Here is a 72,089-nt window from a genome sequence, read left to right on the forward strand (position 1 = left end):
AAACGTTTGGTCTTCTGGTAATATGAATAACTGTTACTTGCTACCTTAAAAAAATGTGCATATTAGTCGATTGGATAACAAGAAAGTTCCAAGTTTGTCATCTTGTTTCTCTAGCTATAAAGTTGTCTATTTAACGACGAATAGCTTTTCAAATCCTGAATCTTGATGCATCTATTATTTGTTTATTTATTTTTTTTTGTTTTATTGGCATAAGCAAGAGGAATGATTCATTTACCATTTCAACTTTGTCATCTTGTTCATAGATTTAATGGACACTTGCAGCATGCATATATGTATAAGACCGTGACCCAATCTTCATAGGCTATCTCAACTTATTCTAAACCTCAACTTGAATGATGGAATCAGGCCTTTAAAAGTGGTCCAAATCCAATACCTTGGTATCTTAAAGATCACTTTCAGAAGAATCTTTCTGGTCCAACTAGTTTTGTGAAGTGCACATTAGGAATATAAACGAACTTACGAAATCTAGTTGATGTAACGTCCTGAACGCCCTTTCGTTCAAAAGACACAGATTAGAATGAGTAAATTTTCAACAAATGAATAGCATAGAAAGGCAAGCCATAACAAACTGACAACAAAATCCCCACCTCACATTAGCTAAAAGAGATAGGTTTCGACCACAAACCGACTCTATATAAGAAAACAGCTAAAAACAAAAACATAAGATTACAATAATGAAAAAACAAACAAAAACAATATGAAGAACTTAATTAAAAAAAGGAAAAGGGGGTGAGCATTACTACAATAATTTGAAACTGGTTACCAGCTAATATCAACCTCCAATCTTAAAAGGGCTTTTATAGGTAGTACAATAAATTAACCTAAGACATACATTTCAGCATCATTAACTGTACAATTGTTTAAGGTTTAAATCTTTAATAGTACTACTGCTACACAAATACTCATTGTTTATAGTCTAAAGTGCCCGACCAGAGACAAGAAAGGGAGATGGATGCCCACTACAATCAGTAAATTTCATAAAATGGTCCTTGAACTATTAAACAGTCTCACATTAGTCGGCCATAGAATTTTTCATTATGCATCAAAAGTTTTCTATACATCACTTTCAAATGCCAATGTGAGGTTAGTCCATTTGGTAGAGGCATATATCTTTTAGAGGAAGGTCTTGGATTCAATCCTAAGCACAGGAGTAGTCTAGATTATTTGGTATATAGTAGATTAGGTGTAAGCTTTTCTCTTAAAAAAAAAAAAGAGATAAACTTTCAAACAGATATAGTTCAATAAGACTGTTCCAAGATAATTGATTACTATGTGCACGCCACTTCTAAATAGTATAATTCTTGTAATTAAACAAGAACTAGCTAGAGATGTCACGGACTCGTTGTTGACAAAAGATTGACCTATGGGCTACATAATACTATAACTTAATGTACGAATAGTGTCTTTAGTATTATCTAGGGACCATTTACGTATTACTCAAAAGTGTTCTTGGATTTTGGCTAAAGTTCCAATATCTTTTTCTTTTTTCCTCTTATTTCCATTTTCGAGCTAAAAGTTGTAATTAGAAAAAGTAACCAATAATTGTATAGCATTAGCATAATAGTACGATCAAGTATGATTAGCACAAGCCTCTTTTGCTTACGTCACACTCCTTTACATGAATTTACATGGTGGAAAACCTAGTTCCCATGATAAATCCCCTATCTGCAAAACTAGCATTACAGTTTCAAGATAATTTTCTTAATCTTTCTGATAATGAAAACTGCACTTTTACCCGTACAGTTTCAAACCTCAATAATACTAACAAGGCCAAAAAAGATACTATTTATTAGATTATTATTGAAAACAGTCTATTGATAGCGCAATACTTGGGTCTTACACTACTTACAGCTTACCTTAAACCACCTAGACATTAACTACCATTCTACCATATAAGTGATTACATCTTTAGACGCTAACTAAGGCGAAGATACATCTACGATCTATTTGAAAAATGGGGGGAAGTTCGAAGAATTACGCACTTTGCAAACAAAGGGGTTAAGTGCCTAAATTTAGCTATACTATTGTATCCAAATTTAGATGTTTCCGTTACAATTCAACTTTGAAACATTGCTATTGTATATTGGTATGTATCCTGTAGTGTTTGTGTTGATGTGTCAACTTATATGGATGGGACGTGGCAGCTTATACGGGTGACATGTCAACAAACACGCCACTGATACATTAACAATGTATGAAAGTTGAATACACACAGTATCAGCATTTAAAGTTGGATAAGTACAATAAACTCTGGATTAAAGTTGAACATGTTCTCAAGCATTTGTCCATAAAACAATCAAAAGTTAATATCATTTAGAAAAAGATAACCTGGGCTGAAACTATCATGGCCCCATACCCTTTGACTTTCTTCTAAGCATTCTTCTAAGCAATATAAAAGGCAGTAATGCACAAGCTCATAAGACGGTCAATGCACCATGAATACAAATGGAAATTCTCCAGCATCATGGGCCAATCACATTTGACCACATTTAGCTAACTTAAATTCATCACTATAATTGTTAATTTCTTTCTTTAAACAAATATAATGAGCCAAATTCATCAAGGTGTGGATGCATATAATAACTTATATTATTGGGCAAAGTCAATGGCACCGTCCAAAATTATGAAAAGAGCCAACCAAACCAATTAGAAACATTCTAGTTAGTATACCTTGACCCTACTTCAAGTGGGTTTTAGTACATATATCATCTTATCAAAAAACCGGTCTTAAATGATCTTAACCAAGCAAATACTAACATTTTGCAAGCCATCTAACTATATTTAATACAACTATTATTTAGATTCTCACAAAAATCATAAATGTACCATATGAACTATACAGATATGGTAACAACTTGATATATGTGCATTAGTAATATACAGAGAGATCACAGAGTAATATTTTAGTGTATATATATATATATATATATGTGCAAAAGTGAATATAAGGTTGTCCCATACGTAAGCTTTTTTTTACATAAGGGGTTACCTAGTTAGGCAGAAGGGGCAATCTATTCACTGGGTAGGGCGAGCCATTTGTTTCAGACAACTCACTAAACTCATCATCATCGACATCATCATCGTGATCTTTTTCTTCTGTAAGACCTTGAAATGGTAGGATACGAAGCCTTACATCCGCCTCGGAACCAACTTTTTGTGCTTGTAGCTTATATTTACGAATTAGTTCCTTCTGAAGAAGCATAACATTGGATGGCCTTGGAAGTAATTCTACAGGTTCTCCTTTCGGGATAACAACCTGTTCAATGGCAATCCTGGCTTCCTGTGAAACAACTGGGAAGTCTTAAGAAAGTTGAATGCAGTTAAAGTTCCTTTGATATATTTAAGATTCCATAATATAATATATATGATATCAACATTAAGTCTCAAACTATAAACTATGTCTCAAAGAAATAACCTAGCTCAAGGTCTATATGGTTTAAATTGGCATACGGCAAAATATAAATACCAAAACAATCATTCAATAACATCTAACAATCTAAATTAAAGACTACTTTGAGTGATCTGGGGATCATCAAATGGCCAACAAATTTATTTATGAAAATATGGTTTTTAGGATAAACTAAGAAAACCACATGTGGAAAGTTTATGGACCTAATATGCTTGAAGACAAGGCTGGGCTGCAGATTCATCGGCTGTTTGGATGGTCAATCATAAAGGACAAAAGATCCCAACAGTTATTTTCAGTCACCGCCAACATGATTGTTTTATTTAGGTCAAAGGTCAACAATAGGCCTTTTTGGTGGTTGACCATAGGCTAGCAAGTAACCATTTTACTCTTGTGTACATACCAATTTATATAATTTACAAGACTGTTCCCAAGTTTATTTTGGATTGATTTTTTGAGGCATTCTTGAGTTGTAAGCACATGAGCTTATGTCTATATCCAAGAAAGTAATTTTTTTTCTTTGGTTTCTGAAATCTTAAGTGTGATTAATGACTTGTATCGATAGTCTTACTGCAGCAATCGTGCGAGTAGATACACTCTTATACATGGTTTTACTCTACCATAGACAAAAAAAAACCTACTAGAACTCTAGAAGTGCTTAAATAGGAACCAAATGCAGGAACAACCAGCATATTAATGAAAGAAAAAAGAAGGAACAATTAAAAAAAGAAATAAGAACTACCTCCAAAGCATCAGCCTTCTCTGATTCATTTATCTGAGAATATTCATCTTCGATATCTTCAAAATCATTATCATAATCCGTCAATAATGCCTCTATGGCCTTTGTCAACTGAGTCATCGAGCTTGTCTACATAATAGAAAATAATGAACCGATCAGGAAAGGCTCTGTTAAGGAATCATTGACATAGAGGTTTTACGATGCTTACTTTTGTGACATATATAGGTATGTCATTAGAGTGAGCAGCAGCCTGAATCCGAGAATTTTTCTTTATTTTGGACAGTAGTGCAAGTATTGCATCTGCTTCGCTAATATTCTCTGTATATTCAACAGCAGAGTCCATCTTTAAGTGGTTGAATACATGTCTTGCACTTGTCTCTGAAACCTACAATATCTGCCCACGATATAAAACCGCATCTAGAGTTATATACCTCTACATGGAAGAGTGATATCATACCCCATAGAGAAATAAACACAGCGGTGGTTTATCATAAGAATTCTCTATCTCACTTTGAGATTCCTTTGAGATTTTTCTGTCAGGTGTAAGCTTTTCATTGTTCCATGTTGTGCCTTCGATCGTATCCACACTCTTCTTGACAAATGAATCATATGCAATTGAATCACTTTGTAAGGGATCATCTATCACTCCCTCATTTAACTTGCAAATTTGATATCTTGGGGAACGACCTTCCGTAACATAAACAGCAAAAAAAGATCAAAAATGAAACATTTGTTTCTTTGGTTATCAAGAAACTAAAACAGATAACACAAACCAGAAAGAATGGCATCAACTGTTGCTTCAAGACTACTATGAACTCTCAACTCGAGCCTAGAAATGATCTCCACAGCACAATCAAAGGTAGAAGGACCTTTTCTCTCCAGCACTGATTTCTGTACACCTCTTCGATTTGCTTCTTCATCTCCAAGTGTCACACTCTGTAAAACCCATGCATTAATTAAAAAATGACTATATATTGCAAAGAGTAATAACTATACTACCTGTATTCCTCCAACAAGCATCTCCAATGAAGGATTCTGCACCAAATTCTCTATTGTAATACCATGAGCAGTGGCAACTAACTGAATCCCACGTTGTGCAATAGTGCTTGCAGCTGCTGCTTCAAGTTTTGTGCCAATTTCATCTATTACAATGACTTGAGGCATATGATTTTCAACTGCTTCTATCAATACCTAAATTACCTCAAATATCAATAAAAAGGAGCCTAATACATATGTCTGGAATCGTATACAACATGCATAATGCCAAAACTTAAAACTACTAAGGGCGACAGTTGTTTACAGTTTGTGGACCAATGCTTCTCTAAATACAAAATGGAACTTTATCTTATAAACTTTAGCCCCTTGATAATTCTATTCATCTAATATGGTCAGCACCATTCACCATACCAAAATAACTATCTGATCATTAGTTGAAAAGTAACTCTTCTTTTACAATTGACATTTAGAAGTCCACTAAATTTTAAATGGCGTTGATATATCCGTGGGTTCTAAAAACATTCAAAAATCAACAGGTATGTACGCCACTGAATCATTGAAGACTTCACAGGCTACCTTAAAAAAGTTAGCAGCTATAAAAATCAATAAATAGCAACTAACGTGACTAACATAAGATACACGTTCTGAACCCTTCTAAGCAATAGTTAAAAACTACAGGCAGTTCTAACTTCCAAGCAACAACTCTAAATGAACTACATATTACCACTATTACCTTATGTTGCATGTCAGAATCAGGAACTTGCATCCGACGAGCATTACCTATACCTGCATGAGGTATATCACCATCTCCGCCAATTTCATTTGAGGTGTCAACAATCATGACACGTTTGTTATATTCATTTGCAAGCATTCGAGCTATGTCCCTGTATCATACAATTCCAAGTCAGACATACTTTTCAATTTTAATTAACAATGTGAAAAACACTGTAAGCATACAAAAATAACATCACCTGATAATGGTAGTTTTCCCAACTCCTGGAGGTCCAATTAGCAATAATGAAGATCCATCTTTAACCAAATCCTGCAATAACTTAGCACTTCCAGAGACAGCTCGGCCAACACGACATGTTAGCCCAATAACAGCACCTTTGCGGTTTCTAATAGCACTAATTCGATGCAAAGTTCTACTAATCCCAGCTCGATTATCAATAGCAAAATCACCTACCTATACAAAAAAAAAAGTTTATATTCATTCAGGATTTATGTCTAAAATAATGATGTATTTTTCCATTTGTTCCTTCTAGATGGATAAACAATCAAAACTACTTTTCATCCAATCAAGTCACTAACAGAAGGTTTTGTGTCTCCTTCAGGTCATTATAAAGTGTTTAAAAAAAAAAAAAACAGAAGTCGGTTTCAGAAATGACAACTTTTTATACCTAAGAGTTAAACTTAGAAATATTCTGTAAAATGTTAGCCTATTATATCAAAACTTTAACTTTAAATGTAATAAGCAACATGGTTGGATCAGTGGTAAACACCTTGGCCTGACAGAGGTTATGGATTCGATCCTAATCCCATGCAAAGGTTGGAGAGTCTTTTCTACCATTTAGGTAGAAAATGGAAGCTACCTCTCTACTTAGGTAGAGGTAAGGTCTGCCTACATCTTAACCTGGGGCTCAAAACTCATGGAAGGTGTCATTGAGCAGTTTCTCTTTAACTTTAAATGTAATGATAATGGATAAATGTTAACAAAAATAATTGTTTTAAATTAATCACTACAACATCTCTTAATGCCTTAATTAGACGAATAACAACCGAATGACTCCAAAAGAGCCGTATAGAACCATATATAAGCATTATAAGCAACAAACCCAATTCACTAAGGCATTTAATCAAACACTTGGTATGCAACAATCCAATTTCAAAACGTTACCAAAGAAGTAGCATGTTCAAGATCATCCACAGTGATCAAATGATCCGATAACACGAAATCACCAGACGGAAACCGAGCCAATGGTTTTCGACCCAAATCCATAACAACTTCAATCAATTGATGAAGCTCTTCATGTTCGGTAACCTTTCGCCGCATTTCCTCCGGTAATAATCGCAATAATCGGCCCAATTCCATATCGAATTCTTCTTCACTTGAACTAAAAGAAACCATATCCAGCTTTGAACAAAAACAAGAATTATATCTGTATCTGTCTCTATAGCCATAAGTGTTGTACGTAATCTTGTTGGGATATTTTTGATGATTATGAAGACGGGGTTTTGATAATAAGAATTTGAAATCTTGGGTTTTTAATTTAGAAAGGGTGATTAATGGGTGTTGGGATATTGATAACATGTTTTTCGGATTTTGGCGGCAAAACTATTGTGTTTCAGTGTCTGTGTTTGTTGTTTTTTTTTTTTCTTCTAGGTAGGTGGGTGTGGGGGTGTGTGTGTGTTTTTTTTTTTTTTCTATGTTTGTGGTTTTGGGTGTTCTTGATGTTTACGATATCTTCTCGTGGGAATTTACATACACGTCCTTAGAGTCCCTTGTTTTTTTCCCTCTTAGACTATACTAGGTAAGAACCCAGATGGCCAGATGCATGCCTTCTCAAAAATATAATTGGACTATCGTATAAGGATGAGCTCATGAGCATATAACGTAAAAACCCGTGACTTGAACTCGACCTGTCCGATAGGGTAATGAGTTTGATTTTAGTGTTCCGCCGGTTTTCGGGCTAGGGTGGGTCAGGTTTTGACAAGTGAAAGACAAACGTCTCTTAAACACAAGAAACAGGTCGGGTCATGGGTTTAATCTTGTTGCTTTTTCCGGCTCACATGTTTGCAAGGGTTGGGTCAGGTTTTGACTCGTGCTCATGCCTATTGTCCACAATATGCAACAGCGAAGGTAGTAATGGTGATTGGTGGTGGTGACGACGATGAGTAATGTACGTTGTCAATGTAAAGTTAATTGATATGAATAGGGTAATGTAATTATCTTAATAATTAACTATGTAAATCAATTCGTTAATATTATTTGAAGTTGATCATTTATGTTAGCTTATTAAGCGTTAACTAAACGAATACCCGCGCAATGCGGCGGTGTGTTAGTGGTGGCGGTGGTGGTGGTGACTTGTAGTGGCAATGGTGGTAAGATAGAAAATTAATGTAAAATAAGTTATGTGATTTAAGGTTTTTAATGAAGGTAATTTAATATATAAAAAATGTATGCTATAAATGTTTTAAGAAATTAAGAGATTCCAAAAATAGAATACCTAGTTTGTTTTATAAGGGATTATAGATATGTTAAATTAAGAGGGTCTTTTGGGAAATAAAAAGGAGTGAAATGTTCTACTATATACTCAACTAGTTAATCAACCCGGGTTCAACCTGGGCATATTAATTAAAATTTTAAAATTATAAAATATACTATAAAAATTTATTTAATTTTGTTTTTAAAAGATTATAACTTGATATAAATCTAACTAACACAATAATTATATAGTTAATAAATCAACTAAATAAAAAAAGACATTTTAATTGTAATATTATATAGAGTAAATTACACTTTTCATCCTTAAAGTTAACACGTTTTTCACTTTTTGTCAAGTAAAAAAAATACAATTTTGACCTTAAAGTTGGCAGGTTTTTTCAATCATCGTCCCTTGTCAAACGTCGTTAAGTTTCAGCCGTAAGTCGGACACGTGCAACACACGTGAGGGACTGAAACTGCAAAAAAGGACAAGTTCAGGGACGAAAACTGATATTTAATTTTCCGTTGTCATCATCATCTTCTCCAGCTAACTTTTGTCGGAAAATTTGCCGGAAAACTTAAAATGCCGATATCTCACTCGTTTCTTCGAATTAGACCACGAAACCTCCACCAAACTTCTCAAAGTTAATTTCCGCACGAATCCTAACAAAAAGATTTCAGATTCAATACTTGCCGGAAAACTCAAAATATCATAACATGGATTTTGAGCAATATTTCTGTACGATTTAGCTCGTTCCAAGAATGCAATATTTTTGTGAAAGGACCCGACTCAATAAACCGAAAATACAAGAACATTTTTTTTTACACTCCACTACGCCGCAGTGGGTCAAGCACTCCCCACTGTGCCGCAGTGGAAAGCCTCGGCAAAACAGGGACAATGCCCCACTGCGCCGCAGTGGGCTTGACACCCTCCCACTGCGCCACAGCGGGAAGAACATCAATTCTAGACGAGGAAAACCATTGCGCCGCAGTGGGTAAAATCACCCCCACTGCGCCGCAGTGGGCAGCATATCAGCAACCCTAAAATCATTTTGACGCTAAGCCGAACTTGTGACCTTCAGATTTCAAAACAAACTTTACAAAACACACTTCAGAGATTGCCAACTACATTACAAACACATTATAGACATAATTACAACTTAGTCTAGTTTCAAAACCCATGAACACCATAAATGGGTCATTTACCCATTTGACGCTATTTTCGTCCAAATACAACTTCACACTTTGCAGAAACTTACTCTTGCCCATTTACACATTTTAACAAAACGAGACCACTAAAACGAAATGTATCAAGAGCCAAAGGGAGAGGGACTTTTAAACCTCTAGAAGCCAAAGTTAGCCATTCATCCATGAATGACCTAATACCTTCAAATCTTGCAAAATACCACTTCAAGCTCTATCAAATCTTTCAATTCAACCACACTAGTTCCTTATTCCGGAACTACCTATAAAAGAGTAAACAACTAAAATATAAGCAAAGGCTTAGTGAATATACTTGCATACATTTACGAATACGAAGGAGGACATAGTACAAGGACTTTCACATGTAACCTATGGCATCGTCATGTCACATTTACATATTCACCTTGCACACAAACAATACATATATGGATCCATATAAGCTAAACAATCACATCTATCGGGATTCTTAGGCCCCGGAGGTTCTTAGGCCTCGTATCATATCAATTTTCGGGATTCTTAGGCCCCAGAGGTTCTTAGGCCTCATATCATATCAATTTTCGGGATTCTTAAGCCCTGGAGGTTCTTAGGCCTCATAAACAATGCCCCACATGGAATTGACGCCAAATCAATTACCATGCTTGGAATAATCACATCTCATGGTAATTGACCCAACGTATACATAAGGGTATGCAAATATACTCACCTTCTTCGCAATAAAGAGAATAACGCTAAACAACAAGCACAAGCAAGCTTCAACCTAAAGTCATATCGTAAAATGCATAAGCTTACATTCACAACTTGACTAGTTCAACCTAGCCATTCTCAATCACTAGCCTTTTCTAAACCCCAAACCCAACCCATTTGTCATTGAGTTACTTTCATCTTTAACTATGACATTAGACAGTTCAACCTACCATTTTCATTCACATATCAATAACTAGTAATATTCATCTTTTCTTACAAACTCAATTTATCACATGAACTTATCAATTTCATAATCAAACACATCATGTAACTCAATGACAACTAGGTTAACTAAGGAATTGGAGAAAATTAACCATAATTCATTTCCTAGTAAAAACCCCCAAATTGGTTTACTCATGAACCCTAATTTCAAAAGAAAGATAAAACTAAATTAAGGGAATTCAATACCTCAAGATTTAATGAGCTAATTCAAGACTTAAATTGAAAATCCTCCTTTCCCCTTTTTCTTTGAAATTTTCGGCCACCACCACTCAAAACCCACAAACCCTAGCTTTTCAATTTCTTGAATCAAGATTATTTGATGGTGATGATTATTATAGATGTTTCTTATTCTTAATTTTGAAGGAATTTAGCTTGATTTTGAGAGAATGAAATGAAATGCATGTAGAGAATGAAAAAGAAGAAGAAATTAATGGGTGGAAGAATGATTCATCACAAGTGAGATGGCTGGCACATCAGGGGCTTGCCACGCCCTCTTCTCTTTTTGTGGGTATTTTTACCCGCCATCCGTTAAAGTTCCAACTAAATTAATCCCATATCCAAAAATAAAATGCTAGGAAATTAATTTAATGTCAAAACTATGAAAAATGGTTAATTTCTTTTACCTTAAAATATTTGGGGTGTTACATTTTGTTTTCGCAAATAAGTCCATGTTGGATTAGGTGTATGTGCTCCTCACTAAGACACCAATGGTGTGTCTCATTTATTATTCCATAAGCTCTACACCAAAAAGAAAAGTACAAAATGGGGAGAGACCTTCATATGGGTTCGGTTTTTGTCAATGAGGCAAAGACATAAGATCAAAAAATTAGAAATATATATAAAGAGGGAGCAAAGAGGGACAAAAGGACCAGGAGGCCTGACAAGCCCCTGCAACTCAAATATTTCAGATCAAAAATTCCGATCATCGTCACCTGATTCTTAGTTTATGTAATAGAAGTTCAAAGCAATTTACAGTTCGTCATTTGGTTGATTATAGCTCTTGTTTTTTATTTTGTATAGAAACTTTAAATCCGTTGTTCGTGAAATCCTTGCGTCGAAATCTCATTCTGAAAGTTGTTACAAGTTTACTATTGATTCATCTAGTATTGTGTTAAGTTTCATAGCGATTCGTTACCTTTAATTTTTGACAATTTAGTTAGATGTTAGTTTCATCGTAAAGTTTTCGATATAGTTTACTGGTCAATCGTTAAGGTTATTAAGTTGTTACAATAGTTAGATTAGTAGATTGAGGTACAAAGAATTCGGGTGTGACAACCGATTCATTGGATCTCGTTTCGGTTATAAGTTATCCGCACTCAAAGTTGCCAGTTTATACAAGTTCCATGCTAGTTTGTTGAGTTTTTTGGTCAACTGGGTCTTGGTTACAATTTCATTTACGATGCTTTTCATTTACATTTCATGAAGTATCGGCATTTTAAGAATTTTTTATTGTTAGGATTCGTGCGAAAATTAATTTTGAGAAGTTTGGTGGTGGTTTCGTGGTATAATTCGAAGAAACGAGTGAGATATCGGTATTCTAAGTTTTCCGACGAAAGTCAGCCGGAAAAGATGAAGATGATGACAACAAAAAAGTAAATTTTAGTTTTTGTCCCTGAATTTGTTATTTTTTGCAGTTTCAGTCCTTCATGTGTTTTGCACGTGTCCGACTTAACGGCTGAAACTTAACGACGTTTGGCGAGGGACGATGATTGAAAAAATCTGCCAACTTTAAGGTCAAAATTGTAATTTTTTCACTTAAGTGACGAAAAGTGAAAAACGTGCCAACTTCAGGAACGAAAAGTGTAATTTGATTTATTATATAAGAGATAATTTTTATTATTTAAATAAATGATTAATATTTTCATTAAACATGTGAAGGGTTATTTCCTATTTTATTTATATATGACATCATAGTTAGATAAAAAGTTTTTTAAGGTGAAATATGTATTTGCTACATCAAAAACTTTCTAAAAATACTTATAAAAACAATCTTGTTTTATTATATATAGAGATAGAGATAGAGATAGAGATATTGTAGATAAATAATCAAAATGATGCAAGTTGCAAATCTAACTTGTTTGTTTTCTATGAACTTATATAGTTATGTTTATAATAAACGATAAAATAATTATAAAGCAAATAATACAAAAACGTTAATTTAAAATTCTTTGTATTAAGCTATGTATAAACACTTAGTACGATATATTCATACATGTATACATGATAATATTAGTACAAGACATACAGGTATCAATAATACTCAAAATATGTCTAAGAGATACCATGTTTTTTTACCTTTGCTCTCTGTATATGGAGTCATTAAGCTAGTTGGGAAGATCCGACGATTCATGCAACAACATTAGTTGAATTTACATTAAGTTATGTATAAAACTTAAGAAGTACGATAAATTAATACATAATAATATTAGTCCAAGAGATAAAGGTACTAACGACACTCAACATATGTCCAGAAGCAGAGGCGGAACCAGGATTTTACTTTGAGGAAAGCTCAACCGTATTTCTTTCCCATCGTTGGATACAATATAATATGAAAGACATAATTATTTAATAAAATGTTAGTAAAATACAATTTTATTGCAATAGTTTACTTTTATGAACCAAATGTAAAGGTTTTACTTGAACAGTCATGGCTAAAAAGATACATTTATAGATTGGGGGTGGCTTACTTCAAAAAAAACCTTTGTATTAATTTGCTATGAGCTAGTCTTGCAATGAAAAACATAAATGGTTGACGGGGCTAAGCAACTCCCAGTCCCCTGTTAGCTCCATCCCTATTCAAAAGATGTCATCTTTTGACTTTTGAGTTTCTCAAAGTAATTAAGCTCTTAAAAATATCCAAGGATTCATACACAATATTATTAAATTAAATTTACATGTTAAGTTTGGACAATCTTATTTCTTTTCTATAAAAAAAAATACTTATAATACTCATACTCATAGTTGTAAAAGTCAAGATATTTGTATATACTACATAATATTGTATAATTATATATATGTGATGTATTTATAAACCAAATATAAATTGATTATTTTAATACATTACCAAAATATCACATATTCGAAACTTTTAAGTCATAAACTTATAGTTTATCTCCAAATTCGTACTAAAAGAATAAAAAAAATACATATATAACATACAAAATAATGTCACCATAAATATGATATATATAATATATAATCAAACTACAACGATCATAAGTTTGTGACTCATATTGACTCGTTCCAAATTTATACCGCGACTCGTAAGAGTCAGGAAAAAAAAGAGTCACACAACGAGTCGCTTCATTTTCGGTGTAAATCGACTTGACTCATAAAAGTCGACTCGTGACTCGTAAGAATCTAAGAACTATGCTCATACTAATTATATTCCCACCCGTTGCCACTATTACCATCATCGTGACCACTACCACCATAACTACCATCACCGGTCATATTTCATTGTTGTCACCATCATTCCGTCGTATTGTGCGGATATGTCAATAAATACGTGTAAAATAAAGATACCTTATCAAAAGCCGGACATTTAATTTGTTGATCTTTTTCTGACCCACTGTCACTGCCATCCAAAAAGCTTCTCTTTCTAGTAGGCCCTCAAATTAATAATGACTTCTCTAAAATCCCTCTCTTCTCTTTTCTTAATTTTACTGTTCACAATCACCACAAAACCACTAAAACACATATATACACAATCCCAGTTTTTGCCCTCTGTAAAAACTTGTACTATCTATATACAGGTAGTCTATGTTTCATAAAGCCTGTATATGTAAAAAGATGGGTTAGTCTACATTTCAGTTCATTTAGGTTTTATGGAGCTGTACTTTTCCAGGTCTTGTTAAAACTTTAATTTTCTTTGTGGTGGCATTGTCATATATATGACAGCAGCCTTCATTCAATAGTTATTATGCAACCAGAAATATTATACTAATAGGCGGCAGCATTTTAAACACTGTTACATTCTTGTTACCCTCTTTTATCATTATCAATTATTGTTATGTTATTTTTGTTCATTTTCTAAAATAAATACTTTGTCATTTGAACAAAGTGGCTGCATTTGTTCTGAATATGCACACAATTTGTAAGAACAAATGGAAGACAATTATCACTATAACCATTACCAAAAACTTCAAGAAAAAGCAACAAGTAAATCAAAGCGAGTGGGATTAAGGAGCAACGTAGTAAGTGGTGTTGGGGAAATAGTACAAGTAGAAGGTGGCCACATTGTACGGGCCACCGGGCGGAAAGACAGACACAGCAAAGTTTGTACTGCAAAAGGCACAAGAGACCGCCGTGTCCGGCTTTCCGCCCACACAGCTATACAGTTTTATGATGTACAAGATCGGTTGGGATATGACAGGCCAAGTAAAGCTGTTGACTGGCTTATCAATAAAGCTAAATCCGCCATTGATGAACTTGCTGAGCTTCCACCATGGAAACCTACTTATGATTCAGTTTTGAATTTTGAGCGTAACCCAGATGAGGAAATTGTTGATACTCAAATGGGTAACGCTCAAAATTCAAACTTTTTTCCTGAATCTTTTGATAATATAAAATCTTTTTTTCCTACGGGTGGTTCTTCTTCTGCAGCTCCGTCCACACAAAATAATAATAATTATTTTCCACAGTCGGAGCTGCTTTCAAGAACCACTAATCATCATCATCAGAATCAAGATCTCAAGCTGTCCTTACAATCACTTCAAGATCCTGTTCTTCAACAACACCACCAGCAACCGCCGCCGCCACATACTGAGCAAGTCAATAGTATGTTTTTTGACGGTGGTGGTTGGTTGGAGAATAATGGGTTTGTATTTGCTTCGCCACCGCCGCCGCCGCCACAAACGCCGTTTCTGCAGCCTTTGTTGTTCGGCCAAAATCAAACAACAAACAATCAAATGTTGTTAAATTATATTTCTCAGAGGGGACCCCTTCAGTCCAGCAACACACCTCCGGTTCGTGCTTGGGTCGACCCGCTTCCATCTTCGGGTGCGGGTACTGATCAACACCAAACCCTGGCTTTTCATCATCCGTCTCCCATGCCCGGATTTACTTCGGGCATAGGCGGCTTTTATATCCCTGCACGAATCCAAGGTGATAATGAGGAACATGACGGATTATCTGACAAGCCGTCCTCTGCTTCCTCCGATTCTCGCCATTGATTCATTGACATGTTTTCATAGTCATCTCTCCAAAGGTCAGCTAACTGCTTCAACAAATTATTGCTAAAATAAACTGCCTAATTACTTGTTATATATATATATATATTTGGTTTTAAGGGTGTTTGGGATTTGCTGTCCAAAGTACTACTCTAGTTATCTAATTACATGGCCTGACTTACTATTAATATCCATCATTTGTTGAGCTTAATTCCGTTTAATACTTTGTTTGTTTATTTTCTATCCACTGATCGAGCTGAGTTTGAAGTTTGAGTTTCTCTCTTTTACAAGCTCCAGCTGAATATTAACTCATTTCATGAGTTGGAGCTCGCATAAGCTCATTTATCCTTGAGTATTCTGTTTATATCCAATTAATACATAAAAGGTTTTAAAAGACAAAGCTCATTTTTCTAAATTGCGTTTTAATTAACTATTTTTCTTATGTTGTTAGTTGCTCAACTCGTTATTACAGTTATGTTACATAAATGGACGAGGTTTTCCCTATTTAGGTAATATCCTGGAGGGTGTGTCTGACTCATATGTACAAAGCCTCACTGAGGTATCCCGTGAATGTTTTCAAACCCTTCCGAGGCCATCCTATCATGAAATACCTAGTGAGGTTACGAGACCTCTTGTAAAGATCTTAGGAAGTCAGAATGTTGACCACCAGTGTTAAATTTTTCGGTTTAGAAAAAAAGTATAGTGTAAATATAGAGAGTGCACGCTGTATAGGTATTAAAAAGAATATTGCACAGTTGCAGACCCTGATACGATTTTCTAAATCCGCCACTGACTAGACCACATTGGAGGTGGTTTGTTACTCCTAAGTTACATGATTAAATATAATCAAATATACATTTGTGAAAAATGAGTTTGGCTTAATCTTAACGGTTTATCTGATTATTTCAATATATAATAAGCAGTTTCGATGAGCAATTTCAGACACCCCCTATGTTGTTTTGCATCTCAATCTAATTTCCATGAGAATTTGATAATAATTACAGGGAAAGTTAGCTGCTTTTCAGTAGATGAGAGGTGCTCCAAAAGTGTCAATATGTTGAATCCAATGGCTGCTACACAGTGAGAAGAACAAATCTGAGTGTGATTTTCAGGTTTTTCAATCACATTTAGTATCTGCTTTTACATCATGATTTGGATTTTATGTCGAACTTGAGCTATTTGTTGAGCTCTAGACTCTGATTGGATTACATTTTAGTATGTTTTATGTTTTTAGACTATGATTGTCAATTATCAATGTTTCCTTGTATTGTGCTTTTGGTCTTTCTCTAATCCCTTAAATTAAAATAAATTAGTATTACCCGGAATTGGTTGAATTCGACATGTTTGAAGCCATGAAAGGGAAAATTGGGAAAGAAAAAACAATATATCTCATGACACTATGTTGTATGGTCCAAAATATTGATTTGGTAGTGTCGACTGGAATTGCAACAATGTATTTCCTACTTTCCTTTTCATTCGCGACAACTCCTCTATAATATCAAAAATGATGGTGAAGTTGGATTAGTTTTGATCGAAAGCATACAAAAATGTGATCAAGAACATATGGACGAGTCTAATTTCACCGTTCGTATATACATTGTCGGGGAAACAAGTCGTTTTCATGTCTTCTAGTTGGCAATTCATGTTTGGTTCTGTTCAGTTTTCATAGAAGATTTTTAATCTTGGACGACCCATGTGCCATTCTTTCAATTTTGGGTAAGCTCTCTTTTGTCATGATTTTTATGGTAAATCAAACTCTAGAAAGCTTACCAGTGTAGTACCATTTATGCTGATGTTATAAAACTAGATCATTTGGTCTTTTACCAAAAGCCCTTGTTACTATATAAAAAAGTTCTGAATCTGATTTTCTTGGTAACTTATAAAAGAGTGCTTTCCAAGTTCGTATGTATAGGTCAAGTATGTCATTAGAGACAAAACTTTCATGAGACAAAACTTGCAAACCAAACATGGAGTGTGTGATTGTGTTTTTTTAAGGGATTAATCACTGGATGATCAATGTACTTTTTTTACATGATTATCCAATAAATTAGAATAATGATGTGTAACACCTTGTAAATTTTGTGTACATGGTTGACCAAAACGACCTGTATTGCCAGTTACACTCTATTGAGCTGATGTGGCAAGTTATCTGGTGTTTTTTTAAGGGATTAATCACTAGATGATCAATGTATTTTTTTTACATGGTTGCCCAATAAACTAAAATATTGATGTATAACACGCACAAACTTGTAAATTTTGTACATCGTTGACCAAAACGACCTGCTATTGCCGGTTACACTCTATTGAGCTGACGTGGCAAGTTAGTTGGTCATGACATGACAGCTTACATGTTAAATGTATTTTTTCTTTTGTACATGATTGCCCAATTTACTTTTTTTATAGATGAATATTATCTACAAACTTGTAAATTTTATACATGGTTAATCAAAAGCACATATTTTTTTTATTGATGTGTATCTAATAAATTAGTTATATATTTTTGTAAAAATTATGAACTCACTGGACTAATGAAAAGGACATGAAATCTTTTCATATTTTGTTAACTAAATACCTAAACTATATTTGTTTCTAGTTGTAAATGAGCCAAAATTTTGAGCTATGCCCATGGTCCCTCTATCCTGCAAATCTCCTTGTCAGTTAGAATTTATTGATTTGCCTGTTAAATTTTAATTTTTTTTTTAGTTTGTGTTTTGATATAAAGAGAAAAGATGAGTTGTTATGGGATAAGGACAATTGCTACATGCTTGCTGGTACTTCTTTATTGTTGATGAAGACAACTCATTGAAACAAGAAAATGCTACCCTTTTTGTCTACATTAAAATCCCAAAAGAATTTATATCCTTTTACTTACACATATCTATGTAATTCATATTCTATTCTTTATGAGGTTCAATATTATGTGTTTATATCAAATTAGTGATAAAAATATGATACTGTATATTAACTGTGAAGTGATGTTAAAAAAAAACAAAGGGTTAAGTTAACAATAAAGTGCTATTTAGTTGAACTTTTCTAAAATTACTTTTGCTTAACTAAAAGGAGTTACTGTTTTAACTTTTAGTTAGTCGAACACTATTAAATAAATCATTTAGGTAAAACCTTAATGGTATCTTAGTGGTTCAAATCTTGAGGGGACAAGATTTTTTGACAGATTAATAGGAGGTTTTTCTCCTTCAGTAGTTCCCTATAAATTTGAATGACACCCGAAGAACATAAGTCGATAACTGGGATGAATAGGCTAGAATGTTCAAAAAAAAATATATAAATTATTTATTTATTTCTAAATAAAGTAATGAGACTTCTTACTTGTATATTTAGGGCACATATTAAGGCACCGAGATTCATCTCAACAAATATAAAACACACAAATAGTTTTCCTGAAACAAAAAATGTCTTCGATTTTTTATTTATTCTTCAAAAGCTTCTAGATACCTAAACTAAAAATTCCGTTGATAAAATAAAAAAGAATTAAAATGTGTTTTATATGCATATATATGGCACCATCATTTTGTGCCAAAGTTCCATGCATGCCGGAATTGATTATTTTTTTATGCATTGTTATAGTACTAGTACTAGATATTTCGATTGTTTTATGTACTAGAACTGAATTATTATAATCAAAAGGATTATTAATTTCATAAGTACTAATTTGCACAATTTCTGAGGACATGTATATTGACAAATCGAGATAAGTTCTTCACATATTATACATTTATACTCTGTTGTATCTCCTAGCAACTTGCTAGTTTTTTATCTCAAAGTTTTTTATCTCAATGAAAATCTACTTGAATGTTCAAAAAAAAAAGTTCTTCACATATCAAGGAAGAAGGGTATGTAAGCATGAACACATTTGGATCTACATTAAAAATTGGGTTTTCTTTTCTACTCGTAATAGATATCAAGTTTTAATCTCGTTAAAAGGTGGCATAGAATATCCCATTAGATTGGCAGAGGTACATCTGTATACTCTTATACAATTACTTACCTACTTAATTCTTAAATACAAAAATATCAACTATATACTCTTATACAATTACTTACCTACTTAATTCTTAAATACCAATATAATGCAAGGATTGCAAGCAGTCATTATATATAAACTTATTAATGCAACAAAATATCCAAACAAGAGCAATTAAATTTTGTTAACAGAAAAATCTAAATTTCTGGAAAAAATATTATTAAAAAATAAAATGAGATCCGAGTAGTGCGTTAGTGCCATTTATAAGTTCCAAGTGTTGGCTAAGTGACAAATTTTAAAGGAAGAATGCTATCTAGTAAACTATAAAGATGGCCAAGTGACCCATTTACACACACGGTTTATGTGACTTGAACATGCATAAACCTCAAATAATGCCATTAATAAACTTAAATAAATATAAAAATATATCTGTTAATAATCGCATCCCATTCAAAGGGATTTGATTTGTGACGTACACACCAAATTAAATTTACAAAATCAATCAAAAAACCACTCTTCACTCATGCAAGAAAACTGTGTCAGATATATTAGTTAGGCACCAAAAAGTATCTCAAGATGTACCATACATTGCTTTAAAAATACCTTTTGCATTACTAGTCTGAGGTTTCACTGCAACCACTATCTTTGGTGCACCATTCTTTGTTTTCTTACACGGTTTTGCACCACGTGCAACCACCCGAGCCTCCCATGGGCATACGGCGATCCAACGCTCCTTCCAACTCCATCCCCAACTCTCTTTGCTTAGATCATAATAAGCTTGGCCAAAATAACGATTCGAGTTTGCTCTCCACTATATTTATAAAAAAAAAACAATGCACAAAGGTAGGTTAGAGAACAAATTACATACTTTTATCATCAAAATACTGTTTCTAAAGGATAGTGGTGAGTTTGATTATCATGTTTGCGAAAAGCTAGTAAAAAAAAGGTAGTCAACTTTTTCTTTGGTAAGCTCTCTAAAAGGGAAACTGGATAACCACTTAACAGTAATTGTTTCTCTTACTTTTTGTACTAGCCAAGGTTTGAACCTTAGACCTCCGTTTCCCAATCTTCAACTCAATGTTGATAATCACCTTGACAAATCTTAATGCGTTTTTTAGTTAACACACTCAATTATCACTTTTAAAAAATGCTCAAAGTTTACGCAAGGTATTTATGAGCGTAATCTTCTACGTTAACCAGAGGCCACATCAGGAAACAAACAACCTGGCATGGTCATATTTATCAGCGCTTCTACGTCTTTACTTTTGCTGGGTAACTGTTCAGATTACGTTAAAATCGTATTTTTAAAATTTTGAAATTTATTTGAAAATGATAAAGAGACACTACCTTCTTATGGGTGAAAACAAAGATCTTAATCTTACCCAAAATATAGATTAGACCAAAATATGTATCTTCAGTGCAATTCGTACATAGTATTATGGTTTTTGTTAACTTATGCAATTATAAAAGGTTTGATGTAAACTTACTTGGTGATAGAAGGCATAGGCCATTGCTCGTTCACGTTTAATTGTGGCTTCCTCACGCTGTTGTATCCTGGACACAATCTCGTCCATCGTCTCGGGTCCACCAGACCATTCGACCTAATGACATAGAAGACGGGTTCTCATATGTAAGCGATTTTTGTAATATTAGCAAATGACAAAGAACCGCAAATTGAAATTCCTGCAGCCTACCGCAGCAATATAAATTTACCAGACTTTGGACAAAAGTTGTTTCAAGTCAACCCAAACCAGACCCATCTCAACTCCAAACAGAATTACACATTTCAACCCATTACATAACATGCCTGACCTGCCCGCTTAACCACCTCTAATACAAGTCACATTATGAAACAATATAACTCCATTGTATGTACTTTAAAATGCAAATTTTCATACAAAGAGAGAAAAGTAGGGTGTACCTCGAGTTCGTGAAGCTTAGACTCGACTTTCACTTGATTCTCAAGCCTCTTTTGCTTGATCCGACCTTCCGCCACCATCCAATGGCGCCGGCTTCTGATTTCTGTTTGTATCCTGCTCCACAAATGTATTTGGTTAAGAGCAGAAGAAGCTTGCTTTGTAAGAGCATCAGCTTCAATCAACACCTGAAATCTAGCAGTCCCTTTCAGACAACGTAGCGCTTTTCTTGCCTGCCAAATACGCATATTAGAAAATGAAACTACAATTGAAAAAAGGAATATGAAGTATAACTTATACCCTATACGAACGATACGCAGTTTGGATTCGAGTTGCAGCAAATTCCTTTGTTCCTGTGCTTCGACCGATAACTTTTCTACTACCAGCACGAAAACTTGATTCTCTCAGAGAAGAGTCTCTGCTTTTTGAGCCATTTGCGATCTTAAAATCTTGTTGAATATGCTGTTAGTTAAAAAGATAAAGGATGAATGTTAGGATATACTTTATACTGAAATTGTAACTATCGCATAGTTAAGGAGGCCTTGTATAACTTGTAGTTTGTATAAGTATAAAGATGATAATGAGAAGGAAGTCAGGAACACAGGTTTAACAATATCAATTCCTTCAATAAACTTGACTTTCAAGGCCATACAGTTTACTAATATTTTCAAGTTCAAAATCAAATAAATAAAAGTAAGATATTATTGAAAACTGGATTAAGTATAATCAACTTTTATTAGTTGATAACATATACTACAAATCAAATGTAATGCCACATTGCGACTGATGTATGCTAATATAACCTGATTAGTGTTTGCCCAACTTCAAAAGACAAAGTCGCTAATTTTCCTTTTGGATGTAGTGAATAATATTCAAAGACAGATAAGAAGAAAAATTCACAACCTCATAGCAAATACCAACCATACCCACTGACTGAACTAGAGAAGAGCGCACTATTAGGTGAGTTCTCCCATTTACAATTACCACTTTACCAGATGTGTTTTAAGCGTCCTAATGTTGAACCGTCAATTCAGTTCACCCAAAAACATAGATTACTTTCTGGCTCCGGTACTATTTACCAGGGGCAAACATGAAAAGTTCGTAATGGTTATGTGTTTGGATCAAAACATGTAATCAATAAGGATGGATCAAACGGCTTGGGCTGACACACAAACGTATTTCTGTCTGTTCCTTAAAACTTAAAAATTAGATAAATATGGTTACAAAAACAATATCATTACAAACAAACCCCATATAGAGAGATTAGTTGGGCTTCTGTATTTGAATATGCTTTAGATGACTTACAACCCATTTGACCTGTTTTTCTTTTAGATAACTCATTTAGCTTAACCCATATGATCCGTAAAAGAAAATACATAACCAAAATCCACCCATTAGTAAGTAAAGGGGTTGAAATAGCCACCTCTACCATTCTATAGTTGAAGAAAATGAAGATTATTGAGTTAGAATACTACAACATGTCAACATGGTATTTTACCTCTGTGTTTTTGGGTCTGTTTTCCTTCTTTCTTTTAGATCCGACTAGCCTCTTGAACCACCCACAAGCACCCATTTGTATGGGTGAAGTTTATCAAATACCTGGCAGGAAAACATCAATATTGTCCATTAGTTTCATAAAAAGTATTCAAAGCGGTTTACTTAAATACTAATAACTGATGCAATCTAACCAGTTTTTAATAGAGCATCAAACTGCAGGAACTTTAGTTAGCTATTATGTAAATGAATCATGATGACACAACCGTAGATATAAATGCAGTTGTAAGTTCATGTAAGCTCAACAGACCACACTAGGATCAACCCGATGATCGCAAGAAAATAAACTAACAAGATACAAGTTTCTGATCTATGTTTGACACCTCTTCCTACTTTCCTAGTATGTTAACCATATTGTGTCCAAAATATGTTAGATTAAAAAACATGATACATAAAAAAGATCATAGAATATTTTGAATCATGGTACTTTTTTTAAAGAAAGAAAAACAACCATGGTACTAGCATGATCAATGATTAAACTATGATTAAAACCTCACAATTCACATACACTTTCAACCAAAATTCGAAAAGACGGCAACTTTAATGCCCAATCATATTACAAATAAAAATAAACATAAACCAAATGTATCACACATCATACAAAAAGCTATACACCAATTAAACAAACTAACAAAGGAAACCCAAATCCAAACCAAGCCTTAAGGCAAAAAAAAACAAAGCTGATACAAAACTAAGGTTTAAATACAACAATTTTAAGGATACAAAAAACAGAATTATCACATAACTGTAAGCAATTATCAACATTAACAAGTGTAGCCATCATCATCATCATCAGGATCTATCAAACCAATGGAGCAAATAACAAAAAGGCAATTCATTTATAAAAAAAAATAACAACATTAACAAAGGTCATTATGATCATCATCATCAATAATGAAATACATAGCAAAAAAGGAGTGTTTTTTTGCAGTCCAATTCAAGTCTTATCAATGAAGCAAATAACAAAAAGGTGAGATTTTTATCACACCCAATTGAAGACTCATCAAACCAATGTGAAAAGGTGAGATTTTTTTAAGACCCAGATTATAATAACAGAAAATACCAACTGGGTTTTTGGCTTACCAAAATCTTGGATGAAGAAGCTGAAGTGGGTATGAAAATAAGTAGTAACAAACAAATGAGGTGTAAATGTAGTAGGAGTGGCAAGAGAATAAGGAAATAACTACAGTGGGCCATGGCTATTTTGTTGATAAAATTGAAAGAAAGAAAGGGAGTTTGTTTGTTAGTTTTGTTTTGTTTAGGTGAGATTCTACTTCAGAAGAAGCTGACACATCAACAGATACTCATATCTTTTCTTAACTTTGGGGATTTCAAACCAACAACAGAAAATGATACCCCATCTCTTTCTTTCCAGTTTTTTTAAAAGAAAAACTCAGAATTGTTGAGGTGCCTTTGGGTTACCCGAGTTGTGATTTTTGAGAAATTTTTTTGGAAGAGATCGGAAATATTAAACCAAACTATACTACTTTGAATTATTTATCCTATTTTATGCTAGCACGGTACCCGCGTTATGCGGCGGTATTCGTGGCAGCGGCGGTGTTAGTAGGTGACGACTGTAGTGGTAGAGGCGGCGTCGAGTGATATAGATAATTGATGTAAAAGTTTTTAATGTAAAGAGTTAAATTTGAGATATTTTAAAAGATTAAGGACTAATAGTGTAATATATCATTAAGGGTATTTTAGACATTTTTCCCCATATAACTTTCAACATGGGGCTATTCTTTTTATAATATAATATAGATAAAGAAAATCTATGTTCAAAATTACCAAAAAAAAATACCCTTAATAATTAAAGGATAATAATAAATCAACCTAATTGGTGTGCTTAAAGATATACCTAATAGTAAATGATGACATGTGGAAAAATCAGGAGACAAGATTAGAAATTTTGAATTAGTGAAATCCACATGTCAAATTCTTAAGGTTTTAAGTTATTTTTAGACATATGAGTTAGGTTGATTAATCATTATACATAATTAAATTATACTATTAGTTTTTTATCTTTTAAAATATATTTATTAACCACTCAACGCAATCTCCATGACCAACAGTCTTCCCCCACCTGCCACCACCACACTGTCACCGTCACGAACACCGCCGCATTACGCAGGTACTGTGTTAGTTACCTTTTTAAGACTTTTAAGCATTTTTTAAAATTCAAAATACTCGTTTCTATTAAAATTGCCTTTAAAAATTTATGTAAAGTTGTAGAACTAATTGTACCAATTTGTTGAAACTGTCATTCGACTCCGCCGCAACCACCATCAATCGCAGCCACCCTAGCCGGTGGCGATCGCTGTACTGCCACCAATCGCCACCGTAGCCGGCACCGTCATCAATCACCACCATCTTAGCATCTTTGTGAAAATATCGTATCGTAATCTATAACTATTATATAAAAATAATATCATATCGTTAAAAATTATATATTTTTATATTTGAAATTACCATTTTAGTCTTTCCTGATTTGACATGTTATAGAGGTTATACTCATATAGGTGTAAGTATTTTGAATGCTTTTACATTACATTTTCGGAGAAAATGTGAATTTTCACAAATGTCATAAGATTCAGTGTACATTATCTTAAATAAATCTTTGTTATAGAGTCTATTAGACAAGTAAGTCATATTTTCATTAAGTTCCTCATTGCTAAAACATAAACTTAAGATTATGATTTTCAAGTCAAATTCTTCTGACTTACTTTAAGGCATGCTAATAAATAACTAATCCACCTAAGTAGAGAAAGAAATATTGTAACCACGTCATTAGGTGTGAAAAGATTGAAAAAAAAAATTACAATAACAAAACGTGTATAAATTTGTAGTGAAACCGTGTCGTTTAGTTGGAGTGTAAGATTGTAGGGGGGAAAAAAATCAAAAAAGGAAAAGCGAGGTTGGGGTGTGGAAGAGTAGTTGAAAGAGAGCACAAAAGTTTTAAACAACAAATAGTCCCGGCGGGGCTCGAACCCGCGACCTTCGGCTCATAAGACCAACGCTCTAACCAACTGAGCTACGGGACTTTTATTGTTCAATAGGGAAAGTAATTTATATTTACTGTAATAAACCTAGCAAAATTAACATACTAATTTATGGATTCGCGCGCGTATGTTTGCATTGCAGGCTTGCAGCTATTCTTTTTACAAGAGGCGTGCCGCGCTGCAAACATGTTTATTTCGATCCCGCGTATGCATTAATCATATCTCTCGATCTATTAGGTGGCATTCATAAAATGAAATTCAATAATTACAACTTTTTACAATTTATATATTAGTCCTTCTCAAAGATAATTCTGTGATCTGCAAATATTTTAATCAATCAACCATCATATACTTCAATGACTCCCTCTTTTTATTTTATCTGCAAACATGAATTTTATATTATCAATCTATTTAAAATATCATCATCATCAATAATTAATCATGGAGATTTTCATTTATCAGATTAATGGAAAAAAAGTCCGACTTAAGATGCGACTTCTTCATCCTTCGTTTGATTTGGCTGCTCTACTTATTAATTTGGTATGGTATGATATGATGATTTTAATTGATTATGAATTATATGAATTATGGTATTTATTATCAATCTAATAAACATAAACATAAATAATTTTTAATTTTTTATGAAAAAAACGTAATTGCAAAATTTTTTGCTTTAAAATATGTCAATTTAGGTCTATATTGTGTATAATCTAAATCAATAACTATTATTATTATTTATTTGTCAACCAACTAGGCAGAAATATCGATTCATATATAAACCCTTAAATTTGTTAGTGGCTATCTTAAACAACGATTGTTTTTCCCTATAATTTAGGGAAATTTGTTATACTGGATTGTATCAAATCCGATTAATTTAACTTCCTGTGCGGGTTTAAATCTTAATTGTATTATTATATAATTTAAATAAGTTTAAACACATCATAGTTGATGGGGAGTTATTATCTGATAAGCTTATTTAAAATTCAATTCCCGTTTTTGTTGTAAATTTAGTTATCTACAACTAATATATATATATATATATATATATATATATATATATATACGTCATTTACCATCTGCTAAATCACACACTTAATTGCATACTTTCTTTTACAACTCCCTGCATAGTTCATACCCCAAAATGGAGAGAGGTTACTCTTTGTTGTCAGAAATCAGTGATGTGAAAGATACTTGGCGTATTAAGGTACATGTAGGTCGCATGTGGACACAACCAGGATGGAAAAAGGATATTAAAGAAGGAAGTCTTGAAATGATTCTTATTGATAAACGGGTAATATTATATTACACTTTGATTATGTTTTCATACTCTAATTCCTTGCTTTTTTTCATAATAATAATTAGACTGCTTAATGTGTTTTTTGTTCTTTTTTAATGTTCTATACAAATATAGGGTACCAAGATGCATGCTACCATCAAGAAAAACCTGCCCAAGTTGAAGCACATGTTGCAAGAGTCCCGTTATTATCTGATAACAAACTTCAACGTTGGTGATTCTACCAGCAAGTTCATGATGGTCAATAATGAAGCCTGCATCAACTTCTATCGCAACACAAGTGTAAGACCTTGCATCAGCGATGTTGATTATGGTAATGGTTTGGTGTTCACTTCTTTCGAAGACATAGCAGCCTTTAGGGTCGTCACTAAGTACCCCATTGGTACGTACATTATTTATTTTTTTCTACTAATTACATAACTACAAATGACCTAAACATAAATTTGGTGCTTTTCTTTGCAAGATATCATTGTGGAAATTGTTGGACGTGGAAAAATCACCAAATACACTAAAGATAACAAGCAAAGCATGCGTCTGCATCTACAACTGATGGATTTAAGGTTTGTTACAAAATATACACACCAATCATAATCAGTATGCATATTCTGTCAATTATATATTATAATATTTGCATACTGCAGTGGCATTCTTATGAATTGTGCTCTATGGGGAGATTACGCCCATCAAGTTGATAACTTTTTCAAAGATCCAAAGAATGACGGTCGTGTTGTGATTGTTATTCAACTTGCGAAGTTGCGCATCTGGGATGGTATTCTACTAAAAAGAAATATGTTGTTTCTTAATATATTCTTTGAGATTAAAAAGTTTTTGTTATGATCAATGTGTTAACTCATTTCGTCTTTTAATATTGCATTAGGTGAACCACAATTGGATAACTGTATGTTTGGTACCCGTATTTAGATGAACTCTGACATGCCTGAAACTAAACACTTCATCGATAAGTATGTCTCATTATACTTATAAGCATATATACTATATTATTATTTATCTATAAGAATATGGTGCGAATTAATTTTGGGACTCATATTTTTTTTAAGCTCAATTGAAATCAATGGTGTGGTCTTTGGTGACACCAACTACAAGGTCCCTCTCATAGATCAGGAACAAGCTGTGTCCGCTCCTGGTGATTGGACTCTGCACATGGAGAGGACTGACATCAATGACCTTGATGATTTTAATAATGTGAGTCGGTTTTCCATTGTTCCACTTCTAATGATGTAGTTTTGTTCTGTCACTTAACATATATGTATCTTAAAATTTAGGAAACTGTTTGTTTGGTCTATGGAATGATAAGAGCTGTGCAATCCGAACATAATTGGTACTATCTTGCACATCGGAAATGCAACAGGATTGCTCAAAAAGTTGAAGATGTGGATTTAACAAAGGTTGACTACTTTAATACTGATAACCATCCATACCATTGTGAACACTGTCAAGCTAATGTGTCTGATGTTCTCCCGAGGTACTTATGTACTCATACTTAAACACTAATGTATTACCTATGTCTTTGTTGCATACCAGACTCATTCATTCGTAAACAATCGTTTTAGGTTTCGTGTCAGGGTAAGGGTGCAGGATAACAGTGGCACTGCATCTTTTCTCCTGTTTGACAGAGATGTTAGAAGCATAATATATACCTCTGCTGAAGACATTTTCGGTAAAATTAAAAAGGTAACTGCAATCTACATGCACCTTAATACAAAATCTTTTTGTTGCTTTCTTTGTATTTACATTAGCTTACACACTAATTGATTGATGGGGATGGAAAAGGTATATTACAGTTCTGACAGCATATGTCCAACCGATGAATGTGATGCTTTTGAAAGGTCATTGTACACTTCGGATATTCTTAATGCAGTCAAGTTATCTGGCATTCCAAACCACATTTTAACTCTTAAGGTTGGAGTCCCAGTCATGTTACTCTGAAACATAGACCAAGCAAATGGTTTGTGCAATGGCACCAGATTGCAGATTACGAAGTTGGGTGAGCATGTTATTGAAGCTAAAGTGATAACAGGATGCCGTAGCGGTGATATTGTCCACATCCCTAGAATGAAATTGATTCCTTCGGATCATAAAATCCCTTTTAGACTGCAGAGAAGACAGTTTCCTATTGCTGTTTGCTTCGCAATGACTATAAACAAGAGCCAGGGTCAGTTGCTTTCCCAAGTGGGTTTATTTTTAAAAAAATCGGTTTTTAGTCATGGACAACTATATGTAGCCGTGTCGCGGGTCAAGAGCAAGAAAGGTTTGAAGGTGTTGATTCGTGATGAAGACAATAAGCCATCCAACAAGACTAGAAATGTGGTTTACAAGGAGGTGTTACAGAATTTATGATTTTTTAGTTATCTTTGTTTTCGTTCCTCTGCATTTTGGAAAAACTAATAATGTTAAGACTTTTCTTTACTGTTTTTGCATGCACTATTTGCTATTGTTAAGTTATTTTATGAATTTTAATTCCAATTTTATTTATTACCTTTTACAATGCCATGTTTTAAACGTTGATTCATTTTTTTGGAACAAGTCTCTGCTTCCTACAACACATACAAACTACAATAGTTAAAGATTATTGTCCCGGTGTACGCATAAGTCATTGTTAGAAGTGGCAGTATAGGCGTGTTGCATAAAGGGTCAAAACAGTTTATTGCATTTGCTGGTGCATATGGGTTTTTGAAGTTCTTTGAGCAGGCCCTCTGATTAAAATTTCGTCCTTTTGGATAATTGGCAATACGTTTAGAAATGAGTTTATGTAGTTGCAGAGCTTGATGATCGTTTCAGAAGCTGGATTTCTGTCTTCCTAACTTTATAAATATCTATCATTTCTCATCTACACCATGTATATAACATCTAAAATTAAAACTTTATGAACCCCGTGTGTTAACACCGGTCTACATCTAGTTCTTTTTACAACAAACAAAGAAGCGTGATTCAAACCTACGACATAAAACATGTCAACTTGATTTTTACTTCATGAATTGATATTATGAATTGATATCTCAAACAAAAAGAATTATTATTACTATATGTTTATATATATAGTTTTTAAAAAATTTCATTATTTTTTTGAAATGAGTGAGAATTTCTTACCCAAGCTAACCCTATTGTTTGTATATGTATCATATATTCTTCATGTAATGTTAAATATAATTGCCCTCCGTACTATATTAAGGGTCCTATTTTAATTTTTGACTCTTTTTTTTTTCAACTTTGACCGTAATATATTTGTTTATGTTATATAACACTTGATAAAACATATATCAATCGATTGAGTTTTAAATGTATTTTTCATTGATATAACTTTCATTAAATAATATATAAACAAACAATTATATTTATAGACAAAATCGGAAAAAAAAAAGATTTGACCAGTCAAAATAGAACAATTAAAATGAGATGATTGAGTATTTTTTATCATGTTAAATATTACTTTATCAATATCTATAATCCCTTATAAAGAGGATTGAGTTTAAGAAATTCAGCATAATTTTTGTTCCCAAAATACCCCCACTTTATTTCTAAAGTTTCAAACTTATCCTTTCACACAAAAAAAAACCACACATCCTAGAAATACATATCCACGCAAACAAAAAACCCACCGGTGTCTTTCTTTATTTTTCTTCTGATGCCGCCGACGCCAGAATCAAATCCCCACCGGTGTCTTTTTTTTTTTGTTTTTCTTTCATGTTTCGTATGCGATCGCCATATAGCAGCCGCAACGCGCGGGCACCGGGCTAGTAGTTGGTAAATTGGGTTGACAACGAAATACGATCTACTTTTTAGCCTATTGGTAAGCATTGAGAACATCCGTATGTGATATGTACGCAAATACCATATACTCAACTTTTTTCCAAAGAACTAGTATTTAACCAAATTCGGATTCATGACTCATACGTCAACTCGTATCTTCTGTACTTCTATATTATTTTTTATACTATAGAGGGGCACCCACGCAATGCGGCGGTGTTGGCGACGACGGGTGGTGGTGGCAGCGATAACGGTGTGATTATTAATGTAAAAATATAAGTGATTCACTAATGAAACCCTAATTCAGATGGCGGAGCATTTGTTTCCATAGAAGGATACTGATGGAGTATTAGATATGTATGAAGATAATATAAAGTGTCAAGGGCAAATTCGGTATTTTAAAAACGGAATAACTTAATTTAAAAAGGGGGCTTTTGCTTTATTAGGGAGTCTAGATATTATTTTTTATATTATAAAGAAAATAACCCCCCTTGTTGAAAGTTAAATGGGAGAATTGTCTAAAATGCCCTTATGGGTTAAATTACATTATAAGTCCTTTATATTTTAAAATATCTTCAGTAACTCTTTACGCCATCAATTATCTACACCACTCGACGTCGCCTCTACCACCAACAATCGCCTCCACCACCACACCGTCGCCGTCATAACCACCGCCATATTGCGCGGATAACGTGCTAAGATATAGTGCTAATATTAGATCAACTTCACAAAGAGTCTTCTGGCCCGATTGTTGTCGACTTGTAGGTGTTCAACTGTGAGCAGCGTGAATACCAAGTACATGAGTACCAACTTCATCATTCATGATGAAAAGATTTGTAGACATAATTGTTTTCTATATAGATGTTTGTAAAATGTTTATTATATTGTCGATTACTTCACTACATTCTATTTTTACATTTCTGTCCATTTTATAACTTTTCTCTTACACACAGCTCCACATTGTATTACTATAGATCATTTTTAAACTACACGCTGACAATCAAAATAATAATTTTTAAACACAACTATTATGCAGAAACAAATAAAATTATCCAAGCCGTTCAACGTACGGGTCTTAACTTATGTCGAATGAGAGATAAAGGAAAGATGAAACGAAAAGGGAAAGAGCGGAAAAAGAGTAGACAGCTGCAAGACCAGGTACAGAGAATCAACCAAAACTAGGAAATCAACTTCTAAGCAGAAAGAAAGAAGCAAATTGGCTCGTATACAACATAAAACATGATCTTTGTCGAGATCAACCAAGACCACATATTGGATTGACTAGAATTCATATTTGACTACATTAATTATTCGCACATGCATATGGTAACATTCATTAGATTTACAGCGCTATTCAATTAAGTAATTTCCTAATCCGATATATCTTAATTGAATAACTAAGTTTCTTTAATACCAACTATTGTTTTACACGCAGCAAACATTTATTAGATTAGATTTGCTACCACTTTTATTATCTTATTTTAAAAGAGGATTCCCGAAATAATCATTCGTTATGATTTTTTCATATCTTATTACTTCAGATAATATTTTACAACAGCTATATAGACCAAAATGTGCTATTTATTTACGATAAACTACCCAATTTAATATCTTTTATATACATTTTACATATTCAATAGTAGCTAATTTGGAATTTAACGTCAATATATATATATATATATATACGAGTATATATATATAGGGAAAGGTTCATTTGATAACTATTGACATATGAACATAGGTAATTATAACTTTTAACTTGATAGTTCATATGTGAACGAATATGTTTGCATATACCATGCACATATGAACATCAAGTTATAATATAAAAGTTCTCACGGTTCTTACAATTCAAAAGGTTCTCACATGAACATTTTCCTATATATATATATAAGGTAAATGCGTGAGAATCCTATGGTCTTATGTACCGTTTTGGTACCCAGAGCCCACACTGCATAGAACTCATGCAGGGTGACTCACCATTCTCACACATGGGTCACTAAATATAATTTCTCATCTTGCTTTTGACAAAATTTAAACTTGTGACTTGCAGCCTTCATCTGTGGATCCATATAGTAAACCCTTGAACTATTAAATTCTGAATTTTTAGGTAATGGAAATGTTAAATGATTAAGTATTTTAAAAAAAAGTGGGTTTACACTACCTTTTGTGAAGATTAAAAACTCTAAAGGAAACTAGACGTATATTCGCTTGATGCGGCGACACACGATCGTATTATCGGTAGCGGTGTGGTGGTGGTGGTGGCCATGACAACGACGACAGTGACGGTGGTGGTGGCGGCAATGGATGGTGGCGGCGTGAATGGTGAGCGGTGGTGGTGGCGGTGGTTGTGGTGCAATTATTAATATAAAAGTATATGGTGTAGTGGTGATATTGGTTGTTAAAAGAACGATGCCTACCTACATATGACATATCACATATGGAGAGATATATATGATCATAGACATAAACATACTAATCATGTTAGGTCTCTCCTAACAATGACATCTTTCTCGTCTCTTCTTCACTGTCACATCAACTTCATATCACTTATTCCACATTTTCACATCTCATGGCACATTCCTGGCAACAACACCTATTTCTCATTTTAATTTTCATCACAACTTTATTATTTTTAATTAATTAAATACAAAATAAATCATTATAATCATTTATTAAATAAAAAAATAAAACATTGCACCAATTTCATTTGTTTTGACGGTAGTTTGATGGGGGTTTCAAATGTGTACGAGTAAAGCCTTGTGAAGTCGATGGTGCAACCTTTTATCCTGAATTCACGTCTATACACTTGGCTATGAGTTGCTCGTTTTCTCTGCAGATGAAGAATTAGTCAATGAAAAATGCAGATGATCGAATAAATTTTCCTATATATCGTTAATGGATAATTGAAATTGATTATTTGTTTTAAACATTGTAGTAATATTTGCATTACTAAAATTGTTTAAACGCCTTTGTCCGCTTTGTAGTTAGTTTTTATACATGTGTATTTATAATGATAAATTAGTTGAAATAAAAATAGAGAAAAGCTAAATACAGCTCTAAGGGCTGTATTTAATGTGCATAAAAAAACTTGTACCTTCCATATTAAAAGTCCTCCCCTTGATTTTCATGGTAAATGTACAAACAATTTATGCACCTTAAACACAACTCTAAAGGCTGTATTTAACAAAACCCATAAAAATAAAAGTTATCATGTGTTAATACAACCGCGGACAGTTTAAGGAAAAAATATTCCAATGTGTTAGTAATTTCTACAGGGGCTACAACTTTTTGAATTAACATGGATATATTTTCATATAAAAATGTAAAAGTCTTCATTGCTAATTTACAAAATTCTCACATAAGAAATATAAAAATCTTTAATGTTTGAACCTAAATTAATTGGCTCAGTGACGATTGAGATTAAGGGCCACAATCATTATGACTCCTGATAAATCAGTGCGAACCTAACAAACTCTTAGCGAGTCTAAGGTGATAGTGATTGTGTGATGATTTTGATATGATTGATTTTTGGTTGATTGTGAGCATTGAATGAGATTGAATTTAATGTGAATTGAATGTGTCCTGACAATTCCTTACATGAGTATTTATATAGGAATAATCAGGAGAATGCCAAACCTCTTTCTAAGATTCACCTACAGTGAATATACCTTTTGTAGTAATAATGTAACGTGTACGTATTTGTAAACATATTCATTTATAAATGTGCTCGTATATATCAAGTAAGATATAATGTATAAGATTTGCAAGTCTGTGTGTTAGAAAAACCTAACAACCAGTGTGTCTCATACATTACTCGAGCAACATATATTTAAGTAAAGAAGCATTGTCATATCACGAGTATATGTTGATATATCTCGAGCAGGAGGTATTTAAAAGAGTTATATTGGCCCATAAAGGAGGTCTGGCCCATTAGGTTAAAACATGACCAGCCGCTCCATTCTCTCAATTGTATATATTTTGAGCAAGGCCATCGAAGACCGGGCATCTCCTATCAAGTCCTCTTAGTGATTGTCATATCTCGAGTTACCATATCTCGAGCTCACAGTTTCTAGCCCTTCCTTTCTTGCTATATCTCGAGCCTGGCAAGGCCTTCTTTGTAACGGTCATATCTCGAGCCTTTCTTGTCATATCTCGAGCCTTTCTCCAATTTTTGTAAGTCGATCCCTTATATATATATATTTCAGGTATTCTTAGTGTGTCAAATCTTGTTTCTACTATCTTTGTCTCGAGCCCCTTATATACATCTCAAGCCTTTCAAGTCCATCTCGAATCCCTCATATTAAGTAAAATCCTTTAATTTGAAAATATACATATAATATATATATATATATTTCGGGTATTCGATATTGATCTCGAGCATCTCTATCTCGAGTATATTGGGTATTCGATATTGCCCTCTGTAACTCGAGCTCTCTATCTCGATTATATTGGGTATTCGATATTTCCCTCTGTAACTCGAGCTCTCTATAGGGTATTCGATATTGCCCTCTGTAACTCGAGCTCTCTATAGGGTATTCGATATTACCCTCTTGTAACTCGAGTATCTCTATCTTGAGTCCCACTATTATCCGATGGTTTAATGTTTCAAGTATACATGTTTAATCTCGTGGATATCTATACACGATCAAATCCCCCCAGTTTACATATAACAAGATCTTAGTCTTTATATGTAAACTCATCTTCATATAAAAATTGTGACCGATTTTGTGTGTGAACTTATGTACCTTTTCCCAAATTCCATCTTCAGGTGACTGACGAAGAAGGAGGAAAACGCCTGGCTTAGTGGGATCCTAAGCAACCTTTTAATTCTTCTATCTTGCAAAGGTGTACATCTCTTAAATTTAACTTTGTTTTTAAGTTGTATTTTATTTGCTTAGTAGGTTTCTTGAAAGAACACCTTTATTATTCCCAGATGTAGGTGAACTTTTGGAAGAAACAATATTTCTTTTCTTGTAAGTAATTAATAACTTTTGGTTTTAAACAAAAGAATATTCTTCTTGGCTTGTGTTCCACTGCAGAAAATAAGTCAGTTTGGTGTTTTGTTTGGGTTTTTCATGGCATTAAGCATATTCTCAACCCAAGACTTTACTTATGTTTCCAAACAAAGTTTTTGATGATGTTTCTGCCGAATGCATATCACCATATTTTTATACATGTGCAAGGAATATATATATTCTACCATGACTTGATGATCTTATAGGTAGATTTAGCTATATAAAATTGTTGTGACAATTGTGGGATTTTTATGTATTTTGTCATTGCTCCATGTTTGTATTGTTAGGCAATATATGGTTTGTCCCATATGTATCTGATGCTATATGCAATTTTTGTGTATCTACTAAATATGTTATGGACCTTATTTAGGATTGCCCTTTTTGCCAGGTAGCCCCTCTTGGACTTGTTTTCTAAAGATTTAGACTTTCACTATGTCAGAAGGTAGTAATAATCATGAAATGGATAGCCAAGGAACAAATGATCATAAGGTAGTTGACGGGGATGATTTAGATGCTGAGAGAGTTTCTCAACCTAGGGTAGATGAAGCACCTTCCCGCCTTAGTGCTTTTTATTTGAAAAAACTGATTCTTCTCATCCATGCTTATCCAAATACAATCCTGTTTTACCTACCAAGGATCAAAGAGCCCATCGCCCTCCTCCTGGCAAAGTTGCCCTTTACCGGGCTTATTTTACGTCTTCTAATGTTAGGCTTCCATTGACGGAGTTTTATCTCAAGGTTCTAGCTGATTATCAGATAGGTGTTGCTCAGATGCAACCAGTTGGTGCTCGCAAAATATTAACCTTTGAGATGATTCTTGCTGCTCTTGAACTTCCTCGCTCACTTTACCTATTTAGGAAGTTTTTTAGATTGTTTACTACTGGAGATTGGTTTACCGTTAAAGCCAGGCCAGAGTATGCTAAACTGATAATTCATTCTCCTGGCACTATTAAGTTTTGGCGCTTCCATTATTTTTTTGTTGATGCCACATTTATTCCTTCGGACAAGCCTGTTTTGCTTGGTTGGACTCGAGATACCAGTAATAAGAAAGAGTGTTCCCGATTTATTAGGAAAGTTAATGTACTGCCGGCTGAACATATGGTGAACAAAAAGCATCTTGAGAGGTTAAGGGAGGTTTCTATCCCATATAAGAGTTATGCAAAATGTGAGGCTATTTTGGTTGTTGCCAAGATTAGCCACGATTGGGAAAGAGATGACCCTATCTTAGTTGATGAGTCCACTGGAAAATGTATGAATTTATTTTTGTCCTTCCTTTACTTATTGTTTGATGAGAATTTATTGTTCTCTAATGTGCTTTGTTGTTGCAGCTATGGGTCTTTGGGAGAGCATGGGTGTGGATCTTGATAAGCTTGGACAACGCCAATCCAGTAAACCCTGCTCGAGCGATGAAATCTTGGAAGGACAAGCTGAAGGTACTTCTCATGCTTCTCCCCCATCTAGGAGGATTTCTTTCTCCCCCGAGCGCCAAAATCTTGGCATTGATGGTACCGCTCTTCGTGCCTTCTCCTCCCTACCCACTGAAGAGGAGAGTGACAAGGCTATGGGTGACTTCTTTGAAAAGGAATGTCCTTCTACTTCTTCTTCCCCCACTGGTATAAAACTTTAAGTTATTTTGTTGATGATGCTATTTTTATTTTACTATATTTAAATGATTTTTATCTATTTTTGTAGGTGGACCTTCTTTAGCAGGAAGTCTTTCTGGAAAGAAGGTTGGGGGTGATCTTATCAGCCCTCCACCCAAACGTTCCATGCCTCCTTTTGAAGCTTTTAAAAGCTTTACTTCTTCTTCTTTTATCTCTAATTCTGCGGGTCCTCTCAGATTGTCTTTTGCCGGTGGTGGCTTGGAGGAGACTATCAATGGCCTTGAGCCCATGAGACGTGTAGGATTTCATTCTACCGAATATCCTATTTTTCAAAGTATTACTAGTGATGAATGGAATGATTTAAGACGTGTCAGTGCTCATAATCTAGGGTATGATGGTCCCACCCGTACATTTAGCTTTCCTCCAAGCCGAGTCGGTTCCACTATTGTTCCTCACCCTACCCAGAAGTTTAGCAGGGGTTTAAGTAACGATTATTATGTGTACCCGCCATCCCTCAAACTTAAAGATGATTTGAGAGATCCTAGTGTGGCGAGGAGTTATGCGGACTCAGTGGTTGCCCCGCTTTTTGCTGCAGAGACTAGCTTTCTTTCCCTCACTCAGTTGGCTATGGTTAGTTAATTTCATTCATTTTCCTTTATTTTATATTGTTATTATTATTTTAATATCCTTTATTGTTTTATGCAGATGTATGATACTCATGCTGCACTTATCTTTAACGCTGGGACTGTCATGAGAGACAACTTTTTGAGTGATCTTACCATGCTCAGAAAGAAATTTGATGGACTAGAGTCTGAGATGGGTATGGTATATGGGAAGCTTTCTGATTCTTTGCTCGAGGTGGAGAAAGAAAAAGATGACAAAAGGTGTTTGGAGGTAGAGGTGCAGCAGCTTATATCCAAGTTGGGAGCTAGTGAAGCTAAGGTAAAGGAGCTTGAAGGGGAAAGAGCCCGAGGGAAAGAGTTAGAGGCTGATGCTGAGAAGAGTACCCAGTTGAGGAGGGATACCCTTTTAGCCTTTCCTCGTTTGTTTAGGCTTGTTATGAATCATCCAGATGTGATGGGTGTACTTAGTGGGTTTTATCGGTCTGCTATTGCTGTTGGGAGGCACTCTGCTGCTCTAGATCTTGAAGGAGTTCATCCATCTATTGACCCAACTTCCCTTCCCTTCTATGATGAGTCTGTCCCTGACGAGGCTCGAAAGGCTGAAGCTGCTCTTAAGGCAAAGTCTTTCCCCATATTGGATGCCATTGCTAAGGATCCAGATGCCTCCCTGCAGGACATAGAGTCTCTTATCATGGCCCGTTCTGAAGTCATAGGGCCAGAGATGTAGTTTCATTTTATTTTCCCTTGTAGTTTTGATTTTATAACTTGTGATCATGTATGGACTTTTATGACTTTGAGCTTATTTGTCATTTATATTTGGCTAGTAGCCTATGTGAACTCATTGCTTATGTAATTTAAGTCTGTTTGGTTAACCTTGTGTATGTGATTTATTACTCGCGAGTTTCATTTCCCGATGAGAAATGCTTATCTATTTCACCCCATGAGTGAAATGATGAATGTTTTGTAAGTTTTAAAGCAGGACATGTATTAATCCATGTAACCCTTTCAATGTATGCCACCTTATGAGTGGAAAAATGTTGTAAATTTAAATTTTATGGGAATGAAGGTATCAGGATCTTTTTTCTTCCCCATTACTTCCCCATGAGAAGTCTTATCTTTTCATCCTATGAATGAGAAAGATGAAGGTTGTTTTGTCATGACATAATAATATAACTTTAACATTTAACAATTTCAAGAAAGATGCCACTTTATTCAGTCTTTAAACATGATGACACATGATGAGAAACCCAGATTACATGGTAACTTGCATCATAATTGCAAATAAGACTTTCTTAGATAGTAGCATTTTCGGGTATTGGAAACCGGAAGTTCTTACAAATAGCACCTTTTAAGGTTAATAGCATTCCAAGTTCTGGGTATTGGATACCCATCAAGTTCTGTTAGGATGTATGATCCATCCCCATTTGCCTCCTTGACTTTGTATGGGCCTTCCCATTTTGGGCCTAGTTTGCCAAGGTCTTCCTTTCTGCTTGCCTCATTTCTTCTCCAAACATGGTCTCCTACCTTGAAGGTTATAGGGCGTACTTTCTTGTTGTAGTACTTTGCCATTTGTCTCTTGTTTTCTGCTTGGAGAATGTGGGCCATTTCTCTTCTTTCCTCGATCAAATTCAAGTTTTCTCTGAGGGCTTCCTCATTCTGAGCAGGATCAAAATTAATGACTCTTTGTGTTGACACAGTCAGTTCTGGTGGGATTACGGCTTCTGTTCCATATACCAGGCTAAATGGAGTTTCCTGGGTGCTTCCTCTTGGGATAGTTCTATGAGCCCATAAAACACCTGCAACTTCATCTACCCATCCTTTTCTGCACTTGCCCAACCTGGCCTTAATTCCCCCCAATATGGCCTTGTTCATGACCTCCACCTGGCCATTGCCTTGAGGATGAGCTACTGAGGTAAACCTTTGTTGTATGTCCATGTCTTGACACCATGTTTTGAAGGGATTCTCGGCAAATTGCTTCTCGTTATCGCTAACCATCACATGGGGAACTCCGAATATGCAAACTATGTGTTCCCACACAAAATTGATTACTCGTTGGCCTGTGATGGTTGCCAATGGTTTTGCCTCTACCCACTCTGTAAAGTAGTCCACAACTACTATCAAAAATTTCATCTTGCCGATGCCTTGGGGAAATGGACCTACTATATCAATTTCCCCACTTGTAAAATGGCCATGCTGTTGTAACGGGAATGAGGTCTCGCCTAGGCTTGCTGGACACTGGTGCATGCATCTGACATGACTGGCACTTTTCAATTTCTTCCTTGGCGTCTTGATATAAAGATGGCCAGAAGTATCCAAGTCTCATGATCTTGGTTGTGACTGATCTTGGTCCAGCATGGATGCCACATGTTCCACCATGCACTTCTTGGATGAGCTCTTTTGCTTGAAGGGACCTACACAACGAAGATGGGGACCAAGGAATGATTTTCTGAACAAAGATCCTTCCATGATCAGATACATGGGTGCTTTCATCCTTGTTTTCCTTGCATTTTCTTTATCTTTAGGGAGGGTTCCATCTTTGATGAAGTTATATAATGGAGTCATCCAACATTCAACTTCTTCAACTTGAAAGACTTCCTTTTTTGGCATTATTGATTTTTCTTCCAGCACCTCTACTAATACTTCCTTAGTAAGATGGGAAAAGGTTAATGATGCCAGCTTACTTAAGGCGTCTGCCTTCTTGTTTTGGCTCCTGGGAACTTGTTCTATATTGAATTTCTTGAATTCTGAAATAATCTTTCTGGTTTCCTCCAAATAAAGCTGCATAGTCCTTTGACTTGCCTCAAATGTTCCTTTTATTTGGTTTGCTACTAACTGGGAGTCCACGTAGGCATGGACTTTTTCCACTCCCATTTTCCTTGCTATTCTTAAACCAGCTAGAAGGGCTTCATATTCAGCTTCATTATTTGAGGCTAGGAAGTCAAAACGAAGGGCATAGGTGTATTCCTTCTTATCTGGGTCAATGAGGATAAGACCTGCTCTTGACCCCCCCAGCACTTGAGGCTCCATCTGTAAAGAGAGTCCATGGTGGGTTTTCTTCCACCTTGCTTACATCTTCCTCCTCCCCATCAACTTCTGCTAAAAAATCCGCCAAAATTTGGCCTTTCTTTGCATTTCTTGGTTGAAATGTTATTTCATGCTCTCCAAGTTCAATTGCCCACTTAGCTAGCCTGCCAGATACCTCAGGCTTTGATAGGACTTGCCTGATGGGCTTGTCTGTGAGAACTTGGATGGGATGACCTTGGAAGTATCTTCTGAGACGTCAAGCTGAATGAACTAAAGCAAGAGCTAACTTTTCCAAGGCTGGGTAGTTTATCTCGGGACCTTTCAATGCTCGGCTGACGAAGTATATGGGCATCTGAGAACTTCCTCTGTCTGCTAACAACACAACACTTACACATTCTTTGGAGGCACCCAAGTAAAGAGTGAGTGTCTCCCCGAGTATAAGGGCAGTAAGTGTTGGTAGGTCAGCCAAAAATTTCTTCATGTCTTGAAATGCCTTTTCAGCTTCCTCCATCCAAGAAAAATCTTGTTTCCTTAAGCATCCCTTTAAGGTTTTAAAGAATGGAAGAGATCTATTCGCTGCCTTAGAAAGGAATCGTGCTAAGGAGGCCAGCTTTCCATTTAAGCTTTGCACTTGCTTCTTTGTTTTCGGGGAAGGCATATCTACAACTGCTTCAATCTTTTTTGGGTTAGCTTTTATTCCTCTTGCAGTTACTATGTGACCCAAGAATTTACCTTCTTCCATTCCAAAGTTGCACTTGGAAGGATTAAGCTTCATATTTATTCCCCTCAATGTATCAAAAGTTTCTTGGATATCAGCCATCATGGCATTCTCCTCATGGCTTTTGATGACTATGTCATCCACGTAAGCTTCAACATTTCTCCCGATCTGGTGATGGAAGGTTTTGTCTATCAGTCTCTGATAAGTGGCCCCAACATTCTTCAAGCCAAATGGCATCTTTTGTAAAACAATAAATTCCTTGGTCAGTATGGAAGGCAGTCTTGTCTTCATCACTTTTTTTCATTGACATTTGGTGGTATCCCTTGTAAGCATCAATGAAACACTTTAACCTGAATCCATCTAAAGATTCTACCTTCCAACCTATTTCTGGGAGGGGGTAATTGTCCTTAGGACAAGCCTTGTTGATATCTTTAAAATCGATACAAAGCCTCTATGAACCATCCCCCTTCTTGACCATAACTGGGTTGACCATCTTATCTACTTGCTCGCAAGCAGATTTGCTTCTGTCTTGAGCCATGCCTCTTTTCTTCTGCCTTATAGGGATTATGTTTGGATTGGCATTCAAGGCATGTTCTGCAAACTTTCTTGGGATGCCCGTCATATCTGACGTTTCCCATGCAAAGACATCCAGGTTTCCTTTCAAGAGGTTGATCAACTTGCATTTAGTCTCTTTGGGAAGCTGAGACCCAATAATGACTGGCTGCTCCGGGAATTTCTTATTTATAATTATCTTTTGCTCAGGACCTTCACTTGCTACTTCACTTGACAAGTCATGCTTTACTTCCTTTGGGCTTCCTTTATTGACCTGTTTGCACTCTCTTGGCCATACCATGCGTTCTTTTATGGTGGCTACCCCGGTTGGGGTAGGGAACTTGACCATCCCATGGATGGTAGATGGGACCGCTCCGAATTTCTGCATGGATGGCCTACCGAGCAACACATTGTATGGTGAAGGTGCTCTAACAATTGTGAAGTCCACAACTTCAATTCTATGAAGTGGGTACTCGTCCATCATTACTTCCATACTTACTTCTCCAATGGGCCAACTAGATTCATAATTGAAACCAACTAGAGGCGCCAAAGGCAGGCGCTTGGGGTCTCTAACTTTTTGGGGGAGTTTATTAAAGCAATGCTCATAGATAATGTCTGTAGAGCTCCCATTATCTAAATATATTTTTCCAACCTCGAAGTTTGCGAGGCGAGCTTGTATGATAACAGGGTCTGAGGATACCGTTTCAATAGGTGGGAAGGAAATTGGCACCATTGCCCAACCTTCCAATGCATTTGCTTTACACTTCCCTGGATCTCTTCTTTGGTGTACCATACAAACATGTCCATCTGCTGGACCTGGATCATCATTGTTTTCTTTTTTGACTGGTGCCTTCTGCCATGCAAAAGTTTTCTTTGTAGGAGTTTTCCTTCCCTGTTTGGCTCCAGGAACAAGATGCTCCAATTTTCCTTCGTCTAAAGCCCTTTTGATTTCTGCTTGGAGTTCTCTGCAATCATTAGTATCATGACCATGATCCTCATGAAAATCACAATACTTATTCATGTTCTTCTTTGCAGATCTGAGAGGGGGAGGGGGTTTGAAAGTTGACCCTACCCTCTCAGTTTTTAAGATCTCTTTTGGAGACTTTATTAAGTCCACAAGATGGACACTTTTTCCATACTGAACTGGCCTCTTACCTCTTCTATCAGGATGCTCATCCCTTCTTGTACCTCTTCTATAATCCTCCCTGGGGCCATCTCGCCTAACATCAAAATGAGGCCTTTTCCCTCCAGAGGGTCCTGCCCATGACTTATCCTTTTTTATCATCCCCCTTACTAACGTGGAGGTTTCTCTAGAACGGAGGTAATCATAGGCTCGGTCAATGGCTTCCTTGAAAGTCTTAGAAACTTTTGTAGTCAACTTTTCTTGGAGACCTCCGGGATGCAAGGCAAGGGTAAAGCCTGATATCTGTTGACTTTCTGGTAGACCAGGTATCCTTTGACATTCTTGAGTGAATCTCAAGATAAAATCTCTGAGTGTCTCGTTCTCCCTTTGTCTTATTAAATGGGCTTCCAAGTGATTACGCTGGTGCTTCTTTTGTTGAAAGAAATGAGCGACAAATTTTTCTTTCAAATCTTGAAAATCTTTTATACTTCTTTCAGGTAAGCCAGTAAACCAATCTCTAGCATGCCCTTGCAATGTTCCAGGGAACAAGTGACAAGCCACCGGGTCTACCCATTTTTCTGTGAGTATCGCTTGGTCATATAATGCCAAGTGATCTTCTGGATCCCTGGTGCCGTCATAAGTCCCCACAACTGGAGGAACTTTTTGGCCATCTGGGAATGGATATTCTGCGATCCAATCATAGAATCTTGATTTGACAGCTGATCTTGGAATACTTACGGTTCGTGCTTGCCCCCTGCCTCTTCACCGGATAATACTTTTAACATTTTCAACAGTTCTCTTGCTGGATTTGGTGGTGGTGTTGGTTCTGGACGAGGTTGTTGCTTTTTAAGTTGTTCCACCATTAAAGACATTAAAGACTCCACAGTCCCCTGAGAGATTGGTGGAGGAGGAGGTGGAGGTGGAGGTGGAGTTGGTTTGAGTATACTGGTGAGTTGTGATAACCAATCTTGGCTGGGTTGTGTTGTAGCTGGAGAGGTGTGTTCTTGGGGAGGTGGTTGGGAGGGCTCCCCTATGAGCTTTAGCAATTCAACCAAGTGGCTTTCTTGGACAGTAATGGTCCCGGATGAGCTAGGGACAGGTTGTTTAACTGGGATTACTTGGTCACTTCCTAGTGAAGAGGATGTGACAGGCAAAGGTGTAGCAAGTGGAGAAATTATTGGAATGATATTTTGAGCCTCATGACCCTTTTCTTTTAACAATCCCTGGGTATCGGTGACAGGGTCACTTGTGCCTACCAATGAGGTGGCTGATGAGGATGATGTTCCTCTTACTGAGAACATTGACCCTATGGTACCCGAATTTAGGGAGGGCCTTGTATTAACTACGTCTTCAGACAAATATTGGAGTCTCGATCTAACATCCAATAAATTTTTATTGGAAATTGTTTTTTCACCCTGGGTATGCTCACTATTAATACTTTGCACAGTTACTAGAGGTGGAGGGGTAATGGTGGTATCTTTTTGAGATTTTTCACCACCACTTGCTTCAGCCTCCATAGACCCAGGTGAGGTTATTTTTGAGAGTGGAGTTTCTTCCCTGGCCATGCAAGACCAAGAAAAAGAGAAATGATATGGTGATTTTGATTTTAACAGTAATAGAATCCGTTCAACAAACAGGTCCCACGGATGGCGCCAATGTTTGAACCTAAATTAATTGGCTCAGTGACAATTGAGATTAAGGGCCACAATCATTATGACTCCTGATAAATCAGTGCGATCCTAACAAACTCTTAGCAAGTCTAAGGTGATAGTGATTGTGTGATGATTTTGATATGATTGATTTTTGGTTGATTGTGAGCATTGAATGAGATTGAATTTAATGTGAATTGAATGTGTCCTGACAATTCCTTACATGAGTATTTATATAGGAATAATCAGGAGAGTGACAAACCTTTTTCTAAGATTCACCTACAGTGAATATACCTTTTGTAGTAATAATGTAACGTGTACATATTTGTAAACATATTCATTTATAAATGTGCTCGTATATATCAAGTAAGATATAATGTATAAGATTTGCAAGTCTGTGTGTTAGAAAAACCTAACAACCAGTGTGTCTCATACATTACTCGAGCAACATATATTTAAGTAAAGAAGCATTGTCATATCTCGAGTATATGTTGATATATCTCGAGCAGGAGGTATTTAAAAGAGTTATATTGGCCCATAAAGGAGGTCTGGCCTATTAGGTTAAAACATGACCAGCCGCTCCATTCTCTCAATTGTATATATTTTGAGCAAGGCCATCGAAGACCGGGCATCTCCTATCAAGTCCTTTTAGTGATTGTCATATCTCGAGTTACCATATCTCTAGCTCACAGTTTCTAGCCCTTCCTTTCTTGCTATATCTCGAGCCTGGCAAGGCCTTCTTTGTAACGGTCATATCTCGAGCCTTTCTTGTCACATCTCGAGCCTTTCTCCAATTTTTGTAAGTCGAGCCCTTATATATATATATATATATATATATTTCGGGTATTCTCAGTGTGTCAAATCTTGTTTCTACTATCTTTGTCTCAAGCCCCTTATATACATCTCGAGCCTTTCAAGTCCATCTCGAATCCCTCATATTAAGTAAAATCCTTTAATTTGAAAATATACATATAATATATATATATATATATGTTTCGGGTATTCGATATTGATCTCGCGCATCTCTATCTCGAGTATATTGGGTATTCGATATTGCCCTCTGTAACTCGAGCTCTCTATAGGGTATTTGATATTGCCCTCTGTAACTCGAGCTCTTTATAGGGTATTCGATATTACCCTCTTGTAACTCGAGCATCTCTATCTCGGGTCCCACTATTATCCGGTAGTTTAATGTTTCAAGTATACATATTTAATCTCGTGGATATCTATACACGATCATTTAATATCATCTCATGGGGAATAAAACAAACTAAAACACATAAAAGATACGAGTATAAATATAAGAGAAATGATATTCGTACCACCGAAATTGATTCATTTACCACATTGTACAAATATTACAGCACATTGTATATTCAGTTAATGCATGGTTGTGGTAAATTAATCAATTTAGGTGGTACTAATATCACTTCCCTAAATATAATGAGATAGACATGTAATGACATATGCAGACCTTTTGACTAGTGGGATGGGGGCTATAAAAAAATTTCATCGCTTAGGGTAATTTTTTTTTAGTGAAGGGTAAGTTTTTTTCCTTTAATTTTAACCAAGATCAAGGATGAAAAGTATCAAAATTCCATTGCCGGACTACGTACAAATCGTTAGGATGAGTCTCCCCACGGTTAATACTTTGATCCGCCTGTGATGACACGTTCATGACACATTACTCCCAACGGTGTCACCGTGTGACACATCCGTGACACTCCCGTGGGAGTGGTCTTATCACCAAATCTAGTGTCATCAAATATCCGCATATGGATTTTATAATATTTTTGAAAAATGAAGTTATAAACTTAATTAGTATATAGTGTCATTGACATATATCTATGTATAACGTATAATATTGTACTGAATTTAAATATGAATTTTGAAGATATGAAAAGAATAAATAAAGCGTTATGAGATTTAATAATAAGGAGAGATACATGGAGGAGTTGGTCTAGGAATGAAAACAGGAGAGGGAGTGTGGAGCGAGAATTTGTGCGACAAAATAAAAAAAATATATATATAATGCATAGAATTCGAAATTCAAAATCTAATAGAGTACGTAACGTACGTAACAAATGGTAACAAATGGGAATTTGTTACGTACGTTACGTACCCTATTAGATTTTGAATTTCGAATTCTATATTTGTTACGTACGTTACGTACTCTATTAGATTTTGAATTTCGAATTCTATGCATTATATATATATTTTTTTTATTTTGCCATATTTTTATTTCAACATTATATGTTTACCTTTTTAGCTCAAAACTCGATCATAAAATATAATCTACTAGTATTTGATTTTATCCAGCTTTCAGACAGCTCAAAACACCAGCTAATCTTTCAGAAAATATCACATTTCAATTCTAAGATCATATTTTCTATTTAAGTTATTAGAAATCTATGCAGTTTAGATGCACGTTTCTGTTTCTATCTTTATGTTCAAATTGTTTTTAATTATGTTAGATATTCTTTTAACGTTTAGATTTATAAAATCGTATCTGCTGATTTAATATTTTTCTAGATTTTACACTTTTTGTTTTTGTGTCTCTCTTCTTTGTATGCACATATATATACATACACACATGAAGTTGAATGTGATATTCTATGGCTCAAGAACAACATAACCTTAGTAGTTCCGGTATTAGGTTGTCGAAAAAATCTAGGCAAAACAAAGTACCACAAAGAGGTTTGGGTGTGGCACAACTTGAAAAAATTATACTAGAAGAAAAACAATCAAAAGATGTAAATTTTAGGCCACCCGCGATTCCTTTACCATCGTCGTTGCCAGTTTCATTGCCTATCCAACGTCCTTTGATAACGAAAAGTGATTGTAGTTTTGTGTCTAAGCCAATGGTTAGTAGTAGTAGTTGTAGTAGTAGTAATGGGAGAAGTAGATTGTGGAGAGGTGGTGAGTATATTTTCGTAGGGGAGAATGAGAATCCGAATCCAGATCAGGATCGGGTTCAGAATCATGGCATGGATCAACGTGGCTACGTTGTTTCCATGCCTATGAATCTAGGTGGATTGCCTTATGAATCTAGTCCAACAGTTTGGCCAGTGGTACCTAGTACAACACGAAGATCTCATGTTAAGCAACCTTGTTCTTCAACAATGGTTGGTAGTCTTTCGTGTTCATACTTTTTGTATTTATTTATTTATGTCTATATATAGAGAGATTTATATCATACATATTGTGGATGTATAAGGTATAAAATATGATCTTGGAATCTTTGCAGAAAGAGCCCCCTTCAAACCAAAGCTATTGTAGCAACAAGTATTCATCAATATGGCCAGAAGAAGAAAAGGTTTGTGTTGTTACTATTTCTTTGATATTTGAAATTGCGAAATGATATATGATAGATCAAATGTTTATATGACTATATTGTTTATATAGTATGAGCAGATTGTTGGGTTGAAGAGATCATATCCTTTTTCAGTGGAAAATATGCCAATTCCTTCTTTCAACTGCAAATTCTCTTCTGCATATGTCTTTCCAACGCCTTGTAGCAATGGAGACATTGCTAGTTTAGATCTTCCTATTCCTATTTTCAGGTAAACCATAAAGGATTCTATTTCATCCGTAATTGGTTTCATTCGATATGCATTAAGTAGTTTTGATATTGTTTACATTTTTGTAATGATTGCTATTGATATTGAGTTTTCAAATGAACTATTATAGTTGTAAATTTGTCAGAAAAATCTATATAGAGCTGGGAAAATCTTAACATTTTTCTTGTTAATAGTTATTAAAACTTTGATTGTTTCTGATGGTCTTGAATCCTTTTGCAGAGAAAAATCTTTAAGCATAGGTGCCAAAAAGGATCAACCGAGCAAGAAACTTATGGACAAAAACCATGGTCTTGCCAAAGATTTTCTCACATTGGCTCCTCCGCGAGCTTCACCTCGGTCACATTCAAGTTCAAAAGAAAAGTTGACACCTTTTTCTGTTGGAGAACTTGGCATATCACCATATCAAGTGAGTTTTTCTTTTGACATACTTTAGTCATTCTATTTGACTTTTGAGTTGACAATATAAGGTTTGACTTTTTGTTTAGGGTGAAACAGGAGATACATTTGGAACTCATATGTTAAAGCAAACACAGCCATTGCATAGTTTCTTTCCAGTTGTAAAGACCCATGGAAACAACAATGGTGAAGCAGGGGAACAAGTTGATCTCAATTTGAAGCTATAATACAAGTCTTACCAATTCCAATTCTTTATTTTTCTTACTTTTTTTTTTTTTAATTTTTGGCAGAGTTGTTTATTTGTTTTACGATTTTTCTCTTGAGTTTAAATGTCTTTTTCCTTGATCCTTGTATTTATTTTCTCTGTTACAAACTGGTCAGTGTCCTTGTAGAAATGCAAAAAAGGAACCATGTTATATGATGATTTTTGTCAAAAGTTGCATATCCTTGTATGGTGAAAAACAACCATGTTATATTTGCCAAAACTTGCAAATCCTTATATGATTATAAACCTACATAATAGATGTTGACAGAAAAGCACTACCTAATCATACCGGAGCTGATAAGATGTTGACGGAAAACAAACAAATGACATAAATGATAAATCGAACCTTTGGATTTGACGTAGAAATCTGCAATAGCCCACAAAAGTCTCGAACGAATAAAAAATCTAAAGCAAAATGAACGAATTACTCACGAAAGCTAAATAAGATTGGTTGCCTCCTGATTTTGAGAAAGATAGATTCTATGGTAACATATCAGATGTCAACAAACTATATCAAAATCTTTGTTGTAAACAGGATAATTACTATTTCATACAAGCTAGTTGTAACAATGTAACCTGAAACAGGATTACAAAAGAAAAAGAGGGGAAAGGAAGACAGTTTTGCCATTCAAAACATAAGTACACATGCACAATTGACAATAAAATTGGCGTGGTTCAAAGAATCTAAGACCAACCTATTCCTAAACTAATGAAGCATAATCAAGAACCTATACTAAGCCAAGGGAAAACGGGTAGAAGGAGAAAGCAAAAAGAGAGATGTCGATAATCAAAATTATGAGCACCTCTAATAGTCTGATGGAAAATCCCATGTCACATAAACAAGTGCTACAGATACTGATAAGTGATAAGCAAAGTGTACTTATTATTCATACTTACGTCATGGTTTATATCTAACTGGTCAAATTTTATGCTTAAACCATTAAATAATCTAAATTATACCCACATAACAATTTTGTGTTTTGCTAAAACAAGGTTAAAAAAAAATACTCAATGGGTAAGTTAAAATTGTTGACATTACTCCACAGTGACAAAGTTACAAGAACAGTTGCTACTTGCTAGATTCATCACAAGGTTCATAGGAATTTATACAGCTTTCCATTCGAGTGGTCCAGTGGGCTTGTCTATAGAAATAAAAAGGTGTTACTTTAAATAGAACAGAAACTACGTGGACACGAATTCGGAATACTGGCCCGTTCAAACAACTCTTATGCCATTTGATGCATGTCGGTGTTAACTTCTTGGTTACCCAACTTTAATTTCCGATGTTGGGAAAACTTATATTCATATTGATTTTAACTTGACGAAGAGCCAATGGATTATGACCTAATATGGAAACTCATGAATTGAAATTCTCTAGATTAGAACCTCTCTCAAGTTCTCTAAAGTTATAAATTGTGAGATGAGCAACATGTGAGATTCATTAATAGATGAGACATACACTGGCACCTTGACAAAGTAGAAACCAGATGCAAGACCTGATCATATAACCAGTAACCTATGGATATTGTAGTCAGTTTAGAATCTAAGATACATGTAATGCATCCTAGTATATATTTACTTTCTTATCGCCTTACCCTTATACTTTCATCAGTAGTTTCATTCTCACATTCCTCTGCCAAATGTTTACAACAGAGTTTCAGTAGCTTTCGAGTCTGCGACTCTCTCCCTAACATAGATTTATTTTGGATTACAAGTTGCTACTGCCTATTTTTGTAGAATAAGAGTCGTTTTTTTTCCCCATGTAACCATATGACAGATAGTTCTTAGTTTCATCGTATTTTTCCCATGTAACCATATGACAGATAGTTCTTAGTTGAATTACAACAGACACCACACTGGAACTGTTTCTTTAGTTTTGTCCCGTTACGGTAACATATGTGATGTTAGTATGTTACATAAGATTGACAAGAACGACGTAAAATGTTACATGTTCGTAGAGAGGAAAAGATGACCAATCAAACTGAAGAAATGTGTAATCAAAAGTACGTAAAGACAAAACCAATTCCTTCCAAGAAATTTTCATACTAGTTACAGAAAATCACATGTCAAATAGGTAAATCAGGATAAATAAAACCAGCAACGAAACAGATGCTCTCGTGAGTTTCTATTTTTTACAGATCTCATAATTCACAATAAAAATGCAACAGTGAAACACGTCCCCGGAAGACACTGAATCTACGACCAACCAAAAACATAGTCAAGAACATATACCAAGATAAGGGAAAATGGATAGAGAGCAAAAGCGATGAAAGATGTCCACAGAGGGAAGGTGGTGCGTAAACTGCCAAACACGCCCATCACAATGCACACAATCAAAATAACGAGAACTTCTGAAGAAAAATCCCACGTCAATCCACGCACATAAACAAGTGCCAAGAATACTGCTAGGCAAAGTATATTGTTCATCGTTACTGCCCCATATAACTGCAACAATAGCACAATTATCATATAAGATTTGATGTTAGCAGAGCGTATATTTATATCCTGAAAACTCTTCAACCATCAAATAAGTGTTGGGATCTACAATAATTTAGAACTGGCAGAACTACTCGCTTACATAATGGATGTGTTTTCTAATTGTCAGGTCAAGTTAAACCAAGGTGTCAAATTCAGTTGAAAACTGTTATTTCTATCAACTAATTTTAAAAAATGAAATGGTTTAGGATGTGGTATGCATATAAGGGTGGAATTCAACTAGTTTCTCTTTGAGCTAATTTTTACTGTAAATATTATTTTACCCGATTGACCTGTTAGCAATCAAACATAAGCCAAATTGACCCATCCGTAAGAAAATGGGTACGAAGTAAATTTAATAATCTAACAATCATGGTTAGTGGTAGAGCTTTATCATGAAAAAAGATAAAAAAGATATATATTTTTGCAGGAAATAAGTAAATACCTCTGAAAATGTAAGAGACGCAGATCTCTTCTTTTTGCGGGTGGCAAAGATGATTGCAGACACTGCCTCACTCGAGTTGGTTGCTAAAGGCAATGCAATGAATGAGATGAAGAAAGACGGGATACTAGTTGCAGTAGAAAAATTACCAACGGCATCTACAAGAGGATCAGCAAATACAGCTGCAATAATAGTGCCCACTAACAAATATAGCACAGCCTTTACTATTGTCCCACGAGGATCATCAACCCCTTCCTCTTCATCATCATCACCAGCATCATCTCCTAGAAGATCATGTTCTCTCTTCGTTTCCTAAAAAAAAAAACCATATATTTTATATATATATATAAATATATCGTATACTACTATAGAATCTATATACACATCAAGGATCAGGGATTCTTGTTACTATACCTCATAATACTCATGAATGTACTTCAAAGTGTCAGGACCAGCAATATGGGGATCTATTTTGGAGCCCTTGGCTTCCAAAAGCCATTTTTCAAGTCCCGTTACGAATTCGCTGAACTCAATCTGATTGTTTTCTGACGTATCAAAATCTTTCATAACTTTATCCACAGCATCATCTTCACTCAAATTGATTTCATATAATTGCATTCCCACAACCAGAGCCCTAAGTTCAGAATGTGAAACACGGTCATCTCCATCCGAGTCAATGGACTTGAATAACCTGTCATAGATATTAGTACGATGTTACTAACGTGGGGCACATACTGCATATCACGCATAAATAAAAAAATTGTAATAAAAGTGCTGACTTTGTCAGAACATCATGGTTAGGTTTCCCCTGATCATCCAAGAGTCTTCCAAGTGCACGCTTTTTTAGGTACTTGAGAAACCTAGATCGTACGTGCTTATGCTTTGCAAATGCTAGGCGTCTCCTCTGCAATTTAGGCTGCACAACCTGAAAAATTGCATGTAATATTAGATACATATCCACAAATCAGATAGTCCGATATAGAACAATAATACTACTCTCAAGACATGCATTGCGGCATGAATACTTACCTGATAAATGCAGTACACGATTAAAAGAGCAACTGAAACAATAAGACCGAGTAAAACTGCCAAGTGTCTTCCAGAGTCTGAATGCATAATTTGTGGGAACTGGACAATAATGAAGGGGAGCACGGATACAGCCATAATCATGGCTGAATAGCTTGTCCAAATATCAGTACTGACACCAGAACCTGCAGTTTACAGACAACTTACCCAAGAATCAGCCTACACATACATCAAGTATCTATAAGTTAAAACCAATTAAGGCTCCGATATTGTGTTAAGGAACGGATAACAGAATTAAAGTGTGTGTTTGTTCAAAAATAAGACGAGTGACACACACGCACCTACTAAGCTAAACCCTTTAGTATCTTTCTTATCTACAGCAACCGAGTTTTCTATATCACACTTGCCAACATTGATGCAGATTCCCCATATTACAGTTATAAGCATGACCGTTGAACCTGATAATAAACCCATGCCTACGGATACCTGCTCTTGGGCAACTTCAATACTTCCTGATATACCAGATACTACAAAAAAAAAAAGCGAATAAGTAGTAGATAATAAAATGTATACAAAACAAGGGAAACACACATTTAAAATTATATATGTCTATACTATTTATACAAAACATAACGTCCCCACCCAACACATCACCTCTTTTCCCTGTCCAATAAAAAATGACAAATAACGCTCTTTCTTCCCCTCTCAATAAACATCAACACTTTCAGTACCAAAAGAAATTTTGAGACTTGTTTGTCTAAATTTACTAATTTATACTTGAATGTTTCTCCAAAGAACCATCCAAAATTATCCGCAACTCGCCACATTATGCTAGTATAGTATAACAACTCGGATAGAACAAAAAAGCATCTTAGAACATTAACTTTACTTAATGCACTTCACAGAAAAAATTAACCAATAAACCTATTGTTGATTATATTAGCAGTAAATTCTGACCCAATTCGCCTAACTTGTTTTCTAACATTTTTGTAGTCACAGTTTTTTTACCCATATACCATTATTATTATTCATATCGGAGTCAAAAAGGCTGGCCTTTCTTGGGTAATCTGAACAGGGAAAACCTCATCAGTTTACATGTTTTATTATGCACTTTTTCACCGAAGGTTAAACCAACTAAATATATTAATATGTCCAGGCACGAATAAATATAATTTACATCAAAAGGAACAAACTTTATTACAAATTTGTTCTGTGTCAACATATTTATAATATATGGTTAGCAAAATCCATAATATGAAGTATTTAAGTGTTAAGTCTTGAAATTTTACAAAGATCAACAGCAATAGATTATCACTTAGGATAAAATATGTACATAATTGAGCTATTTTTTTTTTTTTACCTAAAATAAGCATAGCATCAGGAAGGGCACCAAGGATGGGCAGCAACAAACCACCAACAAGACCAGGTCCTAAACTCTCAAGCAACAGTTCACTGCCAGAAGATAAATATGTAGCAGCAAGATACATAAGATACCCATATACCAATACTAAAAACAAGTTTCCCAAAACTGTTGTTGTGCAGGGCAAAAACCCATATGTTTGTTCACATGTTTCTTCTGCAAGTTCTTCTGTTTTGAAACGAAGTATGGTTTTTGGTGGTGGGTGTTCATTGTCAAGGCCGGTGGAAATGAGATCAGATGATGGTGTGGTGGTGATTAGACGGGCGGTGGTGGTTGTGGTTGTGAAGATGAGAAGAAATGCGAGTGTGAGGAGGAGAAGAGGGTGGTGATTAGTGTGTGCCATTTTTGGTGGGGGTGGATCCGATCTGTGACTGTTCAGAGGGTCAATAGAAAGGGGTGCATTACTTTATACTTTACCAGCCTAGTGCCCGCGCAATGCGGTGATAAAAATTTACAACGTACAATATGTCGTGATGATGACAATTAAAAGTGGTACTTATCTTTCGTTAGTTAGAACTTTTGTTGTTAGTTATAAACATATTTGTTAACTCGCGACTAGTGTGTCGACTCGTTTTGCGAAATTTTGAATCGTGAATTGTATCGTAAGAGTTATAAAAATAAAAAGTATATAAGAAAAATACATAAATAAATATGTATAAAACATACATTAATAATCGTATCACACGTATTAATAGCTTCTAAGAAAGTACAATAAATTTATAATATGAAAAAAATAAGTCTTGTAATTTTATATGTTTTTCTTATAAAAAAAATTGACAGGTATAATTAAATTAAATATAATATATAAATTCCTATAATACAAAAGTAACTGCCATTCCAAATAAATAAAATAAAAAAGAAAGAAAAGTAGCTATGGTCTATGGGAATCACGTGTATCAAAAGCTGTGAAGCCATTTTTCTAAAAAAAAAGTATGTACTCCATTATTTATCTTTAAAAAAAAAATACCATAGCATTCAGTCATCAATTTCATAGTAGTTTTATGTCTCCCTCTGCGATCTCTTCCATCTTCTTTCATTCAAACCCTAATGACCATGTAGCTACCACAGCCACGGTCAGCCCACCACCGGATAAATTCACACTGCCATCTTTGTCGGAGCAGAAAATTCAATATACTCAAATATGATGAAAAAGGTGTGTACTTTTCCAATACTCATCGGATCTTGACCGAAATGGACGGAGGTTACCCAGATGTAGGAGACCGGCGTAGAAGGTGGATTTTAGCATTAAAACAAATCTCAGATTTCGGTCATATTCATACTTTCAGTTTGCCGTTTCAACGTTTCCGGTGAATTTTCCGGCGAAGTGTTTGGACTAAACAATATGTTAGGGTTTGTTCGCGATTGAATTCTGATTCGATTGCAATGGGTTTCGTGTCTTAATTCGAAAAAGTGAAAGAGTAATCACGTTTTTCACTTTTCCGGCGAGTTTTCGAATTTTCCGGCAAACCTTGAATCGGTTTTATTTTGGCAAGGGTGTGTGCGGATTTTGTTCCTGGGCATTTTGGTGACAATTTCGAGTTCCAATTCGAAGAAATAGAGGAGCAATCGTAGATCTAAGTTTTCCGGAGAGATTCAATGAACTTTCAGGCGGCGGTGATGGTGATGCAATGGCGGCGGCGACTGTGACCGGTGGTGGTGAGCGGCTGAAGTAGCAATGTTGGTGGCGGAGATTGGTGGCGGCGTTACGTGACGGCGGCGGCGGTGTTGGTGGCGGCGGTGGCTGGAGGTGGTTGAAGACACCTGCGGCTGGTGGTGGTTGAAAAAGGCGGCGACTGTCGGTGGTTAGGTGGTGCTGAATGGTGATTGGAAAGGTTTTGGGGTAAAATGGTAATTATCAATAAAAGATAGGGATAAATTAGGTAGATCAATGTTGTAATTTGAGAAAATAAAAATGAGCTTCCTCTATTATAAGGGAGTATAGATATATGGGCATGGTGCCATGGTGGTCCCCCTAACGCAAGTCGCAAGATATTAGGGTGAATCGGTTTTTGACTATTTTCATCGGTTATATTTTGGCATTTTTTACGTTGGGAGTGTGCTATCTGATCGTTTTTTCTTGAGGTTTGGTCCATCGTTGTTTATTGCTTGAAACCTAACTTTTTGATTTTGAGGCCAATGTTTTCAAAACAACCTCTTTTTGGGTTTGTTGGTTACTGTTGCTATCTTATTACACTTATATATGGTCATATACTTCATATTACTGTTAATTACTTGATTTTGATTAGCTTGATAATGTTATTTTGTGGTAGCGTTATTTTTATTACATTGTAGTGTTGATATTATTGTTCTCATTTAATGCAATATTTGGCCGGAAAACTAATAGGTTGTCGGTATGTTAAAAAAAAAATAGGTTGTCGGTGATGATAATATGATATTGTTGAAAAAGTTAGGTTACCAATTTTACGTTAAATGAGCGATGATAATATTTTTCATAAAAATGAGACTAGATGATCCGGGACGTATCTTGACAGGGTAAATCTTCGGCTTGCAACAATGGCGTCTCCAACTTCTGAATTCTCGACTCCTAATTTCTGACCCCAAATGTGTTTACCAATTTTTTCCAGTGTTCCAGCCCCCTTTTTAGTTTCCCACAACTATTTTAAGTTTTCCACCTAAATACGGTTACTCCTAGTATATTGTACAGTTATATGCTTTCCGGCCATTGGCAAGTTTTGGCATTTCACATTCTACTTTGATAAATTTTTACAAGTTTTAGCGTGGACATATATCATATTCCTATTGGTCTAGTTTTTGCCAAAACATGTTTTTTGGCACTAAAACCTTCACCATTAGGCATTTCCAATGGATTGCCTACCGAGTTATTTGACTGAACGAATTGAACACAATTTGCTTTCATTGCATTTTCAATATGCTTGTCAGTTTATCTTTGCTTCTAAGCAAACTGGAGGCAAATTGAGAAGAAATGAGAGTGTGAGGAGGAGAAGAGGGTGGTGATTAGTGTGTGCCATTTTGGGTGGAGGTGGATCCGATCTGTGACTGTTTAGAGGGTCAATAGAAAGGGGTGCGTTACTTTATACTATATGTATATATATATACGAGAGAAAGTACCTGTGTATTGCGGCGGTAAGATGGTGGGGTGATAGGTCATAGGAGTTGATAGGTCACAGAAGGTGATAGGTCATAGAGTGTGATAGCCAAATGCCTTAGCCGTATGGGCTCCGCCCTCGGATTTAAAAATTCTTCGAAAGTATATCAAATAACATCTCTAATGAAATATCACAAAACTTTAAGAACACTCATATAACTTTTATAATTTATCAATGTACGGTTTTTGAGATAAAAGAATTTGAATAAATTAGAGAAATAAAATGATTTATGGAGGGGAGAAAAAAATGAGTGGTTGAGATTTGAAGAGCGAAAAAATGAGTAATTGAGATGTATATATAGATGTATTGTACATTATGCATTAATAGGTGTACATTGTTGATTAGTTAAAAAAATTTAGAGGAAACAAATTATTTATAATGTACTCTAGAGAAGTAGAGATATGGGCATGGTGCCATGGTGGTCCCGCTAACGCAAGATATTAGGACGAATTACGAAGGGGTAATCAGTTCATTTAATCGGTTTTTTCATCGGTCATATTTTGGCATTTCGGTTTTTTTTCTCCCATTTATCGGGAAAAACGACAACTATCATAGATTATATATATCCGATTCATGGTGTTGATCGTTGTTTACGTTGGGAGCGTGCTATATGATCGTTTTTTCTTGGGGTTTGGTCCACCGTCGTTTATTGCCGTAAACCTAAACTTTCAATTGGAAATTTTTTATTTTGAGACTATATATACACACACATATATATAACCCTTATTTTGAGAACCTATTTTTTTTTAAGAACTCATAAATTTGATATTGGATCACATGTTTTTTTTTTTTTGGTTCATTCACATGTGAAACGTCATAAAAACATATGTTGTAGAAGAAATTTTTTTTCAAAACCTTATATATAGTCATTTATCACATGTGAACAAAAAACCTGATCAAATTCAATCACTAGTTCACAAAAGGCTATTTTGAATGTTTCTTAAAAAAGTTTCTTCTACAACATACATTTTTATATTATTTCATATGTGAACAAATACATATTTTAAGAGCTCTCATGGTTCTTAAAAAAAAATGGTTCTCAAACTAAGGAAACTATATATATATATATATATATATATGTATATATTTTAATCTATTGTTGGAATCGAAGCCTGAATACCGATGTGTCGATGCTGCCAACGTTTTCCGTTATTCCGAAGAGATTTAAAACCTCATTTACCATTCTTGGTGATCTTTGTTATTCGTTTTCGAATTTCTAAAGCCGTTGAGTTTCGGGGTTTGTATATATACTCTATTTATGGGGGTTTGGATGTATCCTATCATTGTTTGGAGAGGGGTTTTTTTCATCGCCGACCACTTTTAACATTTTTCAGCGATCTCTTTTTGGGGTTATTGGTTCTGGTTCTATTGTTACACTCATATCTTCATATACTTAATATTTATGTTAATTAATTGATTTTGATTAGCTTGGTAGCGTTATATTGTGGCAGCGTTGCAAAAATGTTTAACCTTTGTAATGTTGTTGTTATTGTTCCCATTTAAGGCAAAGTTGGCGGGAAAACTAATATGTTGTCGGTAATGAGGGTGGACGGAGTCGTTTAGGCACCAACCAGTACTGAAGGGAACACCACCCCCAGGTACATGTACCGGTTTGGAGGTGAGTGAAATCGAGAGCTTGCTCACGGACTCCATCTCGCATATGAACGTTAGAATTTAAAAAGAAAAAAAGAAAAAAAAATGGTGGGGCCCTAAGTAACGGTCCAACACCTTATTTATTTCTTCCCTTTTTTTTTTCTTTCTTCTTCTTCATTTTTACATTCTGCTTCTTTTTCTTCTTCATTTTCTTTAATTTCTTTTTCATTCTTTCTACATACAACACACACAAATGGCAAACATGAACCTAAGGGATGTTAAGATGTCGATGCAAGTCCACATGGTCAACCACGACAAACACTGATCTCAAGTGAACACCGTCATTGAGAGTGTATCAGTCACGAAGGTGTCTTACGAATCCGAAATCAACCAAATAGAAGCTCCCGATCGTGCTCAGAACACTGCCGAAATTGAGTATGTAGTATATCTTCGGCAGAAGATCGACTGGCTGAACCAAATTATTTTTCAGCTTATTGCCGCCTCTTCCACTTTCACAGCCACGCTTGGCCACTTGTTATTCTTGCAAGGCAATGTCGGTGGTGATCAGCATGTAGATTATCATACTGACCCGGAGGAGGAGTACGTATCTCGTCAACCCGGGGATGCTACCGTGTCTCCTGAAGCCTACGGTACATTCATCGTAACGACGGCGACAGTACTGTGGACTCGGACTATTTCGAGGCTTATGTTTATGTAATGTTTTGAATAATTTTAGTAATAATATGAAATGTAATGTGTTTTAATGATTTTAGTAGTACAATGTAATGTAATGATTTTTAGTATTAATATTAACTAATTTATGGTTTTAGTAATATTTGTTTTAAATTAAAGTTTTTATTTAGTTGGTTAGAAATAAATAGAAAGTAAATAAAATAGAAAAGGGTGGGAGGGGCGGGGCGGAAAAGCATTTCATGCATTTAGGGAGTGGGCGGGGAGGAAGAGAAAAAGCGGGGAGGGGCGAGGAAGCACTCCCCCCCCCCCACCCTGATAGCAATTTCTATTAAAATGGGACTAGACTAGGGCGTATTTTGGTGGTGTAAATTTCGGGTTGGCAACCATGGCGTCTCCAGCTTCTGAATTCCTGGCCCCTAATTTTGTGCCCAAATTTCTTTACAAATTTTTTTCAAAGTGTTCCGACCACTTTTTTAGTTTTTGATAATTGTTGTAAGTTTTCCAGCCAAGTGTTGTTATTGTTGTTGTTATTCTTACTTTTATATGTTTTCCGACCTTTGGTAAGTTTTGGCATCTCACACCTACTTTTTGATAAATTTTGGCAAGTTTTGGCGTGGATATGTCATATTTTCTATTGGTCTAATTTTCTTGCCATAACATGTTTTTTTGGCACTACAACCTTCATCATTAGGCATCTCCAGTGGACAGTTTGCTACCGATTTATTTGACTGGACGAATTGAACACCCGTTTACTTTCACTGTGTTTGCTTATTTGTTTACCTATGCTTCTTAGCAAACTGAAGGCAAGCTGAGTTAAGGGGGTCATTTTCATTTTTTAAAAATCAAGTATGTGTGTATAAATATTTAATATAGAATTTTATAATTTTATAAGGTGATGATATGGCAAGGACAAACTAAGTTTTAGTATTTTGGGTTGGACAAAATGAGTTCAATGTACTAAAACAGTTTGTTGGTATGTTGTTGAGGTGATCTATTTGTCTGAGGAAATTGATAATACCATTGGACATGACCTTAGTTTCGAAAACAATCAAAGTTTTGTTTGACATTAGTATTGATACGGTTTTAGTATTTCTCGGTGTTTGCAAGATACGTTACTGATCTCGAAAACTATCAAAAATAGGTATGATCGTGATTCCACTTGAGATTTGAAACCACTTCTCGGTACATGGATCGCTACGAGATTAGAAATTAGGAATTTTTTTCCATTCCTAATCTATACTATAAACTATATTAACATCCGGTATTAAAAGATATGAATTTTAATTAAGACTGATCTTTACCATTAATTTTTCTAAAATTTATTGACACCTACCAATTTTTCTAAACTTGATATGAACACCAATTTAAAAGTTGATCTCGACTATTGTTAGCTTCTTATAGTTGTTTTATTTTACCTAAAACCTATATGTATGTACATATAGGTTTTAGGTAAAATAAAACAAGTTTTAAAGTAAAACAAATAAAACAATATGTTTATCTTAACTGAAAATCACTGTGCATCATGAAAATCTTCGTGCATCAATTGCTTCGTGAATCTTCGTGCATCAATTTAACCATGATCTAAGGGTTAAGATCTTGTCCTATTTGTTTTATTTTAATACTTGTTTTACAATACCCAACCCCTATACATATAATATATAATATACATATAAAATATAATATATATGGAAAAGTTAAATTAGGGACTCCTTATTTTAGAGACCATTATGGATACTTTTCAATCATTCATTTTTCACCATCTCCGACCACCACCACCACCATCATCTTCGACCACCACCACCACCATCATCTTCGACCACCACCATGATCCTCCGGCGACGGCGACCACCACCGCCACGACTTACACATGTGTAAGTTATACAACCACCACCATCATCTCCGACCACCACCATGATCGTCCTCCGACGGCGACCACCGCCACCACGACTTACGCATGTATAAGTTACATGTCCCTAGTGGTCCCTAATTTAAGGAGTCCCTATAATATATATATATATATATATATATATGGTAGAGGTCCAGAGAGAAGGTTCTTAAGGAGAGAAAGTCCGTTTTTTTTTTTTGGTAACTTTTTTTTTTTTTTTCATTTTTTCATTCTTTTTTTAATTAACTCAATCCATAAAAAAAAATTAAAAATTTCTAACACGAGTTAGTGAGTTAAACATGTAAGGGTGCGATACGAGTTTCACCCTTAAGGATATTAATAAATGGTAACTGGTGGGAATAATAGGTCATAAAAGGTGACAGGTCATAGGGGTGATCGGTGATGGGGTGTTCTACCTAACGGGTTTCGCCCTTAGCTATCATGGTCCCGCCATAGATTAAGAGGCTTCGCCTATAGCTTACGGGCTACGCCCCTTGAAAAAAAAAATTTTAATTTTTTTATATGTAATTAGTTAATTAAAGAGAGAATGAAGAAAGTGGGAAAAAAAAGTTCAAAAAATAAGATAAAAAAAAATCAAAAATGAACACTATCTTCCTTCTCCCCTTAAGGTGCCTTCTCATTTGATCTATATCCTATTTAATAAGGAAAAGTTATTTTGAGTCCATTCTTAATTTGAGTCCAAAGGATTCATTGATTTTCTTCCAACTCCTCAAATCCCAACCACCTCCTCCCACCACCACCATCTCTCCGACTACTACCATGATCCTCCGACGACGTCAACCTTCACCATGACTTACACATGTGTAAGTTACATATACATATAATATACTAGCATGTTACCCGCGCAATGCGGCGGTTTTCGTGGTGGCGACGGTGTGGTGGTGGGGGACGACTGTTGGTGGTAGTAGGGGAGTCGTGTGATGTTAGATAATTGATGCAAAGGGTTAATGTGGATATTTTAAAATAAAAAAGGTTGATAGTGTTATATACTCATTAAGGGTACTTTAGTCATTTTCTCATGTAACTTTCAACGTGGGGAGCTATTTTCTTTATTAGATAGTATAGATATAGATAATTACCTGGATAGTGAATTGCCCATAGCTTATGGGTGTAAGAAATGAACCGGAAAACCGAAAAGCCTGTCTGAACCGCATGATTCGAAATCGAAAAAATCGAAACCAGAAAAAACCGAAAACAAAAAAACCGATGTGTAACGGTTCAGTTACGGTTTTCAATATTCATTACCCGCGGTTAACCGAACCGGACCGAATTTTCATATATATATATGTGTGTGTGTGTGTAGATTTACACATATATGTATTACATGAATAAATACATATCTATTTAACTAATTTTTTGTATTTGTTACCTAAAATATTAACAATTTTATTAAGTTTCTTTCACAATCTATGATTAGTTTTGGATATTCTAAGTAATTTTGTTATATATATAATAAAATATATATATTTTATTAAGTAATTTTGTTATATATACTCTTGCTAATAAAAAGTTGTTAACTTTGTTTAAAATATTTATCAAAAATATTGGTAATATCATATAAAAGACATTTTAAGTAGTAAATCATAATACTCTTCAATATAAACTTGCATTGCATAAATATAATGTTAGAAAAAAGTAATTCAAAATTAGATATTTATTTATAAAACAAAATATTAATGTAGTTAAATAACTATTTTACATAGAAAAATTAATTAATACAATGTAAATTGACTATTATAATTGAAAACTTAAACTTTATAATAGCATAACTTTAATAAATGGTTAACCGAAAATAAAACCGCAATTAACCGACTTTTTTGAGTAACTGAAATTAACGGTTCGAAATTTCTAGCTAATCGAACCGAACCAAACCGTTTACAGCCCTACCATAACCAATATTCGTAAGGTGGCCCAATTCAAGATTCTCATGAAATCAAATAAATTATTCCTATAAACTAATTCTAATTGGAATGTTAATAAAAACTTGAATATATGAAACGGTGTTAAAAGGTAGGGTAAAGAGGTAAATTTATAGGTGAATAAAAAGCTTTCCATTCAAATCAGGCCAAATGTGACAGGAAAGTTTTTTTTTTATCAAAAAGCCTTAAATAATCTTTTCTTTCACTTTCTTTTTTCCAAAAGAAAAACTCAAAAATATAAAAAGAAAAAATTTCTTATCCTTTTATTTCTTATCCCATATAAAAAAAACTCAATAATGGAGAGTAACATTTCACAAAATATCATTACGTAGTCACATAGACACGCATGATGACTATGATCATCTAACTCCTATCATGGAATCACCTTGCCATTGGTTCAGGATAAAAAAAAAGGTAATTAACATGATGGTTGCATCACTTTGAGGGAAAAAAACATCATTGTTAAGAATGCTCTAAATAACCGATGAATGCATTTGAGTTATGTTATTAGAACATGAGGTTTCCGTATTCCTAATTAGGCGTGGGGTTTGGCAGAGAGAACGTGTGTTTGACATTACATTGGTAGTTTCCGGGTCATTAACTTGTGAATTTGGATCATGTCATCAAAGTGAATGGAAAGAAAGTAACTCCCAATGTCGTTTTTCACGGGTTTTGGTCTTAAATATCGTCTTTAACGATGTATGAGGGAGGTTGAGATATAGACACCATTACCCCTACCAAAATGAAGGGAAGTGTTTTATTACTTTATGTGGAAAATAGGTAAGTTTAGGTTTAAGCCATCTCCAATATGTTTTACGGAGTATATATTTATCACCGAAATAAATACTTAGTTAAAGATTTGTAGGTAGATATATATCTTTAGTCAGGTATGTGATCCTTAGACATCCTTATATTTTTTTTTATAGAAAATATGTGTCGTAATGTGAAAATTGTAAAGACACATAAAAATATTTGTATGTTTGAAAGTAAAATTAAAAGATTTGTAAGAATGTTAATCATTTGTAAAACTTGAGAACAAAGAGAGAAATATATTGTCGACTACGGTTTTTCATACACAATATATTGACGGTATATGAGAAAGATTAAGATATATGTAATAATTTGTAAAAAAATGACGTGGCTAAAGATGTAAAAATATGATGTGGAATATGATTTTTAGAATAAACTAGAAATAAACACCCGCGCGTTGCCGCGGAGTTTTTATAGTAACGTCGTGGACAATGATTCATTAAGCTTAAACACGTTGCCGCAGATTATATTACACACCTTGCGGCGAGACTCAAGTAGATTATCTTTTCAGATGACAATGTTTTGGTACAAATTTGATAAAGTCATCAACAAACATTTATTTGACATTGTAACAATAAAACATTTTATTGATAGGCTAAAACGTAAAAGATAAAAACTTTAGGGGGTTAAAAGGTAAAGATGTAAAAGTTGATGGGCTAAACTGTATATAGAAAAAACTTTGGGGGTTAAAAAGTAAAGAGAAAACTTTAGGGAGTTGAAATGTAAAGTAGTAAAAGGTGATGGGTTTAAATGTAAAAGATAAAATCTTTAGGGGATTAAAAGGTAAAGAGTTCAAAGTTGCATGTATGTATAATTATACCATGTGCATAGAAACTTGTAAAAAACCAGTTGGTTTTTAGTATATATATAAATATCTTGTGGAAAACGATTTTAATTGGCAATCATTATGGTTTTACATCCTAGCGGATTCAAAATATTTGTAGGAAAAGGAATGATATGTTGTGCAAAGAGACAAAATTATACAAACTATTAATTACATTATGTTCACATCTTATTGCAAACTACAAATTAGAAGAAAAAAGGCAGAATAAAATATATCGATGTTCTGTCTGCTGATGTGTCGTGTCCTTTCCGTGGCTATTTTGTGTATATGGACATTTGGCGTGATAGAGTTCTTCTGGTGATTAAGCTTTTATAATTGGTTTATTAACTTTATTTTAGAGCAAAAAGTCATCACAACTTTACGGGCCTAGCACTATCTATTTAAAAGTACATGGTGACAAGTCAACGTTATCATCTATATCTCAAACTTTATTATATTTTGGTTAATTGCAATTATATATCTTTTTAATATAGAATTCTATACTCGTATTAAATTATAATGGTAATAATAATAGAAAATTTGGTTAGTTCATATGTCATTAGGTTTCTAACTAATGCTTAAAAGTTATTGTGTGCACGAACTCTAAGTCAATTTTATTGTATTCAGAAAACTTAAAGTTATGATTATTGTAAACATAAAACGGGATTATAGTTATGTAGGACCGGTTACTTCTCATAAAATTTGTTTACCAGGAAACTATTTCCTTTCCCTTTTTGTTGGACTCTCTTTTTCTTCTTTTTCATTATGTACCACCTGCAAATTTAGACCTATGTCTATATCTATATATATATTATCAGCAACACCAAATCTATATCATGATAACATATCTAAATCTATATCTATGTTCAAATATATACATTATCACCAACAACAGATCTCTTAGATTATCACATCTAAATATATCTCCAAATCAATATCATGATAATGTACATAAATCTATAGAACGAGAAAGATGGCCAATCTAAAGATCGTCACATCACTTATCACATTTGTCTCCTGAATCTAAACACTCACATATGAATCCATTTCACCCGTCATATACCTTTCGAATATGGATGTTGCTGCTCCTCCTCCTTGATTGTGTGTGTATATAATATTACATCAAACCAAACCCAAACCCAAGATCCACTTGAAACCCTTAATTCCTCGTGAAAGCTTATATGGCGAATTACATCAAAAACGCCGCTGCTGTTGCTCTAAATTTATTACATCAAAAAGAAGTTTCCGGCGAGAATCGTTTTTCCGGCAAGGATTTGATCAAGATTGTTTCCGGTTAGGACTTATGTGGACGTCAATTTTGAGCAGTTTGGTGTTGGTTTCAAGTCGAAACTCGAAGAAACAACAAAGTTATGGTGATTTTAATTTTTCCGGGGAGTTGGTGAATTTTCCGGTGAGTCTCAATCGGTTTAACTTCTTTTGAGGGTTTGTTCGTGGCTGATTTTTGAGTATTTTGGTGCGAATTTCGTGGTCTAATTCGAAGAAACGAAGGTTTAATAGGATTTTTAAGTTTTCCGGTGAATATTTGCAGTTTCCGGCGACTTAAGTGAAAGTGGTGACCAGCTAACTTCTTACCCGGACACTTTTGCATGCTATGAGACTCTTGAACAAGTTTCCTGAATACAATAAAGCTGACCTAGAGTTCGTGCACACAATTACTTTTGAGAATTAGTTAACTGCATTTCAAGACACTTATCCCTATAAAAATATGTTATAGATGATAATATGTGTATCATGCATCATATTAGTGTATGTCGTACGTACTAGCTAATACGATTGAAATATGTATATCAGTACATTATATATATTCTAAAAAGTAATATGCAATGTACAACTCTTGAAGCTTAATGTACAACCTCTTTTTAACTTTAAACAACTTTCATTTTACACCCTAAACTTTTAACATTTTCAATTTTAAGGCTTTAACATCACTTTGGTCTCTTTTCATTTGCATTCCCTAAAGTTTTTATCTCAAACTTTTGTCCCATGTCAAAGTTTTTGTTTTTAAGCTTTTGACACAAAACTTTTGGGTTCTCATAATTCTATCAAACAACTTTTACCCATTTGCAGTTTTACCTTTAAACATTTGGTTTTGATGATTTTTTTCGTTCCGCTCTATATATAATGGTATTTAATATATAATAATTTAAAGAGCTAATTTCAAAAATCGTCCTTGTGGTTTTACCAAAAAATCACGTTTCATCTTTTAAACTTCAAATGACACTGACAGTCTTTTATACGTGGATAATGGTCATGTTTCGTCCTTTAGTCGATCGTATAAAAAACGAAACGTGACGATCATTCGTTAGATTAAAGGACAAAACGTGACCATTATCCGCGTATAAAGGATTATCAGTGTCATTTTGAAGTTTAAAGGAGGAAACGTGATTTTTTGGTAAAACCACAAGGACAATTTGTGAAATTAACTCTAATTTAAATCATTGTTACGTTTTACTTTAATTTAACATTTAAAGTAAGACACTTTATTACATCACCGTCGTCATATTGTCATTATTTGCATTAACATAGTTATTTGTGTGTGTGTGTTTTTTTTTCTTTAATATATCTTACTATTTAGAGTAAACGGCCGAAATAGTCCTTGTGGTTTATCCTAATAATCAACTTTCATCCTTAACTATTCGAAATGACACTGGCAATCCTTTTAAGGAGGATAAGGAGCACATCTAGTCCTTTATGCAAACGGACGTTTGTTCCAATCCGTTAGCCCCCACACGTGGATAACTGGTGAGGGCATTTCAGACTTTTGCTACCTTTCAAACCCAGATACATATATGTATTTAATATCTATAATCAAAATCTATATTTCACATTTCCAAATCTTCATACAAACCAAATCTCAAACAATATGATGCACCGTGCTACTTATCAGTTATAGAATTAAATGGTTCAACCTAACATTCATCATTTTTTATTTTTCTATTTAAACAATAATAAACACAAAATAAAACATGATTGAAGAAGATTATCAACAGCAGTTGAGAGAGAGAGAGAGAGAGTTATAAAGCATGTTTCTAGTGGTGGTGCAACGATCGGGCGACAGCGGCAGAGGGTGCGATGCCACGAGCAGGAGACACAGAGAGTGAGAAAGTGTGAACTTTTAGGGTTTCTAATGAGAGATACAATAAGTGGCGGCTGTTGGTGGTGCATTGGCGTGGGAGGATTGATACGGTGGTGGCCAGATGTTGGGGGATGGTTGTTGGATCTTGTGGTGGCCGGATCTTAATGGTGGTGGTTTGATATTCGTGGTGGTGGCTGGATCATGGTCAATGTAAAGCCATCTTCTTGTTCGTCATTATTTTCTTCTTCAACAAACTTTTTACTAGATCGGGTCAAGACTGATCCTTAAATGAACATCATCATCTGGGTCTGGAACCATTCAACCACCTGGTCAGCTACTTATATCTGGATCAACTTATGTGGTTTAGGATAAAAGAGTTTTTGGTTTTAAAAGTAGTGATTTATATAGATGTAGATAGATCATATATAGAGATGTGTGTATATAGATTTTGAAGATGATGATAGATCTCGAATCTATGTGTACATATAAATATTATATAGTGGATTGAAGATTAATATTTGTGTATGTATAGATTTTTGGGGTGGAAAGGAATTGTGTAAAAGAATATAAGAAAATTGGTGGTGTTTGGTGGTCATTTGTTTCTGTGAAAAAGATATAAAGAAGTGAAAAAATATTAAGTTTGGTCCTTTAGCTTCTAAACTGACGATACTACTCTCACGTGAAAAAAACGTGAGATAGTTAACGGATCAGAGACAACGAACGTTTAGATAAAGGACAAGATGTGATCCTTATCCTTCCTAAAAGGATTGTCAGTGTCATTTCAAATAGTTAAGGACGAAACTTGATTATTAGGGTAAACCACAAGGACGATTTCGGCCGTTTACTCTACTATTTATATTGTTTTTATATTTTTATTTTATTTACTTATGTATATAGCAACGATTACAAGTTATGTTTGTTAATGAATTTATTATGTTTATATCTAACACTTTATCATCTAAAAACCATATCCTGGAGCAACGTGAGGGTAAATTTACTAGTTTAAAGTAGCTAGTAACTTCAAGCTTTGAATATGATGTCGATATTTCCTCATTGGGATTATGGCACCAGAGTGCAACCAACTATGACTCAATGGTTATGTAGCGTAGTGACATTTTAAACTGGCTATCTGATATAAGTACCTTCAATTTTTGTTCTTTTAATGTATCCTACCGGGTAACATCCCCTTTGTAACCGGTAATGCCACGTTGGACGTAAAAAAATGGGGATTTTTGCACCGGAGTGTAACCAACTATGAACGAATGGTTATGTAATGTAGTAACCTACAAAAGTGTTAAATTAATGTAAGAACCTCTCTGTTTTGTTCACTTGTTGTATACAAAAGTGTTAAAGATAATAACAACCATTTTTCCATCTTTGACTTTTTGATTGTGACAAAACCTAATCCCCAAATCGGATTTTGTTATGATTACCCTATCATCATTAACCATTAAAGATCCGACAATCTCATCCCCACCACCATCAACATCTATCAACGTTGGTTTACAATGGGGGTAAAAGGGGGTGATTTTTGACAGAGGATGACGATGGTGGTTGTCTGGGTGTAGGCTGACATTTGTTTATCTTATTTGTGGCAGTCAGCGGGGGCACGTGTCTGGATGTGGAGATGGTGGAGAGATGGTCACACCTCTTGAAGGGAAGAAAAATGAGACCGGGACTACCCATTACAACCTCGTCGGAGTTCACAACCCACAACCGTAACCATGACCGTACAACAGGTCAACCAGTATAAGAAAAGAACAAAAATGAGAGGTTCTTACATTAGATAGCCAAATTTAAAGATCACTACATAACATAACCATTCAGTCATAGTTAGTTACACTCAAGTGCCATAATCTCAAAGTAAAATTAACATTGTTACCGGCTACCGGTACAACAGGTCAACCGATACATTAAAAAAACAAAAATGAAAGGTACTTACATCAGATAACAAATTTAAAAGGTCACTACATAACTATTGAGTCATAGTTGGTTACATTTCCCTGTCATAATCCCTTCCTCCTTTGTTTATTAGTTTATGGATAAGTTTCACAAAATTTGGGCTCCACTTTAGTGATACTTTTAATATTCTTGTATTACACTTGACAAATAACATATAATTGAAAATATTAGATAAAGTCCTTGTATATTGTTGTATTTATCTATCAACCTATAATATCATATGGACTTTGTGACTTTCTTATTGAAACCAGCCACCTGTCAATCTCCAACCCTATCCTATTCGTGGGTCTTCCATTATTTAACAAGTAGCAATTGCAATAGCAACTAGCACGACCCGTCACTCTAATAATTCCCAATTTAGTGATTACATATGTCGGTATGATTCATTTATATAAGATTGTTTTTTTTTTTTTTTTTATTTCTTTTCATAATAGACGGTGACTACATGTAATTCAATAGCTTGATTAGTAATTTATGCAAGCATTTTTTCCCCATTAATAGTATAAGGTTTCGGTTCAAACTTAGAGCATCTCTAACTTATGTACTTGTATATTATGGATAGACACACATTATATATTAGTTTGAGTGACCGGTTATCAATTTTATCCCCATAAGGGCATAAGTTTGACGCTTACAGATTTTAACATGTTATATTCACAATTTGTTAACCAACAAATATATTATTTGTCTTTTGATTGTATGTTAACATCTATTTAATCAACTTCATATTTTTAACTATATGAAATTTATATCTGTTATTATTTTCAAAATCATATGCATTTTTATCATGTTTTAAAAATGAGAAATGATTAATCCTACTAAATAAGTAGCTTAAAATCCTTTTAACCATAAGATAATGACAAATGATAAAAACAAAAGATAAAATTAGATAAAGGAAATTTATAGAATTTATATGTCACCGTCTTATAATTTTAAAAAGATTTTCAGGTTATTTTTCAAAAGATATATAATTTCCGTTTAAAAATCCAATGCACATTGATAGTTTGATACTACCGAAACAACGCA

At 34.7% G+C, this 72,089-nt stretch overlaps 5 protein-coding genes and 1 non-coding gene across 7 annotated transcripts; 2 read left to right on the forward strand and 4 right to left on the reverse strand.

Moving 5' to 3' along the window:
* Positions 1-2,838: 2,838 nt before the first annotated feature.
* LOC122591291 (protein SEEDLING PLASTID DEVELOPMENT 1) lies at positions 2,839-7,673 on the reverse strand. The gene is made up of 9 exons (XM_043763533.1): positions 7,060-7,673; positions 6,134-6,348; positions 5,896-6,046; positions 5,166-5,357; positions 4,940-5,102; positions 4,624-4,853; positions 4,375-4,551; positions 4,170-4,295; positions 2,839-3,301 (listed from the first exon to the last, which is right to left on the reverse strand). Exons 1-9 carry the CDS (start codon positions 7,471-7,473, stop codon positions 3,011-3,013), a joined length of 1,959 nt encoding a protein of 652 aa, XP_043619468.1. The 5' UTR covers positions 7,474-7,673; the 3' UTR covers positions 2,839-3,010.
* A 6,734-nt stretch (positions 7,674-14,407) lies between these two features.
* LOC122593428 (transcription factor TCP4-like) lies at positions 14,408-16,974 on the forward strand. Of its 2 annotated transcripts, XM_043765839.1 has the most exons (3): positions 14,409-14,994; positions 15,064-15,745; positions 16,712-16,974. In XM_043765839.1, exons 1-2 carry the CDS (start codon positions 14,643-14,645, stop codon positions 15,708-15,710), a joined length of 999 nt encoding a protein of 332 aa, XP_043621774.1. In that variant the 5' UTR covers positions 14,409-14,642; the 3' UTR covers positions 15,711-15,745; positions 16,712-16,974. The 2 variants fall into 2 exon arrangements, with proteins under 2 accessions (XP_043621773.1, XP_043621774.1); XM_043765838.1 differs by having other exon boundaries at positions 14,408-15,745.
* Positions 16,975-20,070: 3,096 nt separating this feature from the next.
* On the reverse strand, positions 20,071-24,335 carry LOC122594028 (protein IQ-DOMAIN 10). Its single transcript, XM_043766504.1, has 6 exons — positions 24,243-24,335; positions 23,104-23,204; positions 21,906-22,067; positions 21,611-21,838; positions 21,177-21,290; positions 20,071-20,500 (listed from the first exon to the last, which is right to left on the reverse strand). The coding sequence occupies exons 2-6, from the start codon at positions 23,176-23,178 to the stop codon at positions 20,261-20,263; spliced, it is 819 nt and encodes a 272-aa protein (XP_043622439.1). The 5' UTR covers positions 23,179-23,204; positions 24,243-24,335; the 3' UTR covers positions 20,071-20,260.
* Positions 24,336-26,126: 1,791 nt separating this feature from the next.
* Positions 26,127-26,200, reverse strand: TRNAI-UAU. The gene has a single exon. It is a non-coding gene; the product is annotated as a tRNA-Ile (tRNA).
* Positions 26,201-27,299: 1,099 nt separating this feature from the next.
* On the forward strand, positions 27,300-28,373 carry LOC122591947 (replication protein A 70 kDa DNA-binding subunit-like). Its single transcript, XM_043764169.1, has 5 exons — positions 27,300-27,449; positions 27,570-27,834; positions 27,916-28,012; positions 28,094-28,221; positions 28,330-28,373. The coding sequence occupies exons 1-5, from the start codon at positions 27,300-27,302 to the stop codon at positions 28,371-28,373; spliced, it is 684 nt and encodes a 227-aa protein (XP_043620104.1).
* A 23,404-nt stretch (positions 28,374-51,777) lies between these two features.
* On the reverse strand, positions 51,778-55,498 carry LOC122592998 (sodium/calcium exchanger NCL-like). The gene is made up of 7 exons (XM_043765329.1): positions 55,073-55,498; positions 54,054-54,239; positions 53,716-53,897; positions 53,466-53,611; positions 53,101-53,377; positions 52,690-52,998; positions 51,778-52,214 (listed from the first exon to the last, which is right to left on the reverse strand). The coding sequence occupies exons 1-7, from the start codon at positions 55,473-55,475 to the stop codon at positions 51,966-51,968; spliced, it is 1,752 nt and encodes a 583-aa protein (XP_043621264.1). The 5' UTR covers positions 55,476-55,498; the 3' UTR covers positions 51,778-51,965.
* Between the last annotated feature and the right edge of the window lie 16,591 nt (positions 55,499-72,089).

This window comes from Erigeron canadensis, chromosome 3 (genome assembly GCF_010389155.1).
Source record: "Erigeron canadensis isolate Cc75 chromosome 3, C_canadensis_v1, whole genome shotgun sequence".
Taxonomy (NCBI): domain Eukaryota; kingdom Viridiplantae; phylum Streptophyta; class Magnoliopsida; order Asterales; family Asteraceae; genus Erigeron; species Erigeron canadensis.

Coding starts and splice junctions, on each gene's coding strand:
- LOC122591291 (XM_043763533.1), bottom strand. CDS start 7,473: ATGTTATCAATATCCCAACACCCATTAATCACCCTTTCTAAATTAAAA. Junction 5,358..5,895: donor ATTCTGACATGCAACATAAG/GTAATAGTGGTA, acceptor GAGGTAATTTAG/GTATTGATAGAAGCAGTTGA. Junction 4,552..4,623: donor TGTGTTTATTTCTCTATGGG/GTATGATATCAC, acceptor CAGATATTGTAG/GTTTCAGAGACAAGTGCAAG.
- LOC122593428 (XM_043765838.1), top strand. CDS start 14,643: ATGGAAGACAATTATCACTATAACCATTACCAAAAACTTCAAGAAAAA.
- LOC122594028 (XM_043766504.1), bottom strand. CDS start 23,178: ATGGGTGCTTGTGGGTGGTTCAAGAGGCTAGTCGGATCTAAAAGAAAG. Junction 21,839..21,905: donor CTGCGTATCGTTCGTATAGG/GTATAAGTTATA, acceptor CGTATTTGGCAG/GCAAGAAAAGCGCTACGTTG. Junction 20,501..21,176: donor CCTATGCCTTCTATCACCAA/GTAAGTTTACAT, acceptor TTATAAATATAG/TGGAGAGCAAACTCGAATCG.
- LOC122591947 (XM_043764169.1), top strand. CDS start 27,300: ATGGAGAGAGGTTACTCTTTGTTGTCAGAAATCAGTGATGTGAAAGAT. Junction 27,835..27,915: donor CGTCACTAAGTACCCCATTG/GTACGTACATTA, acceptor TTTCTTTGCAAG/ATATCATTGTGGAAATTGTT. Junction 28,013..28,093: donor CTACAACTGATGGATTTAAG/GTTTGTTACAAA, acceptor TGCATACTGCAG/TGGCATTCTTATGAATTGTG.
- LOC122592998 (XM_043765329.1), bottom strand. CDS start 55,475: ATGGCACACACTAATCACCACCCTCTTCTCCTCCTCACACTCGCATTT. Junction 54,240..55,072: donor TGATGCTATGCTTATTTTAG/GTAAAAAAAAAA, acceptor TTTTTTTTGTAG/TATCTGGTATATCAGGAAGT. Junction 52,999..53,100: donor ACATTCATGAGTATTATGAG/GTATAGTAACAA, acceptor TTTTTTTTTTAG/GAAACGAAGAGAGAACATGA.